The sequence below is a fragment of the Sabethes cyaneus genome, chromosome 2 (genome assembly GCF_943734655.1).
Source record: "Sabethes cyaneus chromosome 2, idSabCyanKW18_F2, whole genome shotgun sequence".
Taxonomy (NCBI): Eukaryota; Metazoa; Arthropoda; class Insecta; order Diptera; family Culicidae; genus Sabethes; species Sabethes cyaneus.
Window position 1 is genome coordinate 16660307 of NC_071354.1, and position 69433 is coordinate 16729739.

The window sequence follows — 69433 nt, forward strand, 5'->3', positions numbered from 1 at the left end:
GACAGTCAATTGTTTTTCACAGTTTGCATGTCATTTTTTCCAGTTCTTCCAATGTTCGTTCTTCACAAAAACACTTTTAGTCCCTCATAAGAAAGTACAAAATAGCTTGATCAGTATAAGTCGATATCAAAATGATAAAATTTGTAGAAGATATAATTGTTTTTCCCGAAGTCCCTCCAAAAAACTCCTGATAAAAGGTCAGCCATTTTCTTTTTGATGAAATATGATATTTTCCATTTGAGGGTCTAGTTTGGCTTAACACAGATTGCCGTAATTAAAAGAAACTTTTAGAAAAACTTATTTTTATTACAATTTTTATGACTTGTCAAATACATTGAATTTCTCTGTAGAACTTGTTAGCACTATAGCGCTGAATAAATTGTGGACAAACTAAAATTACTTTTGAGTTCTTTTTTACAAGCAAATCGTCATATTTTGATAACCATTAGAAATAACCGGTAACTGTATTTAGTGCTAACAAAACACAGAATGATTTTTGAGTACATTTAGTTTTGAACAACTTAAATATTTTCTTCTGATGAATGACAAAAACATATAACATGGTTCAGATGTATAAGTATGAATATCGGAGTATGCATGCGTACTTCACCTAGGTTGTCTTCTCAGCTTTTTTATACATCTCGGTGCATCGGCCGGAATTTCGTTAGACAAAACTTCGACTCCTACATCGTCCGGGACGACGATCAGACGGGCTAATCTGAAATCGCGAGGATACGACTCCAGTCTCATTTGGGCTGTGAATACGAACTACTGATGGAAAAATACATCATAAATGGTTAACTTTCGGATGGATCCTAAAGACAGTATTCGAAACAAATCAAAACTGAACACACTCATTTCTTCGTTCCTTTTTTTTGTTGTAAGTAAAGATGACTGATTTTTTAACTGAAAGTAGTTGGAAGTGTATTGCTTATACCGACAGAGCTTCATCGAAATCGATCGAACCGTAAGCGAAATGATCAAAACGTTCAACGCAGATCCGAAGAAGTTCAGGATGGTAGTTAACCAATTCAAGTGTCAGACCAAAGGTAATCAAGACGAAAACTTTGGTTTTTTATGCAGAAAAAAATATCGCGTTCTTTATTTTTAGACAAAATCGATGCTTGTGTGTCTAATTTTTTTCAAATACAGTCTTTAGAATTTATTCGTCTGTAATAGATATTTTTGACTAATTCTGAACGGTGGAATGTAGGTAATTAACATATTCTAAACTCTAAGGTTACTCGTATTGATCAATCGACCGCAAGGTGTCGAAAAAATATGTCTTGAAACATAGATTTCAAGATAAGTTGGTTTCCCGAGCACAAAATTCTGCGCTCTGCTTTGCGCTTAAATTGACTAGCCTGTTCTAGTGATATGATTGCAATCAGAATTTGCACATTTTACTTCACAAAAACTCTCTGCATACAAAATTACAATTTGTAGGTTTCTGGCAAACGAGTGTTCATTATGTGATTTATAACTGGAAAATATGCTCGCGTAGGAAATTTTTCTCTTCTATGTAAATATAATGAAATACTTATAATGGATAAGAATGTTAATGTGGGTTGTGGGTATTCTTCTATAAGCTCCGAGAATTCATCATAAAAGGCATACAATTAATTCAATATGCCTCTGTATGTAATAGGCGACACACAGGCCAATAATGCAAGGGCAATTAGAAAGTTGGATATTTGGCATTACCAAACGTAAATTAATCCTAATGGTTTAAAATGTGCAACATCCACAACAGTTCAACAAACGATACAATGCAGGAAACTTACCTGACCTCGTTCCACCACAACTGGATTACGGATAGGCCTCTAAAATTTAGGTAAATTATGGTTATAGACAGAAGAACAACAAAGATTAGTGTAACAAATGTAAATTCCAAAACAAATGGCGATAAGCCAGAAACTAACTAACCGCGTAGTACAATCTATCTGTTTCTGCAGCCTCGAGCAGGTTAGCTATAGCTTCCTCCAGGCTATTACGGCTAGTAGAACTCAAATTAATACGAATACGACAGGGAAGTTGTTCCCGCGGAGATCCAGGAGCAGCCTTTCTGTCAGCCTGGAAGTAGGTAACATTTTAATATTTGTATACTAATTAACTTATTAAGTAATGTCACATTCTCCGCAAAAAAAAATATTGCGGAATAGAGAGCAAAATCAATTTATGTTTTGTCTAGCTTAAGCGTTATTTATACCATTTTAAAATGTTTCCTGGTAGAGTTAATGAAATTGTTCTAAAAAGCACTTGGTCGCTTTTAAATGCTTAACTGACAAACAATACTATTTCTCTGCAACTGTCAAATTTGTAATCCAAGCATATAGCCATCCAAAAAGATTACGCTGACTACCTATTATTAGCTAGTAACAATGGATAACGAAGTTTGAGCGCAGTGTTCGAAAGATCAACTCATTGTTAACAGAAGAATAGGGGAAGGCGCATTTGAAGTTTAATCCTATCTTTAAACAAACCTCAATTTTCACGTTACAAAATTTTTCCTAAAACAATTCGTAAAATTTTAAAACTTGTTTTTTTAAATGATTTCGTTCGCTCCGTCGCCAGTTTTAGATACAATTAAAGTTGCGAGAATGCAATGGAGATGCATGTTGTTTTAATCCTAAAATTTAACCAAAAAGACAAATGCAAACAGTTTAAAAAAACTGAACACTTTTAAATTTCCGCAGAATTTTTTTTTTCATGGAATTGCTGCTTATCCTTATTTATTATTCGGATTAGTAAATAATTGCATAAAATGCCAAACAAACGAAATAGGCTCTTTTTCGTTAAAAGTGTTTCGAAAACCTAGAGGAAACTAGACGACCGCGTGGTTGGCGTAAGCCTACTTTAGTCTGATCTTTGTATGATTTTTAATATCAAATCATGTCACACCGACAGGCGCTGCGGGTCAGCTAATTTGAGAAGGTAAACCTTTTTTTTATTTTTCATTCAATCTGCTTGCTTCGCGATTGGGTCTATCCACCGATCTTTTGTAATCTTCTTATTACAGAAGTTATTTGACCAAAAAACTTGAAAACTTACGTGTTGTAACGATTTTATTAATTATCTTAAGTTGTTTCTATCTTGGGGTCAATTTGACCCCAAAATTCAAATTGTCATATCTCTGCGAAAAGAGAAAAGAAACACAAATAGAGGTTTAGAGAAAGGTACAAGAAAATGCACAGAAATAACCACAGTAAGATGCACTAAAAGAAGCATAGAAAAGGCACAAAAAAAGTACAAAAAGAGGTTCAAAAGAGAGGCATAGAAAAAGGTACAGAACACAGAAATAGGTATATAAATATAGCAATATAGGCATAGGAAGAGACACAGGAAGGCGCAAAGAAATTGGTGTATGAAAACGCACAAAAAGAGGAACAGAAATATGCACTGAAAGCGGTACAAAAAAGAGAACAGAAGTAGGTTAGAAAGGAGCATAAAAACGCACAGAAAAAGCAAAGAAAAAATCATAGAAAAAAGCACAAAAAGCGGCAAATGAACAAGACACTGAAAGAGACACAGAATAACTCAGTAAACAATTTAGTTTGTATGTCTCGATTGCCATTGAGATATACGAAATCATATCTGAACGAATAAGTTATATTTCACACCACATCAGAACATATAAGTACTAAAGTGGAGACAATAAACGTGCGAAATTTTGACAACCATTTGTAATTGTGCCTTGCGTGGTTTTTTGGACACGCAACTTAATACCTCTGAATATATGATTAAGATATAACTTAATATTGCAATCATCTGTACTGCTTTAGAATTCATAGTCATGAGTTGTATATGAGGGTACACACGACTGCAAAACTTATTGTTCACTTTGTTTTGACATACTCTAATCCCTATACAATCCCAATGTAGAATTGACATACATACGATTTAATGTGAACTTTCTATTACAAACTTGTGTTATCTGGGAAGACACGGAACAAGCACAACATGGGGTATAGAAAATAACATAAAACTAGGTGCAGAAAAAAGTACAGAAAGAGACACCTAAAAGGAAGCACAGTAAGAAACATAGAAAGAGGCACATAAAAAGTATAGGAAGAGGTACAAAAAGTTACATCTCGTTTATAATCGCGAAACAGTAAAGTCACACACTTTGATTTGCTCCTTTGTTCAGATAGAAATGATCGAGGGGAGATTTGGTAAACCCTTAGATAGGAACCAGGCTTTTAAAATTTGAAAGCTGGAATTTCGTAACGAACTTCTGCGACCAATTCAAACGCGAACAAATCTAACTTTTTCCCTTTGGTTCTATGCATCTAGTGTTCGACTGTTCGGAACGAAAATTGAAGTCCAGGTTCCGGTCCGGTTCGGTCCAGTCCGGTTAAAAATCGGTACGAACTTTTTTATTCTGATTTTATTCCGGTCCGATTTAGCTCTGTTCCGGTTCCGGAACCTAACCTAATATGCATCTAACCATTTCAACGGAGCCTGTGGAGTACCAGGGCGCCCTCCACAGCAATTTGCCCTTGCTGCATCAAGCCGGTCACTGATGCAGTGGACGATTTCTTACCGTGCAAGCTCTCTCTGCCGAAAAACAAAGAAACGAATGAGGCGGAGAGGAGAGTAGTGGAGGAGCAGGACTTGAACGATGCGCTAGCAGAGGTTCAGTCCTGATCCTCGTCTATCCTCAACACGTCGACTCGTTGTGAGTCGACAAACGAATATGTGGCTCCAACTCTCTACTCACGGGTCGAGATTCACTCTGCCTGATCTTAGACTGTGTGCTGGAGGGTGGGCTGAAACAAAAGGAGAGCCGAACAGTTATGGCCAGTAGGATGGCTGTACAATCGCTCAAACAATCTATAAAAGAATATATAACGTCTAGTATCCACCCCTAGGTTACTCAAAAGTTGCTGAGTCTCAATAAGAGAGATCTCAGCAAGCTTACCGGTCTTGTGACAGGACATTTTCCGAGTAAATATCATTTTCGGAATCTCAGTTTCATACAAGATGATATTTAACTTCGGAACACTTGCTCTGCTATCGTGGAGCACAAATAGTACGCAGACTGCAGTATCTCAAAACGGGGAGATCTGATTGGCGTCGCCGATCAGGATACTAGGTTCATAAACCTAGTCATCCCTGATTGGCACATGTCTCGCTCCAGCTACCAGCCTGTCACTTCCTCAATAAGTGATAGGTAAGCTTGAAGCGTATAGTATAATAATAAAACGGGGCATACCACAATAGTTCAAAATAATGGACGCAGTGGTAAGAGTACCCAACAGAGGAGAGAAACCATTTCATTTCCCAGCGTTGATTGAACTTTCTTCAGCTAATTTGAAGAAGACCATGGCAAGTAAATCCACGCTTCGTGCTTCGAAATTTGAGTTGTGCGAATAGCGAATGAGCGGCTCTTGGAAAGAGTAAACTCGGCTAACTTGTACGAAAGATGCATTACGTATGCGTGGCCAACTAGCCATAATTTCATGTGCCACTACTCTAATTGCTAAACTTATCGAAACCACAGGAGCAACCCGATGTATTAACCCTGATTGCTACAATGTGTCAAACGACTCGGCTCAGCCTCCATGCTGATTGTTTACTTGAAATCACTCAAATAACAGGAGACGGCACTTTGTGCTTTCCTTGATCTTGAAGGAGCTTTTGATTACACTCCCTTCGTTCCAATTACTACGGCTCTCTTTCAAAACGGAATCCACTACTCTACAATGAACTAGATTCAAGCAATGCTTTTGAGCAGTATCAGACAGTATCATTGGGAAACACGTCACGCTTTCGGTGATCAAAAGATGTCCACAAGGAGTTCTCTCCTTCTCGCTCCGGACACTGATGGCCGACGTACTCCTTTACAAAACATCGCATCTTGGTATGAGACTATTGCATAGGTCATCGACGTAAGTTACCGGCAGAGGAAAGTTTGGCGCAGTACTGTCAAGTAAGGAGCACCACCATGTTATGATGCTCACAAAAAGGGATTAATATAAGCCCCGCAAAAACAGTTGTTATCTCATGCACTAGGTGAACAAAACGTGCTCTTCTGGTAAAAAAAACTTAACTGGGCTGGTCTTGTGGTAGATAAAACCACAACTTCAGAATTGGCTGTGAATCATTTTGTGAGAAAACCTAATTGTATCTTCAACTATTGTATTAATTCTGAAAAGGCCCGGTTGTTTCAAAAGATAAACCCAGATGTATTGCTGTCCAACGTTACTGGGGAATTGCAATTCAGACATATTAAGGCGGAACCGAAAGTGGCTAACGTTATTGTGTTAGTGCGACAAACACTGTACTGTACATCTCATGTGTTCGTCAAAAACCTAAACGTTTATTTGAATATTGTATCAGTATTGGTAATATATGTCAAATAGCGGAGCTTGCAAACATAAACAGCTGATCCGCAGCCAACCGCACTGACTAGAAACATCCCGAAAAAGGGTTTTTTTTCTTTATCAAGACCTTCCGATTCAATCAAAATTAACAGCAGCAACTGAATAATGCATAGGATCACTAGGATGTTTAATTAATCTGCTGGTATCGGATTGCGCTTTTGATTCCTGCTTTTGCGTTTTGTTTGTTTGCTTCACTCTAAGCTCATTGATGCGGCGAAAGTTGAAAGCTCTTTAAAAGCTCATTGATGTGACGAAAGTTTGATACTGTGTTGCTGCTTTTTCCGAAATCGCTAGTTCAACGAAATATGTGCGTAACCAAATATCTATTAACTAATTCCAAATTACACATTGGTCGCTTTTATGAATACGTAATGATCGATATGTTCAGTTAAATTTATTTTCCATTAGCAATTATGTTTTGCTGAGCGTTTATTGATACACAGCAGATCGATAAATTGAATTACAAGTTTTAGGACATTATAACAGCGCTGGAAGCACTGATTACGTGGCGAAAGCGTGCTCTGCCAATACAGATGCATTTTTAAGGCGCAAAACAATACATGCTTCGAATGGTAGCCATTTATCCAGCCATCTTTGAGCCACTTTCGGTTTCCCCTTAAATGACTTGATATTGACTACTACGAGGACAATGCTCGAGGAGGACCTACGAGTGCTCAGAACGATCTTCGGTGGTGTACAGGAGAACGGAGTTTGGAGGCGGAGGATGAACCATGAACTCGCACAGCTCTATGGCGAACCCAATATCCAGAAGGTGGCTAAAGCTGAACGGTTACGATGGGCAGGGCATGTTGCAAGAATGCCGGACAACTACCCTGCAAAGATGGTGTTCGCCTAAAATCCGGTAAGAACAAGACGACCAGGAGCGCAGCGAGCAAGATGGTTAGTCCAGGTGGAGCGAGATCTGGTGGAGAGTGCTCGGTGTCCGAGGAATTGGAGAGCGGTAGCCCTGAACCGAGTTACATGGAGAAACTTTGTTCAACAGGCTTTGTCTTAGGACGGCAAGCCACCTAAGTAAGTAAGTAAGTATTGACTACTACGAAAGAAATACATAGCATCCAACTGATGCCATCCACCGACTTACATATCGTTACATACCACAGCACAGCAATAATCGATGGAAAGGTTCAGCTCCGTAATAAAATGAAAAAACTTGAAAAATGGGACGAACTAAAATTGATCCTGAAATGTCTTAGAATAAAACTTGCGGAGCAAGTCGTTGCAAACCATCGAAATGGCACCGAAAACCAGTGAAAAGCGACTAGCCACCCCATCCCGGTTGGCTTGTTACAACCAATTATAAGTGGTACTGTGCTCCAGTTTTTGGTAGGACACTGCGAAAGGGAAAGATCCCTACCACGCGTTGCTGCATTGGTCTACCTGGTGATAAGCATTTGAAACTGGCAGGTTATGCCACTCGTGACAACAAGACGACTAGAATCGTCCTATGTGCTAGATCATTTGCAGCTGGCCATCCGTAACGACAAACAATTGACCAAAGTTCTAAGTGACGTTGCCATTGCCGGAGATGGTCTATTGCCGAACGTTCAAACCATTTTGCTGGCACGGGAAAGCGAAAAGAAAGTCCAAATTCGTACCAGTATTTTATCAAGTTACCAAAAACTGACCTTTTCAAATCAAACATCGTTGTATAGGAAGATATTAAAGATGTTCTTTGCTCTACTGATCGTAATGAAACTTTTAGATTATGGACTAGCAGCACCCTTGAAGGTATGTCACAGAAATGGAAACTTCAGCAAGAATGAGTTAAATTTTTTCCTTTGACTTTCGTTTATTCGTTAATTGTGTTAAGCCGTTAAAAATTAGCAATGTTTCAACCACTCATCGAGCGAGGATTTCTAGTTGGACAATGCTTCATAATTTTGAATTTTTCTATAGCGCACACCAATAAATCAATAGTTTTCTTTATTGGAGACTAGCTGACCCGACAAACTTCGTATTGCCACAAATTAACCTGTGTTGTACATAAATCATGAATCTCGGATGATCTTTATCACAATCTCGAGTTTTGCAAGCCCCCCAGTGGGTGGCGCTTCCGACGGCGGGTCACCGGCAACACTCGCGACCGTCTCGTCCTGAATGATCTAGTGTTACTATAGATAGTTTTTGTGGTCTTGTATTGACTAATGTTTTATGGAAGAGTCTCGAATTTCTCGAGTTCGATTAGTTTTTGAGTTTCTCAAAAATTTCTGTTTTATTTGTATGAGAGTCCATATCCCCCTACCACAGGGGTGAGAGGTCTCTAACTATCGTAAAATAAATTCAAGACTCCAAAATCTCCCACATGCCAAATTTGGTTCCATTTGATTGATTAGTTCTCGAGATAGGAGGAAATTTGCATTTCATTTGTATGAAAGCCCACCCTCTTAAAGGGGAGATGGGCCATAACTCGCTTTCTAAAGAAGAGAGGGGTCTCAATTCACCTTAGAAAAAAATCTTGCGTCCAAAACCAATTACATGTCAAATTTGGTTCCATTTGCTTGATTAGTTCTTGAGTTATGAGGAAATTTGTTTTTCATTTGTATAGGAGCCCCCCCCCCCCTCTTAAAGTGGGGAAATCCATAGAAAATATACCATAGAAAATATTCTTGCCTACAAAAACACCTACATGATAAATTTGGTTCCATTTGCTTGATTAGTTCTAGAGTTATGAGGAAATTTGTATTTCGTTTGTATGAGAGCCCCCCCTCTTAAAAAGGTAAGGGGTCCTAATTCATCATAGAAAAAATGGTTGCCTCCAAAAACACCCACATGCCAAATATGGTTCCATTTGCTTGATTAGTTCTCGAATTATGAGGAAATTTGTATTTCATTTGTGTAGAAGCACCCCCTCTTAAAGTTGGAAGGGGTCCTAATTCACCATAGAAAATATTTTTGCCTCCAGAAACCTCCACATGCCAAATTTGGTTCTATTTGCTTGATTAGTTCTCGAGTTATGAGGAAATTTGAATTTCATTTGTATAGGAGCCCCCCCTCCTAAAGTGGGTAGGGGCCCCAATTCATCATAGAAAAAATTTTTGTCTCCAAAAACACCCACGTGCCAAATTTGGTTCCATTTGCTTGATTAGTTCTCGAGTTATGAGGAAATTTGTATTTCGTTTGTATAGGAGCCCCCCTCTTGAAGTTGGGAGGGGTCCTAATTCACCATAGAAAATATTCTTGCTCTCGAAAACTTTCACATGCCAAATTTGGTTTCATTTGCTTGATTAGCTCTCGAGTTATGAGGAAATTTGTATTTCATTTGTATAGGAGCCCCCCCTCCTAAAGTGAGGAAGGGTCCCAGTTCATCATAGAAAAAAATTTTGTCTCCAAAAACACCCACGTGTCAAATTTGGTTCCATTTGCTTGATTAGTTCTCGAGTTATGAGGAAATTTGTATTTCATTTGTATAGGAGCCCCCCCCCTCTTAAAGTGGGGAGGGGTTCTAATTCACCATATAAAATATTCATGCCCTAGAAAACTTTCACATGCCAAATTTGGTGCCATTTGCTTGATTAATTCTCGAGTTATGAGGAAATTTGCATTTCATTTGTATAGGAGCCCCCCTTCCTAAAGTGGAGAGGGGTCCCAATTCATCATAGAAAAAAATTTTGTCTCCAAAAACACCCACGTGCCAAATTTTGTTCCATTTGCTTGATTAGTTCTCGAGTTATGAGGAAATTTGTATTTCGTTTGTATATGAGCCCCCCCTCTTAAAGTGGGGAGGGGTCCTTATTCACCATAGAAAATATTCTTGCCCTCGAAAACTTTCACATGCCAAATTTTGTTCTATTTGCTTGATTAGTTCTTCAGTTATGAGGAAATTTGTATTTCATGTGTATAAGATCCCCCCCTCCTAAAACGGGGAGGGGTTCCAATTCATCATAGAAAAAAATTTTGTATCCAAAAACACCCACATGCCAAATTTGGTTCCATTTGCTTAATTACTTCTCGAGTTATGAGGAAAATTGTGTTTCTTTGGTACAGCAGCCCCCCCTCTTAAAGTGGGGAGGGGTCCTAATTTACTATAGAAAATATTCTTGCCCTCGAAAACCTTCACATGCTAAATTTGGTTCCATTTGCTTGATTAGTTCTTGAGTTATGAGGAAATTTGTATGGAAGCCCCCCCTTTTAAAGAGGAGAGGAGTTATAATTCCCCTTAAAAAGAGGGGAGGGGTCTCAATTTACCATAGAATAAATTCTTGTCACCGAAAACACCCACATGTCAAATTTTGTTCTATTTGCTTGATTAGTTGTCGAGTTATGCAGAAATTTGTGTTTCATTTGTATGGGAGCCCCCCCTCTTAGTGGGGGGAGGGGTTTCTAACCATCACTAAAACCTTTCCTGGCCCCTCTACACCTCCACAAAAAACCTCTACATGCATATTTTCATGTCGATTGGTTCAGTAGTTTTCGATTCTATAAGGAACATACGGATAGACAGACAGACAGACAGACAGAAATCCTTCTTTATAGGTATAGAAGATTATTGTAAATATCTCTGAAATCTTTTGAGAATTAAGCATAAGCATGTACAACATTTTCAGTTCGATGACATCTTTTCCAACCAATCACGAAGCGAAAAAAAATCAATTTTTAATAGGGCACACACAAGAATCTATAGTTTTCTTTTATTTTGGGTCAACGCGTAGAAGATTTTCCGATCGATTGGTGGAAAACTATTGAAAATCTCTAAGATATACTTGACCACTTTTCGAGTTGGATTTTTTGGAATGTCTCCCTATGGCCACTACATTCAACTAAGACAAAACTTTATTTAAATGTGAAAATTGAGGACCCCTTCGAGATAGGATTAAAGTTATAACACGCCTTTCCTCAATTTCCCATCTAAAATGCATTAGTATTTCGAACACTACATTCAGCCATTGCTATCCATTGTGTTAGATAATAATAGTGAACGGGAACGTTTCGGAAGATCATACACGCGGACTATCAATTTGTTAATTGCTTTTCGAGAGGGCTTGGTTAAAATAGTTTAAAATGGTGTGAACAATACTGACTAGGTAAAGTAGAATAAATATTAAAATGTTTACTACTTCCAAACAGGCGCAAGCTCCAGCTCTGGAGCCAATACCTTGCTACCGTGTTGAGTTAGAATCCCTCAATCCTCGTAGTCTGGAGCAGGTTATCTGGGACATAAAAAGGCATTGCAGATTGCAGAATCCTAGAATTCGTTGCAGGGTTAGTCATTATTTATTACTTTAGGACTTTCTCTACATGCATAATCTATCATAAATTTTAGTCACAGCTTAGATCGCCACTTTTAAACGACAGTGCTGCACAAGGTGGTCAGGTAAGATTTTTGCATTGTAACATTCATCGAACATGAAAACTATTAACCAGTAATAGGCGCCTAGGTTCTTGAGTTGTTTTCTCTTGCAAATCATTCCCAACTGATAATACAAAATGGTCAAATACTTCAATTCGCATAATCATTGATTCTTTAGTCATGTAAATAGGTTGTTAAACTCAGTTGTAAATCTTCATTTTCCGTATTGCTCAGCTTCCAACCTGAATGCTCATTATCTTTATTTGACCTTCAAGGCTTATAGAAGGATAACAACAATTTTGTTATACATTATTATCCATTATAAGAATTTTGGTAGTATTACATGGAAAGCAACCAGTAACGGTGACGTTTTCGTGTTGTAAACTGTATGAAGGACTCCTGTTTCCCCAGAATATTTTACAATCATAGAACAGGAGATAAACAGGTCAAGCTAAAACAACTCTTAGCAATGCGAGGGCCCTTTATTCCGTTATTCGGAATATGGCATAGTGAATCGGTCCATTACTTGTTAAATAAACCCAATACATATTCAATCTGAAAGTTACTCATTTATATATTTTTTTCGTTTAATCAGTAGCGCATATACAAAGCCCTCATCAAAGTGCCTGTCTTTCCCGGAATAGAACAATTCGCTCCTTCGTTCTACCAATTTGGGAATGTAGAAGTAACAATGGCAATTCTCTCTCCCCAACAACAGCAGCAACGGCACATCAATGCGGTCTTTGCAAACGATCTGGCTGGCTAGTTTATACATATTAACATATCCATTGTCTGAAGATGTATACGGATACACTTTTGGTTTAGAAAAGAGATCAGATCTTTTGTGGAAAACAAACGTATTTTAATAAAATCCTTTCTAAAAATAATACTAAAGAAGCCTTCTCAACTTTTTATAGAACATCTCCGAATTATTCAAATCATTTTAAAATTTTCCCGCAATATGCCAAATGAATTTTTTTTTTCAATTTCTTTTAGAAAGTATCTGAAAATGGCGTACATAAACGGCGACGCTTCCCACGTGTAACAGGCAGGATGCGCTCAACTAATCGAAATATCCATACCTTCAAATTTTACAGTTTAACAGTTTAAAGAACCCGACCATCTCTAGTTTCAGTGCAGCACAAATACAGCAGCAAATTGATAATACTAAAAAATACTACACGTCTAGTCGTGCATGGAAACACCGGCGAAGACTGTGCCGTTCCGAAGTCTATATGAACAACGATACCAGTTATTCTGGCATTCCTTGTAGGTGAATGTGTATTAGAAACCTGCCGTAAGACTGATCGCAAGGAAAAGTGTCGTATATCGTTAAATTTTCATCACCAGAGTCAGTACATTTGACATTTCTGATTTCATTGTTAACAGGCGAAAAAACTTGAAAAAAATATCAAATGTCTGCAACGTATCTAGCTTTCCATGAACGAGAATGGTGGACAGCGCCAGCATGCTTTCGACCAATTTTGACCTGTACGAAATGTCAAACTCGACTGAATTCCGCCTGAAAGAAATACGGCCTAAATTCATTAATTGAGTCACGGCTGCACTCCAACTAATTGGGCCGACTGACTTACTCACTTTACTTATGTGGGATGAAATCAGAGATCTCCACTGCCGATGATTACTCGCCATGGTCTGTACCTGTCGCCAGGAAAGGTTCTCATCCGCAGCCCGGATGTCGTTAGCTAAACTGCGTCGCCATGAGCTGCCGGGACTGCATCTTTTACGCTGTCCTTGCGGATTTCAGTCGAATGCTTGTCTGCAGATCTGATCGTTTGCTCCTTTCCTCAAGGTGTGGCCGATCAACTTCCACCTACGTTCACGAATTTCTGTTTCTATCAACTATTGATGACATCGACGATGGACTTCCTCATTGGATATCCAGTTGTCAGGCGACCAGGCACGAATGATATATCGCAAGCAACAATTAAAAAATACCTGCAGTTTTTGCGTTATCTCCGCTGAGACGCACCACGTTTCGCCGGCTTACAGCCGTACGGATTTACCGTTTGAATTAAAAATTCGGGTTTTCGTATGTAAAGCGATCTGGTTTGAGCGCCATAATGCACGGCAGTAATTGGAAAAAAAGTCGGCTCTGTAAAGACGCCGTTGTGCAAAACCTTGCCCGAGAACGCCTCGTACTGAGCCTCGATGACATGGACTAGCTAATCTGGAACACTTCTACGCCAAAGTGCGCCCCAGATGTTTTCGTGGTTGAGTCGGTCGAATGCCTTTTCAAAGTCTACGAACACCAGCAGAAGATAGTTCTAGAATTCGTTGATTTACTCCAATACAATGCGGAGCGTTGTGATATGGTCATGTGATATCATGTGTACATGATCGGCCAACACGGAATCTAGCTTGCTGCCGCCGGAGAGTAGCGTCGATCTTCTCCTGTATCTGGTTGAGGACTACCTTATAGAGTATTTAGTGTACTGGACACACCTTGCACACGAAGTGTTCCTAGCCATAGAATACATTGGATAGACCAGTTACCGCATTCAGGGTCTTTTTAGGGACTTTGACCAATGTGACCCGCATCCAGTGCACCAGAGAAGTTGCTGTTTCCTATATAATACTGAAAACCTGATGCATCATCTGGGCTGACAAAGATAGGTCAGCTTTAAGTATCTCAGCTGAAATACAGTCTGTCCCTGGCGCTCTATTGGATTTCATTCACTTGATGGCTGCTTCAATTTCATCCAGCGATGGCGCCTTCGAGTTGACGCGAGTTCGGCGAACGGTAGGCGTCATACGCTGCTGGTTCTGTTGGTCTCTGACATTTGAAACTCGGAAGAGTTGTTCAACGTGTCCAGTTCATCGCATAATCTGAACTGTACAGTCAGCTGATCAGCTTTGTCCTTTAGCGGCATCTTTGTATTCATCCTAGCACCACTAAGGCGGAAAGAAATATCGTACAGCAAACGGATATCACCATTGGTGGCGGCGATTTCCCCTTGTTCGACTATGGAGTTAGTGCAGGCTCTCTTGTTCCACCTACAAGCTCGTTTAACAGCCCTCTCCGCCCTCGGCGTATCGTTGGCGAGTAGCTGTCTTAGCCGATCTGGTTCGCACTCGCTGATTAATACCAGCTTTCACCTCTCTCCGCTCATCGATCTTCCTCCAAGTTTCATTCGATATCCACTCCGTCTGTTCGCTGCGCGCTTTGCCGAGGGTTTCATCACTGGTCGTGATGAAGGCGTTCTTGACGCCGGTCCATTGCTCTTTAATGGTTCCACCAGGTGGCAACTCCGAGGCTCGGGATTCAAGTTGTTCGACAAAGGCCCTTTTCACCTTAGTATCCTCCAATCAGAGGACGTCGAAACAACACCCTACTTTCTCCTCCCGTCGTTGGATACGTGCATCGCGTAAACGTATCCCAGCTAAACTCTGGGGAAAGCGCGATCCACCAATGACCATGTTGTTATTACCACAAAATTCTGTAAACAGCTCCCCGTATTCGCTGTCGCTCATCGCTCCTCCTAGACCGTGGCGTCCCATGACGCGTTCAAGGTCCGCGTTGTTTGAGTCAATCTTCGCGTTGAAGACCCACAAGTGGACTTGAATGTCCCCCTCTAGGATTTTCTCAACCACGTTGTTCAGCTGGCTGTAGAAACTCTCCTTCTCCTGCAGCTCGGTAGCATCTGCCCGCGCATAACACTGGACTGCAATAAGGTTTCTAACCCGAGTTCACTTTTCATCAGGACCGCAAGTATCCCTGGGCTTGGCAGGAATCTTAACTTAACTGCTCTTTCTCGAGCAGCCTTTTTTTGACTTGCCCAGACGATTTCTTGTATTCGCCAGTAACCGGCAAGCAGACCTTGCTCAGCCCCAGGATATCAAGCTTCAGGCGGCCAGCTTCCCCAACAAGTTTAGCCAAGTTGCCCTGCTGGACAAGGGTCAGTATATTCCATGTTCCGATTCGTATCCTCGTTTTCATGCTAAATGTCGTTGCCAATAATCTAGACCGATTTCTTCTTGAATTTTCAGTAACGTAGAATTTTCGAATACAGTAGGTTGTTAGCCGAAGGCCCCTATTCCGCTGCCCGGGCTGCCATCTCAGGGTGGGCGGGAGCCACTGTGCCACGTCCCTGTTTGCGTACGACAACCGAGGCTGTGTCAACAGCTATACATAATTTGGACACTTCCATTTTATTTTACTGTAAGTATCCAAATTATGTACAGCTGTTGATGGGGTCCAATACGTTGATACGGGTTGATACGTTGGTTGCCCTAGTAAGTGGACAATAGTTATAAATTTGTACTTTTCAAAAGGACGTATTTAGAAATGTGATTATTTTTTTAAAATTATGTATCAAAACTACTTATTTGATCAAATGGCGTCAAAAGAAAAGTTGTGGGAATTTAGGCGTATTTTCAGAAAAAAAATTAATTCTCTCAAAATATCCCTTCCTATTTGCCTTATTGTTTTTAAAGGTAGCTTAAATTATGCCCTAAAATCTGACGAAGACCTACTTTCTGATATAATTTGAAAACTTTTGTAATTTGTATTTTTTTAAATAACAGAATCAAATTCCTTACGCATCATTTTGAACAAAATTCTTATATAAACTGTTTCGTAGGCCCAGCCGTTCTCAAGTTAGGCCATTGCAAATCATTTTAAAAGTTTTTGTCACCACCCCCACCCCCCTTCCCCTGGGAAATTCATTAGAAAAATCGGGGGGCAAAAAAATAATTTGTAGGATATGAGTTAATTTTTTTTTCTAAAATCAATTGTCTGTAAGCTCTACAGCCTAAAAAACTAGAAAAATGAGTGTACGAGTTGAGTTAACGCTTCTAGCATGAAATAGAAATGGAAATTCAAACAGCGGAATTTCCGAAAATCGGCCAAAAAAATTTTCTTTTGCTTTTGTCTTTATTTCGTAGACTTTTGCATGGAAATTAACAACGTATATATTAATAGCAAGAATAGATTTGGTTTTCACGTTTAAACTTAAAATAAAAATGCCTAAAATCGATATTTTTTTGCTCGATTAAAAACTTCTCTTTGTTTTTTTTTTCGCCCCCCCTCCCCTTTAGTGGCCCAACACCAGAGGGACAAAAACTTTTTAAAATATTTGTAATGGCTTAACTTTGCAAACATTTGAAAGTAATAAAAAAATCGTGTGCAAAGTTTTTGCGCAGAATTGATTTGAAAGTGGTTTCTTTTAACAAATCATTATTTTCGCAACCAGTAAGAAATAGATAGTTACTATATGCAGCAAAGTTGCTTATTTTAGTGTGCTTATTTTTTGTGACGAAACCATTTTTTTTTTTTTGGTGCATTTAAAAAAACAAAAATTTGTGTCACCTTATTAGGCGGATTCACGGTCACCCCAATAGTGTAAGAAAACGTGCTATATTCTATTAGTAAACTGCTCTAAAGAAACGCCCCTTGAAAAATTACATATTTTTGAGGTTTGTTCCCGCTGATTCATATAAGAAAAGTGTTCTTGAATAAATTTCATCAATCATTTTTAAATATCTTTTGACTAGTAAACCCGCCCAGTTAGCTTCGAGGTACGATGGTGGTCTAACAAGCCATTCGTCGTATGTTCGAATCTCGGCTAGGCGGTGCTTGCTAGATAGAGTCGTAATTTTCTTGTACTCTAACAGCTGGCTGCGGAGTCTGTCGATAAAGACGGGTAATGTCTAAAGACGGTATAAACCCATGGCTTTGCTTTTTTTTGACTGGTAAAACTAATTCTTGTGAAATTTTGCAGATATATTCACCGTGTCAAACCTCTCGTTTGATACTAAAATAATTGAAACTAGATAAATTATCTTAGTTAAAATCACTATAAATTATTGTTAATTTTGATGTGTTGTGCACGATTGCTCATAACCTTCAAATTAAACGTCCAATCAAGAGACAATTCAATAGTAATAACCCAAGTAACACACAAAACAAGTTAGAAAATAATATTCGTGGAAATTAGTCGCTTAAGCGTACTATAAACGTACTTTGAAAACATATGTCGTTATTATTAAGGTTTTGAGATGTTTTGGGATAACATGAATTTATTTGACAGCTCATATCTAATGTATAATGTTTGTTTTGTCAACATGTCAACACGAAGTTTTTATTACGTCACCATTACTAAATTTAAACTACTGGAAGAACAAGTTGTAGCTTATGCTATAATAACGTTTTAAATTGGTATGAAATAACCTGATACATACTTCTTTCAATTCTTGTTTCATTAGACTTAAGTTTTTTGCGCTTTTCAGGTAATAGAGAAGTTCTGATATATGTAATATTATACTATTCGATAACAAGCTGTGTTGCTTGGGAAGGCTATATTACCTTTCAAATGAAACTAATAGCGCATAAATCGGTTTGGCCATCTCTGAGAAACAAGCGATCATTTGTACCTAGTCAAAACAGGTTTTTTAAGGCTAAATTTTAAACTACTTGTCCGTTTTCAATAAAACTTGGTAAAATGTTTAGTATAATAGCAAGAGCTTTCATTTGGTACTAAGATCAATGAAATCGGTTGTATGGTTTCGGAGAAAACCGTGTCAAGTAGTTTTCACATTTTTGCCTATAACTTTTAAACGAAAAGTCAGACTACGAAATAATTGATTAGTGATATACTAGGCAAACAAAAGTAATAGCGGTCGAATCGGTTAAGTCACCTCCGAGTAACAGGCGATAGGAAATTCAGAGCACACACACATACACACAGACCTTGCTCAGTTAGTCGAACACTATCGATTAGTATGTGACTCGTGAATCAATTACGTGTTTTTCGACCTATTTTTAATCCTTTGTTATGTGGTATAACAGAGATAAAAAGAACAATTGTAAAATGTTAAATTTTAGGAATTGAAAAGTTATGTAATGATAGGAATTGAGATTTGTTTTTAGATAGGATTGAAGTGTTAACACGCCTTCCCCTATTCTTCTGTCAACAATGAATTGGTCTTTAGAACACTGCGCTCAAACTAGGTTATCCATTGTTTCCACTAATAATAATCAACAATAACTTTTTGAATGGCTATATATTCGATAATTTGACAAGTTGCAAAGTAATAGTATTGTTTAATACTCGGACTGTCAGTTTAGCAATTTTTAAAGTACTTTTTACAACAATTTTATTAACTCGACCAGGAAACGGTTGCAAATGGTAGGAATAGCACTTGAGCATAGATTATATAGATAGATTTTACTCTCTATTTTGCAATTGCAGAGAATGTGACATTATTCATTAGTTTTAGTTAATTAGTATGATTGTATATATTAAAATGTTTACTACTTCCAAACAGGCTACAGCTGCAGTTCCAGAGGAACAAATTACCTACCGTACTCGTGTTACAATGCGTTCTCGCAATCTTCGTAACCTGGAGGATGCTGCCGCTAACCTGATCAAGGATGCAAAAAAAGAGAACATGCATTACAAGGTTAGTTATTTTTTAGTTTCTCGCCTCTAAAGAATTTACAATGGTTACTTTACTTAAAATTTAGGGCCCTGTTCGCATGCCAGTTGAAAACCATCATGGCGAGGTAAGATTCTTGTATTACAACATTTGCCGACGTGCTGTCGACTTAGCAAGAATTATAAGAATTATAGAAATTTCATTATTTTTACTTGAAGAGAATCCACTAACCGTAGCTTATTTTTGAGTTATAAACTTTATACAGTTTATAACTGTATTCGTCAGAATTCATCATTCGTCAGAAATTCGTGAATTCGTCAGAAACCACGAAATTGAAATTTTTTATGCAGACACTTTTTGTAGACTAAGAAGTGTGAAATGTTTACTTTATTCATATAAAAAAAATAAGCAAGTCAAATTAATACAAACCAAAGCGAAACCTTTGTGCTATGGTAACCCGCTTTTTGAAACTATGTTTACTTGGACGTATTGGACATTTATGTCGACATACTTAATTATGTATGCACGGGTAATCATAAAGTTAAGAATAGGTAGGAGACTCTACCTTCCGTAATTCGGAGTAGTAGCAAAATCGTTTATTGCAGGCGAATAAACTCTAAGGCTGCATTCGAAAAAATTTGGACATACCAAACAGGTTATAATTTTTTTCTTTATGTCCTTTCCTTCCTGTAAATAATGGAGTAATACATGGTTACGTTTGGACTTCCTTACCTTATTGATCCTCTTCTCCCATCTCAAATACCCGCACCTTTGCCCCTATCCCTTTTGTAAAACTTTGAGCAGTAGTAGCGCCGCCTGGTTTAGACACTTTAAATTTCAATTAAAATTCATTTTATGTCACTTTTGGGAATGTTTTCCTTCATGAAGACCCATCATTTGTCGATAGGGCGTAGTTCCGGATTTTTGTTTTTGTACCAGTCTAAGAGTAGTGGCAAGGTGCCATATCCGGCCAAAACAGTGTCGAGCCTTTGTTAGATATCAAGAAGCGTGAAAGCCGCTGGAGGCATTTGTTCGTTGACTGAAGTTTTTGGAACGTCTTGGTAGAATACGAAACCTGGAAATTAAATAAAAAGAAAACTTATCCAATTTAATGCTACTATGTATATACTATGTATACATAGTAGATTTAAATTGGATAAGTTTTTTTCTTATTTAATTTCCAGATTTGTTCGTTGATGGTCCCTGATGCAGAACGCTTTTTTGAGCCATACAGATGTCGTGCACCAGTTTTGGCCACCGTGTTCTGTTTGTCATTCCGGTTCGATGCCTTCCGAACTAAGTGAACATGTAGTCCAGGACGTATCTTTGTTTTTTTGTAGAAAAAACCGAAGTTTTTACCATTTTGTTGCATCTCGAATCGAAATGTTGGATTGACGCTTGAACTTGTTACCTATCTTTCGAATACAATCTTAAAGACCTATCCAAAAGTTAATCATTTATTAAATATTTTTCAATCGGTAGCGCATACACACACGCATAATAAGACTGGGGCCGCATTCCAACGTTTTCCAATTAAGCACGTTGATCAACGCCGGGCCCGATGTAGAAGTCGAGATTATCCCTCACGAACGTCCGTTCGATACACAGTAATGTTTAATACTGGAGAAAAAGCAACCAGCTACGTGATCACGCATGCATATTCAGATATTCATTGTTAATAGATATAGTTGATAGTTAAAAAATCATTCTGTACTTTATGGAGAGAACATTTCCAAATCAAATAGTTCTAGAACCTTGGCGCAATACTTGTAACTTATTTATATCACCGTTTTCTTTTAAAAGGAATTCAATGTTTCGTTTCCATCAAATATTTTTAGTCGGATATTGGATATCCATATAATCTATATAAGTAGTTTTAAGATACAGGTATACCTCGATAGTACGTACACCTTTGCTTCGTTTAACGTACGTATTACCGAAATGTACGTACTATCGAATCACAAGTTTAGGCTTTGAAGCATTGTTGTATTATGCTTAATATTACATGAAATTTGCAAATTTGCATACACTATTGAATTATTTGATATAGCATTTAATTTTTAATTCTATTAAATTAAAGATTTTGCCCTATGTGATTGGAATGACACAAATAAAGTGTTGCTGGAAAATGTACGTTCTATCGTGGCAAAATGTACGTATTATGGAGGGTACGTACTATCGAGGTAGTATATCTGTATAATGATTTACTTGTAAAAAAGCACTAACCTTTGCACAAGTGATTTTCAGTGCTTTCAAATGTTCTACAAAGTTATTCAGCGTAAAAAAGTAAAGTTAAAATAATAAAATACCTTAATAATAAATTTTGCACTTTTTAATTGTTTTATTTAACTATAACAAACTGTGGCAAACTAAACAACTTCGAAAAGAAAATATCGTACATTGTTCTTTTAGTATTATCATCATAATCATCATCTTCTATGTTCAAACTTTGAAATTTACTTGATATTTTAAGGTTTTATCTCCCTTCTATTTCCCTGAGACTTCAGAATTCTAAAAAAATGAAGTGTACACTGAAATTTCTTTTTATAATTATTTTCTATAAAGCCGTGTAAAAAGCAAGAAATGCGTTATGCATTGTGTTTTGATTTTGACATTTGCAGTGTCTTCCCGGCTCATTACTGCGGTTTTATTACATCCAATAAGTTGCTAAACATATATTCTCAATTCTAAAATAATTAAAATCTGAATATACATAGTTCAATAATAACAATTATTGAGTAAAGGTTAGGTGTCCAGCAGACTATCACGTCAGTATAATCTTTTAAGACTAGGGCACATCAACCGCAGAAGGTGAAAAAGGTATAATACCGGACTTGATGAATTTTTAGTCAACCAATGATTTCCTACTTAGTCTATCATTATATAAATCATAAAATCATTGGCGGAACAAGTGGTGGGGGGAGCTAGGGGGGGCTAAGCCCCCTAGGAGAGATTTAGCCCCCCTAGAAAAATGGACCTGGCCGACCAAATAAAATGGTCGAAAAAAATGTCGGGGGCTTCAGCACGCCCCCATAGAAATGAGCGCTAGTTTCGCCAATGCATAAAATCATAATAACAATAACACGAATACAAAAATGGACATGAAAATAACGAAAACCATAAAAAAATATTTCCTGCTTATTGCGTTGCATAACACTCATACAAACGCACCTTCCACACCCATAGCACTGTGCTATTTAAATTCTCCAAAACCACCTGTATAAGCATTGAACAGAGGTGTTTAGACATACTTTAAGAGCTGTGTTGAATAAAAGCTGTCGGTTAAACGGTTAATAAGGAAAAATTGTTCCTTGGGTCGACTAAATTATGCCTGCATGAAATACATATGACACATTCCGCGGGCCGATATTCCAACCAGACATTTTTTAAAAGTTGCTTTTAGCATTGTTGATTATTTTTCCATGATTGGACAATGTTTGAACCTTTCAAAACTGCTATAACTGGTATTCTAGCCTTTTCGGAAGTTATATAAAACGTGTATTGAAAATAAATGAAATTTACAAGAAATAAATGATTTTCGTGATATTTTTAAAAATGCTGCTACAGTGCACTAAAACATTTAATATCATAATATCACTTGTTTTCGACCAACTTACAAAGGAATATATGCTGAATTCATTCCAAAAATAGTTTGGATGTAATTTTGCAGTTATTTTGAATTTCAAGTGAATGAAATAGGGCAATTTTTTTTTGCGTTGTAACGTCACGAAAAAGATGTACTTTTTCGCTTTCGCAGAAATGTACAAATTCGAACAATCTAATAATCTGTATTCTCTTTGTACTCAAAAATACCTTTAAAACGGTGCCTAAAGAATGAAGATAAGTAAGTAGAACCTAAGTTACAACTGATTGAAGCTCGCGTTGTAACGTCACGGTAGGCAGCTTCTAAAGGGAAAAAAAGATCTCTATACTATCTTCGACAAAATGTGCAATTTAATTCGATCACCAACTTCTTAGAACACCTAAAAGGCGTACGAAGCGTTATTAAAGAACTAGATAAAAAAAAACTGTTTTCATGAATGTCCCTAAGAGTTTGGATCTATAACTTTTTTCATGTAAGACATAGAAATCTTCAGTTTTCAACAATGTTTCTTGAATTTTCAAGAAAAGTTTCAGAATTCTGAAAATGGCAAATTGTTCAGTATTCATCTCTTTTCAAATCATAGAAGAAAGCCTTTAGATAAAATTTGAAAGAGCGCAGAATTTACATGTTATTCAACAGAAGAACCAAAAGACGAGTTTCTGGCGCGTTGTAACGTCACGCTACATTTTTGCTTTCCAAAACGATCTGGGTAAAGCAAATGCTATTAATTTGTTCACTTTTGATAAGAAATGTTATGCTCTTTCCAAATATATAATAATATTTGGGGGTTTCTCAACGATTTTCCCAGCTGAAACACAAATACTGTGCAAAGAAAAGTCAAAATGTTATAACGTCGCAGCGGAATGTGTCATATGCAGTTAATATCGATAATAAACGATTTTTTGTAAGTTGTGCTTTTGAAATTGCATTTAACTTGTAAATACTTGTCAGTGTCAGTCGCAGTGAGTCAGGTAACACAGTAGCTTGGATGTCAGTTCGTCAATAGACCATTTTACGAACTAACAACATTGCTGATATTGATATAGCTTTCCCGTGGGGTCATCTGTGGATTGTCAAAGTACCAGCACGAGAAAGCGCAATATCAATATCAGAACGTTACCTTGTCGGTTGTCATATAAAATTAAAATGGTCTATGTAGAGTGACTATATACAGAGTGGCGACAATGTCAAAATTGGAATGATAATTATCTGTCAGTGTCATTCCAATCGAGTAGACGACCTATCCAACACGTATCCAGGAAAGAGAAAGAAAAATCTTGGAAAAACCTCATTGCATACATTTGGGATGACTTGTTGCCACTCTGTATATAGTCACTCTACACGCTTAAAAAATTTAACCCGCGAATGAATAAGATTAACTCAGAAATGAGTGACTTTCAACTCAAAAATGAGTAAAAACCGACTCACTATGACAAAAAGTGGAACAGCCCAAAAATTTGAGTAATGGCAATTTCTAAATTCTGAGTAGTTTAGGTCGACCTCATAACTGAGTTAAATTTACTCGTAATTTGTGTAAGTACTACTCAGTTTTGGGTGAAATGGCACTCATTTTTGAGTAAATATTGCTCATTAATGAGCTTCTACGGTGGAACTCATAAAAGGAGTAAGAGTTACTCAAAATAGTGTGTAAAATATACGCATGTTTTGAGCTGTTCCACTTTTCGTGAAAGTGGGTCAAATTTTTTAAGCGTGTAGGTCTATGCTTAATGCTTCAAATGTCAATATACACTTTACACGATACCATGGTTCTCATTTCAGTGTAACGAGTCGTCGGATTGTCGAATGTCGGATTAACGGCGGGATACTGTTTTGGTAAAAAATCTCGAAAAACTGGCAGCTTTGCTTTGCGAGTAAGGCAGGCGGGCTATTTCTTGAGTTTATTTCTTTGACATTTTAATAAGGGATACCAGATCCCAGATGTAAAAATCTTATCTGCAAATTGCAGAATTAAAATATTTTCAAAAATGCAGTTTTATCTGAGGTTTTCATCCAGATTCGTTGCCAAATATTGAAGAATATTTTCTAAATGTTTGGACAGACATTTACACATTATATAAATATTTACTCTCAAGACGATGATATTTTCGTGTCAAGCAGTTTTCGATCCTGCTTTCGATCCACAACAAAGATTTTTATAAAAATCTGGCATCTCTGATTATCGACTCTTTCATTTCGTTTAAAGCTCCGATCGAGTGTTGTTTTGCTTTGGTTAGGTCCATGGCTAAATTCTGATTGAAATAACCGCACTAACTCGTCCAGGACAATTAAAACGTGTTAAAATGGTATGAATTATACATTTTGGTAGCAAAATGTAAGTTTTACTTTCTTGCTTTCCGTTAGAGAGAGGAGCGATTTAATATGCTCTGTCAAGTGTGAGGTTATGTGATGTGGCACGTGCAAAAACTTATGCTCCCTTATTTTTCTTATTTTGTCCTGTTTTAGGCCGCTGTTGCAAAGGATATCGAGAAGCCCGTCGCGGAGGCAGCAACCGTTCACCGTATTCGCATTACGCTGACCTCTCGCGTGGTACGCAGTCTGGAAAAGGTCTGCGCTGATCTGATCAGCGGCGCCAAGAAGCAGAAGCTGCGTGTCAAGGTGAGTCATTCGTGGGACAACCTGGGTCCTGGGAAAGTTAACAGGTGTCGTTCTTAATACCAATCAACGGGCAGATTGCTGCAGTATAGAAATTACCTGTATAAAACCCGATCTGAAAATTGTAAACAAACCGAATGAGATTTTATTGTCTTGTGTCAATAGACTCAGTTGAATTTTTGTTAACTTCGAATTTACTTTCTTTAATTTTAGGGCCCCGTTCGTATGCCAACCAAGATCCTGCGTATTACCACCCGTAAAACTCCCTGCGGTGAAGGTTCCAAGACTTGGGATCGTTTCCAGGTAAGCATTTTATGGATTAACTCAAACAAGAATTCAGTTGTCACCCATAATAAAAACAGGCCAACTATAAACCAAAGTGAATAGCCACAATACATGGCATCATTTATGAAAGCTGTGCCAAGAGCAAACTGGTCCTCGTCATAGTGCTTGATTGATGCCTAGAAATCTTTTCAAGTCTCTAATGGTTCAGACATCTCATTTTCATCAAAAAAATCAAATTAGCTGTTAGTCGGCAGTGATTATTAGAAGGTTTTTTTTTATCTATTTCAGATGCGCCTGCACAAACGCATCATCGACCTGCACTCGCCGTCGGAGATCGTCAAACAAATCACTTCGATCAACATCGAACCCGGTGTAGAGGTCGAGGTTACCATTGCCGATCCTTAGAATGTATATATATTGCGCCGGGCTGCATAACATCCCAAAAACAAAAGAGACCTTAGGCCCGATTCGGGTACAAATACTTCGTCCTAGTAAAGTATTTCTCACGGGAATCTGGTGGCTTTTAGTTGTGCATCGGTAGCAATATTTTACATTAAAAAGTTGCTAAAAATAAACGCCCAAAAATCAAGTTATTCTGAGTTTTGTTTGAAAGAACCTTTCGAAGTTAAGCAAAAGAAAATTTAGGGTTTTTGTGATGGATTACGAGGAACGATCCTGGGACTTGGCATGAAATCAGTTCCACAAATATTGGAAGTACCAAATAGGTAGTGGCCAAACATCACGCTGGCCACGTTTTGTGTTTCACACGTAGTGGTGGCTGTATTACCACGCGGGTTCTCGACAGGCAGCGGTAACATACCATCAAGTTTTTTATTTTCAACAACAAAAATATTCGCCTCGATTTTGCGTTCCGATCGGGCTCGTTTCTATCAGAAACGTCCCGATCTACGTGTCGTAGCATACGATGTATTCCGATCGAAGCGAAGTTTCTGATCAGATCCGGCTCCGATCGGTATGTAGAATAGAGGCGATTAAGAGTTCTCCTACACTGCCGTGAATCGCGTGAGTACCATTTTCTATGGAGTTTCCTATATAAATGGGACTGTCATGCGATTCACGGCAGTACATTCGAGTTATGTTTTATTGAAGTTCTTTCGTCGATAAATAGAGGTACATAACAACATCAATCAACTTAACAATCGTATCAATAAAGCATCAACGAGAAAAAGTAAATTAGTTGGATGGATAGGCCAGGCATCTTAAAGGTTCATTCTAATTTAAATTTCGGAAGTGGATCTTTTCAATTGCTTCGGCTCAGTCCAGCAAATACTAAACTCGTTTATCCAGAGGGCTGGATTTTCCTCGCAGGAAAGTAAAAAAAGTCAAACGTGATACGCCCGTTGCTGAATAAAAACCGTAAAACTGCTGTAAACTAGCAAAAATAATCTCTTTCTTTCCAATATTACACATCAAATTTCACTTTCTGGCTTTTTTACGTTTCGTTTTATTAACCACAAGCAATGCATGTTATTACACACGCATTTCCCGTCTTTCCTTCTCTCCATCGCATCACAACGGACTGTTTTTTAGTGCATACTCTTAAATAAAGTAGAAATAATCGCCGTTTACAAGTAAGGTTCTGGGAATTCGAACGTTACATCACGTCCGGTCAGCTTCTTGTACACCGATGTGAACGTATCGACCTAAAATAAGAAAAGAGCTAGTTAGAATCGCATTTTTAGGGCGGATTTTTTGAGAAAGTTGTGCATCTTTCTTTTTTGCTGTCATCATTAGATGAGATAAAAGCATCATCTTGAAAGAAACTGACTTTCGCTTTCAGCATCGTATAGACGAAATGGTTCGTTGATAATCGAAGCCAATTCGAATGTAGGTGATGCTAAAATAAGCACTAAAATTTCGAAACGTCTCTTACTTTGTGTTCGATGGTGGTCTGCTGGTTCTTGTCCAGATGCACCTTGATCAGCTGCGATCCATCCAGCTTAACGCGAATGCGCTTTCCGACGACCTCGGCCGGGAAAACCAGATCCTCGAGGATGGCATCGTACACAGCGGTCAGGGTGCGCGAACGCGGACGCTTCTGCTTGTTGGGATCACGACGGCCGCGCTGCGGTTTCGGCAGGATCCTACGCTCACCGATGAACACTACATGTTTGCCGGAGAATTTCTTCTCCAGTTCCCGAACGAGCCGAGTTTGCACCTTCTGGAAGGCCTTCTGTTTCGGCACCGGAACGTAGATAACGATAGCCTACAAAATATTGAAATAATTGCAAACAAGCCATCAACATTTAAAAAAACACGGTTTGTTTACCTTCTTGCTGTTGAATTCAACCTCACGAGCCCGAGTGATGTGCAGGTCACGTAACTGCGGCTTCAGGTCCGAGTTCATCTCCAGCTCCAGGATAGCCTGGCCAATTTGACTCTCGAATGCGTCTGGCTCGGCTCCGCCGGCCTTAATCACCTTTGATCCGAAAACCATCTGTCAGCCAAAGAACAAAATCGATTAACGTACCGTGAAAATGATATATTTTTAAGCAGAAAATATTCGGTTTTAAGCAGCCACTTTAATTCCTAGTTTAAATTAATCCTTCGAATATTCCTTCTCATTCGCTCTGTTGATTCGCTGTCATGTCATCAACACAGCGCAGCGAGTGAAGTTCGATCAAAAATTAAAACCCGTTAAATAGCTCATAATTACTCCTGCACTACGGCATTTATACACATTTACTTGAAGGCCATTCAAAGCTGAACCATTTCCGATAATTTCTATAAAATTTCAACCGAAAACAAGGCACTTACAGCGAAAATAATTTACGTTCAAAGTGAAATGTGTTCACTTGTACATCAAAGATGCCCGGAAAAAGAGCGAGAAGGGAGCGCAGTTTGACATTTGTGTTCTGTCGAAAGCTACCCGGAAGTCGTACCGAACGAATTTGCGTTTTTCGTCTTTTCGTGCGTTTTTTTCTCGCTTGTCAAGGACGCAGCCAACCGAAAGTCGAGCCCCTCGTCAGAAATGTCAAAAAATAATCAGCTGTCATAGTTACACTTTTGTAAACAAATTTGAAGCGACTCAAAAAATTTAAAACTTATAGCAGCAATCGATTGTTTTCTCTGTTGTGATTGTAAAGTTTTTACGTAATTTCATTGTTTTTAGGTCAGTGAAACAACCAGCATGGGCCTGCTTACGAACCCATCGATTTCGCAGAAAGCAAAATACTGCAAAGCCCTGATACGGCACAACACACTGCTTTGCTTCGGGCTGTACCTGCTGGGTGTTGGCTACTTTTGTCTGCTGCCGGATGCAAACTTTAATTCGGCAACTTATTTCTCGGAAAACGCGCTACTTCCCGGTCTGGTGTATTCGGAGATAAAGCCGGAAACGGTAGCCCTTGCGCGCGGCTATGCCGGCGAGCTGGAGCGGGAGCGGGAAAACCATCGCAAGGGAATGCCGTATGCGTGGCTGCTGGCCAAAATGCGAAAGATCGGACTGGAAACACATACGCATAATTTTACCTTGAATTATCCGCTGGGAGGCGGAAAGGTTTTTACCGGGAAAAACGTTTACGGAATTTTGCGTGCGCCTCGCATCGGATCAACGGAATCGTTTGTAATTTCGGTACCCTACCGGCCACCAGAATCCGTACACACCGATGTATCGGCTGGTGTACCGCTAATGTTGGCTTTTGCTGATTTCGCACGTCGGCAAAAGTACTGGGCTAAAGACATTATTTTCCTGATAACCGAACAAGAACAGCTTGGAATGCAGGCTTGGCTTGAAGCCTACCACGGCTCCGAAGACAATCGAATTCTCAATGCCGGATCTTTAGATGGCAGGGCGGGTGCTATCCAAGCAGCGATTAATTTGGAAGCCCAAAGTTTTGATATCGATTATATCAATCTAAAGCTTGAAGGACTGAATGGACAACTTCCCAACTTGGATTTGCACAACTTGGCTCAAAAACTTTCGCAGAAAAATGGTGTTACGGCCGCTTATCGACTGTCAGATACCAGCAAACGGATGACCACCGGATACTGGGAAAAACTGCAGAATCTGCTATCAATGGTTTTCAGCCAATCTACCGGTGTTCCGACCGGTAATCATGGTCTTTTCCATCGCTACGGAATTGAGGCATTAACGCTGGAGTGTGTACAAAAGAGTGCGACCTCACGTACTTCCGTGGGTGTCGGCGCACTTCTTAAAATAGTCGAAGGCATCAGCCGAAGCTTGAATAACCTACTGGAACGCTTCCACCAAAGTTACTTCTTCTATTTGCTGGTGACGCACGATCGGTTTGTTTCGATCGGAGACTACATGCCCAGTTTGGGGCTGATGGCCGGAGCTTTATTGATCAAATCCTTCATACACTATCTATCGCTTTACTATTCCGATGAAGAGGAGAAAAACGGGTCAGAAGACACGGAGCTAAATCAGCAACCGAAGGTAAATTACGTGCAAATTGGTTCGCTCGTTCTGCTTGCTCATTCGATCGGGGCCGCAACCACCGTTCTACCGTTCCATTCCGGACTAAATGCCTATCTGCATGAAGCCAATTTTACCACGCAGTTCAGTTTGTTTGTCATCTTGGTTAGCATTTCCGTGCTGACCTTGATTCTGCCATTTTTTGTTCCTTTGCTCGATAGCTTCAACTCGGAAGTTCTGCAAATTGTCGTACTCTTAGAACTGGGAACTGTCCTACTGACGGTGGGAATGCTAAACTTTTCGCTAGGACTGATCCTATCAGTTGTGGTGGTGCCAATTGTGCTTATGTTACAACCACGGAAAGAAGGTTTCCTTAATCGAGGGTAAGTCTTTTGAGTTAGAATAGCATTGCCTTTACTTTACGATCATATTTTGCAGATCATCTCGATTCTTTTGCTTACTGTTGCATCCACTGGTGGTGGTACTTCTGACCGTATTCAGTGTGACTTATGTGCTATTCCCCGAGCTGAGCCTCTACGCCCTGATAGAGAAAGCCGTTGCTGCCAGCATGGATGCCATTACCTATTCCTTGGTGGATTCGATGGTAAGCAGTAGGTTACATTGTGAAATTAGCGTTATTGTTGAAATAATACATTTCAGATCTACGGCAATTGGTTATTCAATCTAGTTGCGCTCATTTTTCTGCCCTCGTGGACATTGCTGTGGTTTTTGATGTTTGCTACCAAGTTGAAAAAGACTTCATTTAATTCCAAAGTACTAAAACAGGACTGAAACTTAGTAGATGTATTTTAGTTTGCATTCAGTATAATAGTAATAATAAATTATCCGTATTCACTAGAAACCAAAGAAAGCCGGAAATTCTTTAAATAAAAACGAAACGTTTTGTGGATTTACGCTTATATACTTTTCAATATATATAAAAATGCCAGCGATAGACGATAAGAGACAAACAGCAACAAAGTTATCGTTTTTGTAAACGATATTATACCAGCGAAGTGTGGGCCTAAAAACTAGGCCAAGCATTCGAACACTGTTTCACTGCTCTCTATCGTTCCCTGATAACATGCATTTCGGAAGATTGCACCTAAGGATCAGCAATGGTAACCTCGACTTCTACACCGGGTTCGATGTTGATCGATGTGATTTGTTTGACGATCTCCGATGGTGAGTGCAGATCGATTATGCGTTTGTGTAGACGCATCTAAAATAGAACAAAAAAGAGTCATTAGGAGCTAATTCGGTTAGTTGGTTAGCGTAATTTAGCTACCTGGAAGCGATCCCATGTTTTGGATCCTTCACCACAAGGTGTCTTACGGGTAGTGATACGCAGGATCTTGGTTGGCATACGAACCGGGCCCTGAAATTGGGAAAAAGATTATAAATCAAACAAGAAACACAAGCCTAAAATGGATTGAGGATCAAAGCATCGGTCAGTGTTAGATGACAGGAAGCCTGTGAGATGCGTTGACGAACAATTCTGTTTGGCCTTCACTGGAACAGAAGAGATAACAAACAAGTTCACTAACCTTGACACGCAACTTCTGCTTCTTGGCGCCACTGATCAGATCGGCGCAAACCTTCTCCAAGCTGCGGACATTGCGGGAAGTCAACGTGATGCGGATACGGTGCACTGTCGTCGCTTCTGCGACGGGTTTTTCGATGTCCTTTCCGGTGGTAGTGGCCTGTGACGGAAGTAGAAACAAAACAAACACATAATTCCCGCTCGTAGACTACCGAAACTTTGCATAATAAAGCATCTTTTGCAATGATTCACTACGCCAATTAAAAAACACGTAAATTTTACGTTTTTTCCAGAAAATAATCACGTTTAATGTTTCTCATACCATTTTAGACGACACGCACGAGCCGAGGGTTCAAAAAGAAAGAGAGAGCTTTTTCCTCTTCTTATTCGCCGCTATAAGAAACTTCCCTGTTGAAAATTTGTTTTTGGCAGATTTACGTTGAGTTCAGTGTTGCTGGTTTTTTCACGTTTTTCTTGCGTTTTTCATGACCGGGTATGGCCGCGTACTACCGACCGATTTTAATAGAGCTTTCTAACAGCTCATCCCAAGTAACAATTTCAGGCTGATCAAACGCTTTTATAGCTGATTTTATTCAAACTGTGGCTGAACTATGGCTTAGGTTTAGAAATAAATACCTTTTTTCAGCTCTTAAACATCTAAATCTGGAGATTTTATGAAGCTTCAAGCTTGTTAATAACTGCTTTCGAAGCTGCGATGAAGCTTAAAAGAGGCTTTTGCGCGCTTTTAATTAGCCAATTTGCGCAATGCCGTCAAATCTATTTTTAGAACGAGAAATAGTTTTTCGTTATGTTCTTCCACTCGCTTAATTAACGTCTCATCAACCTTTATGCAGCCAAAGAAAATCTATTTTTAAATTTAAAAAAACGGAACGCGTCATTTTTATTTTCCCGTGAGCATTGTCGAGAACGTGATATTTTTAATTTCGAATAAATTTAATTCGTATAAGTAAGCTAATTAAAATGCATGTTTTTTCGGGAATTGAACCCGCCATCTTCTGGTCTATAAGTACTAACCGTATGATCCGCCCCATCTGCATCTGCAGAATAGATAGTGGGAATATCTTTACACCTGAAAGCAGTCGACAATGTCGATAACTGACAAACTTTTGCTGTCAGCCGAATTGCGAAATTCTATTATCTGATACAGCCTGAATTCGTTAATTGGGCCACGACTGCACTCCAGCTGATTCGCTAATTGGGCCGACTGACAGTTGTTAGAAAATTCTAAACTCGAAAATTCCATACAATTTTGACATTCAAGTTGTCACATAGCCCAATTAGCGAACGCCCAATTAACGAACCGCCCAATTAACGAACCACCAATTAACGAAACTTTGCTGTAGTATTGTCAATTGCAAGAAAAATTGTCCAATCAATAAGTGCGCAATCTCTCATAAAAGTGCTATTTTAGTGCAGGTGCAAGTGCATTTCCAATGCAATTTAAATGCTAGCCAATAAGCATTTAAGTTGCCATAAATGCTACTTAAATGCTATTTTGGTAAAATACGCGGCTACTTTACTGCTAGCCCTTTTATAGTGCTGACAATGCTTATTTGCAGCTAGCTTCCTACAAGAAGAATTTAAATAGAATTGTGGATGCCAATTTACAATAATTATGCAGTCAAAAGGCTGATAAACAGCAATCTGCAGTACAAAACGCCAGAGATGCTAATAAACGATTGATTTACTGCTTATACTAATGCTTATTGGTTACCTGGGCACTTTAACACCACAGACAAACAGACATAACTCTTGAAAAAAAAATCAACAAAAATTATCGTACCTCACATTTAGCCTGAACACTAGCACCATCTATGATCGACATTCCCAAATATCAAATAGCAACAGGAGTATCCCTCGAAGTAACAAGTATTTTTTATGGGGAATTTCAGTATAATCAATATATATAGAATGCCAGTGTCGCTGCAGTGCGCGTGGTAAACATCACACATGTTCAGATAATGTATTTACATTGTATATGCAAATGTGTGTGTGCCTGAGATTCATCAAAAGGGGAATCTCATTGTCAAACTTTGGCAACCAGTTTAAAATTTCAATTATGGCTGCCAAGTAATGTGATTGTAAACTTCGCTTGCTTTAAATTTCTGAAAAAATCGGTGCAAAAGGGAGCGGTTGTGGGATTCTATTCATCCGGACGAAAAGAAAAAGAATGTTTAAAACCATTTCACTGGCATAAAAACACTGCGGAGAACGCACTGATGACAGCACCAACCAGCGCACAGATAAAGAACAGATAAACAACAATGAGCAACTTTGACAACGAAGTTCCCGATTCACAGACTTGATACAGATTGTTAGCATCATGTTTACCACAATGAGTCCTATAGAAAAACAGCGACACTGGCATTCTATATACCGTGGACCCCCGTTCGTTTGACCATTTTTAATCTGAACACTTTTTAATTTGAACCCCGTTGGTTTGCACTACGTGCAAATTAAAAATGGTTCAAACGTCATTCTCAACATGACATCATTTGTTTATGAAGACAATGTACATAAACACAATTTGTTTGTACTGACCTAGCGTGTTTAATCGGTTTCATATTTCGTTTTCCTAACGATTAAGATAGAAATCCGATCGGAAAATGCAATATTCGCGCTTGCAACTGCCAACTAAAACAATCCACCAAAACAATAACAAAGAGAAGGGTGGCCAGTTCACACAGGTTTCAGCATATTTCGGGTTACCAGTTGTTCAAATTAAAAAGTAACCTCGTTAGTTTGCATGAGGAATCGTTCAAACGAACGGGGGTCCACTGTATATTGATTCTACTGGAATTTCCCTTCTTTCGTCAAAAAGCGCCACTTTGACCAAAACGGAGACATAGATACCCAAAGAAGCCCAAATTTGAAATGACGGTTTAGTCGGTACGAAGAATGGAAAACGAGTGTCATGTCTGTTTGTCTGTGTTAACACCTTAAAGCAGCCTTAAAGTAGTTTGAAAGCTGTGAGCCTAGTGAAAGCCTCTACTCTAGACTTTAACACCTTTAAGCAGCCGTAAAACGGTTTGATGTTTATGGCTGCTTAGAAGCGGATTGTTTAGCAGAATAATCCGCTATTAACCCTGTTTATCAGTATTAGGGGGAGAGCTGGTTTGAAGAACTTAAAGTAGTTTAAACATCGCTTATTTGACCACCATTTAAGTGCTTACTTTGATCGCCTTAAAGCAGCCCGTAAACAGAATTTGCTCTTGCAATTCAGCTACCGTTGTTACTTGGGATGCACTGACACTAGCGACCACCGAAATACGCGTGTATACATGTTGTTTGCCTCATGTTGCAAGGGAATAGCTGATGCTGGAGGAACAAACCGAAAAGTGGCGATTATTAGTTGTGTTGCTCCGTTTGCCACACTGCAGAGCACATATTTTGGTCAAATTTATCATCCTGTTTCCAATTCAAGCACACATTTTGAAAATTTGCTGGCATGTAAAACAGCGGAAGACGAAAATCATTCTGTACCTTGGTGACAAAAGAATGCATCTCTTTTGTTTACTGTTTTTGTTTGCCTCATTTTCAAACACCAACACACACTTAACTGGAAAGCTTTATAGATCATTTTACAAACTAACAACATTGCTGATATTGATATTGACCTGTTCGACAGAAACTTATGCGCTGACGGAGGTGGTCTTTGGAACTAGTCGAACGGTGAGAAAGTTGACAGTTTGCTTGAAGAATCGGAAAAAAGTTCACTTTTTTAATTTTCTTAATGTACCCAGGTAACCAATAAGCATTAAAATAAGCAGTAAATCAGTCGTTTATTAGCATCCCTGGCGTTTTATACTGCAGGTTGTTGTTTATCAGCTTTTTGACTGCATAACTGTTGTAAATTGGCATCCACAATTCTATTTAAATTCTTCTTGTTGGTAACTAGCTGCAAATAAGCATTGACACCACTATAAGAGGGCTAGCAGTAAAGTAGCCGCATATTTTGCCAAAATGGCATTTAAGTAGCATTTAAGGCAACTTAAATGCTTATTGGCTTGCTTTTAAATTGCATTGGAAATGCTTATTGGTTACCTGGGTAGTGAAACAATGTACAAGTAAAATGTTTATTGCAAAATGTAAGAAAATTGAGTACTTTATTTTTGGTATATACTTTGTCAGTGGTTTATTTACAGTATATACGAGAAAATAATGTTTTTGTATATTTATGCGACAACAAACAGGTTACATATCACGCTAAATTATAAAAATCCACGTGCTTGAGTGGTAAAAAACTTGTTTTTTTGTGAAATTAATATAAACCAGGTTATTGCAAGCAAGATACAGGATAACTAAAGAGAACATTCATATTTTCATGTAGTGCCGGAGCAACATGGTTCGATAAAACTGAAAGATATTAGAATCTCCAGAACTTTGACTTGAACCGATACAAAACAAGCATAAGGATCTTGTAAAGTAGAAAAACATTCCAATAATATGCAAAAACCGCTTTAGGATCACTGCTGTATTCGATTAGTTAAGTCGCCACACTAACTTTTACAGTATTCTTCAAATTTATGCTCTTTCAATTCACTATTTTAAAAGTGTTTTTAAAGTAACTTGTAAAACAGCAAATTTCTTACAAAACCTGATAAAAATGTAGTAAAGTTTTCAATCGAAAACCAGTTAAAAATTAAATTTACTGAAAATTTTTTATTAAATATACCGCATCTGACATTTGTTTTCGTTTTTCTCACCATCGCAGCAGGTAGCGACACGCCGGCAGTTTTTACTCAAATTTGTCCATTGCTTTCCTGTGGGGTCATTTCTAGATAGAATTAACAAAAGGGCGAATGTCGCAAATGTAAACAAAACGAGTGAGTTATTTTTTGCTGGACCAGCATAGGAAAATCAACCCTCACTCGGTTTGTTTACGCTTGCGACATTCGCCCTTTTGTTAATTCTATCTTCATTTGTTTGTTTATTTGTTAAAAAAAGGCAACAGATTTCTGGATCCTACACGGTAAAAAATTGTCACGTTGAAGCGAAGTGATTTACCGTTGAATTCGCACTACTTGCCAAACATTACGATTCGAAATGAAAATTTATTGAAAATGAATCAACACAAAGTATGATGAAATCAACAGAAAATCACTTTAATTTCGAATGTGCTTTCTTTTGAACTTTTGAACTGTCAAATGGATAGAAAGGATTGTATTTTGATTTTTCGTAAAGTTGCTTTATTTATTACTCATAATTGAACAATTACATAATTACATACAAAACGTAATGCAAATAAAACCTCAATCGCTGATAGTAACCGGATTCCTGTGTTTAATACTCTGATGTCTAAATAAAGTTGATCTCGGGTTGATTGCTGCTATCAATTCGGGGCCCGTGTGATCAATTCCATAACCTGAAAACAGTTAGTAATTTATTAATTATGATCACAGGTATACTTTAGTCATACTTACACTCTAGAAGGGCAATAATTTGGAACGAAAACGTATTTTCTCTATTTGGGTTTCTAATTTTGCTTCCGATTGCTGCTTTCATGTTTCGCGATTTTTTGACATTTGTAAATTACGAAAAAAATAATTGCAAATTCTATAGATATGCATTACAATTCGATGGTGATATCCATTGAATAGTTTTCAATAGCTAGTTTCTTGTTTAAAAATTTGAAAACTCTCCAAAATCAATACTAAATCACTTCGATTTGTAGTGCTGCACAACAAATTGATTTAAATGCAAGAACACTTAAAATGGACGTGACTATTTTTTACCGTGTAATGACTAATAAAAACTACTAGCTAATGTTCTAAAGCGAGATTTCAACACGTTGCGACTAAAGGGCCAAACAGAATGCTGCGTCAACGCGTCCGTCAGCGTTATTCTGACAGTTTTCCCATGGGTTTACTGTCAAATTGACGCTGACGGATGCGTTGACGCAGCATTCCGTTTGGGCCTTAACACCAAAGTCAAAACAGGATACAAAACGTTCTTCTGTGGTTCTTCTGTGTGGCATACGTAAAAATGAATTGGGTATTTTAGTGGTATATACATTTCCGCATATTCTGACAAGATATGATGCCATTCAATCGCTACATGAAGACTTTTCCGAATTTGACTAATGGAAGTAATGAAAAAACATTTTTTTTATATTTGAAAAAAAATTTTGGAATAAGACGATAGCTTACAAGTAAACCACTTTTCTTTTTAGCTCGTCTTAGACAACACAGTGAATAGATACACTATGGTCATCGAACGATACAGGTTTCATATGAGAGCTTTAAAAGCTCGGTTAAAATGAAGAGCTCTATCAGAGAGATAGAAGAGAGGGAGAGAACTTCTGACATCAAGTCAATCAATCGGCTTGGTTGATATCTGTCAAACAGCAAATCATTCTAGTTTTGATTTTTATTAATTTTTTAATCGAATATTGACTTAATTGAAATATAAAAAGAACTGCTAGATTCAGGAAACGACGGGCTATCAAATGAGATAGAAAAATCCACTTTTTTGGGAAAATTAAAATACCCAATTGTTCCGTGTTAAGCGAGGCGGAGCTGAAATGTCGATTCCCTCCACGAATCCCTCAAGTATCCAAGGGCAGTCGATCCGGGACATCAAAACATCTGAAATAAAAACTGCTTTGATTACGTCCCGACCTCGGCACCAACACACACATAACTGAAAAACTCTTTAGCGGGGATGTGGTGGAAACCCCGTAAACCTGAAACCCCCGAAACCTTGATTGGCTGCTGTCTTGGCTGCTGTTTTCAAATGCGTACGCAGCCGAGCGTTCGCAGCTTTATTTCGATTTTCGAGCAGTCAGATTTTTTTAAAGCAAAACCAGAAAAACTGGCATTTCTGCTGGTGACATTCGTGACATTTGATTTGACAGATGCCAGCCCGCAATTTTGTGGTTTACTTTGCTATAACTTTTTCCGTCTTTTCCGTCCTCATTCCTCAGCCTCGTTCATTTCGTTTTATGCTACACTACGGCACGGTTTAGTTCTGTTTGTGATCAATTTGATCGGTAATTTTTTATCCGATCTGTCCGTGGTTCAGCGCTGTTCAAGACGGCTTGATTAACTCGACCAGGACAATAAAAATGGTATGAATAACACTAAAGATAAACCTTTTGGTACTAAAATGTAAGTTTTGAGTTCTCAATAAATTTTTCGGAAGTACGCGTTGTTATGTTAGGTTATGTATCGCCGCACGTGGAATTAAATGTTTTACTCTATACTTTGAAACAGGCTGCTTCTGGAAAGGATATCGAAAAACCGGTAGCGGAGGCCGCAACAGTCCACCGTATCCGTATTACGTTGACATCCCGCAATGTCCGTAGCTTGGAAAAGGTTTGCGCTGATCTAATTAGCGGTGCCAAAAAGCAGAAGCTGCGTGTAAAGGTTAGTCATTATTTTATCTTTGTCTGTATCAGCATTTACCTGGGGGATTTTGAACCTTTACTTTTGTTCTCTTTCCTAGTTATGTAGATGCAAAATAAAATCGGATTTGTCTAAATAAATTACTGTAGCATTTTACAGCTGCTGTAAAATTGTGCAAACCGTACAAAATCGCATTGAATTACAATGCTCTTGACTAAATTGGCTTTTTTTAATTATTTTCAGGGCCCGGTTCGTATGCCAACCAAGATCCTGCGTATCACCACTCGTAAGACACCTTGTGGTGAAGGTTCTAAGACTTGGGATCGTTTCCAGGTAAGTTTTCTAGAATGTCACATTCGATAAAATTCTCGTAACAGGCCGGCTATAAACCAAAGTGAATCACCAAATCTATCGATGGATTCATTTATGAAAGTTGCGCCAAGAATAAACTGGTCCTCGTCATAGTGCTTGATTGATGCCTAGAAATCTTTTCAAGTCTCTAATGGTTCAGACATCTTCAATACAAAAAGCTTAAGCTATCTTCCTGAAACGATCATCGATTATAAATAATGTTTCATTTTTCTCTTTTCAGATGCGCCTGCATAAACGTATCATCGATTTACACTCACCATCCGAGATCGTCAAACAGATCACCTCTATCAACATCGAACCCGGTGTAGAGGTAGAGGTTACAATTGCGGATCCTTAGATGTACTGGCTGTTTTCGATGAACGGAGAAGGCCGTTGAAACAGGTTCGAATTCATGATTCGAATCCAAAAACGCTTTGCTGGATGTATGATTTTGCCATTCTTCAGCAGCAATTTCTTATATCAAGGAATTTTCGAAAATAAACAATGAAAAATCCATATAGATGTTTTAAAATTTTTATAGTAACAGCATTCCGAACTTCCGTTTCAGTGCATTCGTGTCGTTTTCCAAAATCCAAAATGCAGGAATAATGTTAAAAACACTTTATTTTCATAGAACTAGTAATTTTCAACACCCGCCAATAATTATTTTTCGTAAAAACCTGCACATTTCACCATAATTTCAAATTTAATTTCAAAAATCAGGAATGCCATTTTGCCCGGTTTTCTATCCGCCAAACTACATACAGTGGACCCCCGTTCGTTTGAACGGTTCCGCATGCAAACTAACGGGGCTAGTTTTTAATTTGAACAACTGGTAACCCTAAATATGCTGGAACTTGTGTGAACTGGCTGCCCTGTTCTTTGTTATTGTTTTGGTGGTTTGATTCAGTTGGCAGTTGCAAGCAGCGAATATTCATTCATTCTCCGATCGGATTTCTTCCATAATCTTTGGGACGCAATGTGAAACAGATTAAACACGCTACCCAAGCAACCAAAAGTTCGAATATTACTTGACACGCGAACTCGAAAGTTCATAATTAGTTCAGATTCAGTTCCGTGGAACTTTCTTGCTGATTAGTAGTGTATATCAAGTATACGTGGAACTAAATGCCTTAAGAAGTGCTGCGAGTACTTCATAGATACTTCAAAGCTATTAGGATGCTACATGAAGTTCTGAAGTAACTTTAGTTGCTAACAAGTTCTGCGTGCTGCTTTTTTGTTTATATTTCTGGTGATCAAACCAGCAGAACCTGAAACTATTGGAGATTAATTATTTTTATTTCACTTGAATAAATTTAATCCTCGCACATTTCTAATTACAAATATAAATTAGAATGTACCCAAGTAACCAAGAGTTCGAATACTGGTGTCTAACAAGGGTTAAACAGCTTTATGTATATCAATCTATAACTTGCTAAGCAGCGTCACTTTTAAGTAATTAACCGAACTTTCAAGCTGTCTTGGGTCCACTGCATAGAACGCTAAGCAGCTTCGAAATAAACTGTCAAAAACTAAGAAAAAACAAATTTAGCAGCACTTCTATATGTTCTATTTTTATATTTCTACCTAACTTCTATATTCGTTGCATTTGCCTGCTGTTGGGTTTGAACCCGGGTGTTCCGCGTTGTAAACCTATACCGATCCACTGCGTCACCTTTGTCGTATACAAGCGATGTGAATTTTGCCAATGAGTTGTTAAGTAAAAGTTCGTTTTAGAACTTGCAGCAGCTTTATGCAGCGCGAGTTAATTATAGAACATAAAATTTGGAACCAGGCAATTAACTATAGTAGTGAGATACCGACAGCATATGCTACACAACACAACACAATAATGAAGAGCATTACATTCTAATTTATATTTGTAATTAGAAATGTGCGAGGATTAAATTTATTCAAGTGAAATAAAAATAATTAATCTCCAATAGTTTCAGGTTCTGCTGGTTTGATCACCAGAAATATAAACAAAAAAGCAGCACGCAGAACTTGTTAGCAACTAAAGTTACTTCAGAACTTCATGTAGCATCCTAATAGCTTTGAAGTATCTATGAAGTACTCGCAGCACTTCTTAAGGCATTTAGTTCCACGTATACTTGATATACACTACTAATCAGCAAGAAAGTTCCACGGAACTGAATCTGAACTAATTATGAACTTTCGAGTTCGCGTGTCAAGTAATACAGCAAAGTTTCGTTAATTGGTGGTTCGTTAATTGGGCGGTTCGTTAATTGGGTGTTCGCTAATTGGGCTATGTGACAACTTGAATGTCAAAATTGTATGGAATTTTCGAGTTTAGAAATTTCTAACAACTGTCAGTCGGCCCAATTAGCGAATCAGCTGAAGTGCAGTCGTGGCCCAATTAACGAATTCAGGCTGTATTCGAACTTTTGGTTGCTTGGGAAGTCATCCGAATAATGTGCGAATTTGTGGCAAATGCGTAATATTTTTTATTTCAGTGTAAGTCCAGAAGTAGATTTAACGAATTTAAATGATTTGAATTTTCGTCAAGTTCGGCAGAAGAAAATTAATGATGCGTGTTCGAAAACGTTTTTATGTTTAAGCAAGCCGTTTAAGCGGTTTATTTTTGTATTTAGTTTACTCAGTTTACTGCATAGCTACTATAACTTAAAACGAAAGTGTGCTAATTGATGAATCAAAGTGAAATATTTTGTAAATCAGATGTGGTGTTAATATTCATTATGGGAAACTCAAAAAAAAGGTATAACGAAGGTTTCTGGTATTTGTGATAATTTATTTGCAAATGAAAGTAGCTTCAACATAATCACAAGTTAAATTAGTGCTGTTTTGTGTTGATTGCAGTAAGCAGTAGTCATCATTCTCCGGTCATATAAAACCAGCATTTAAATTTTTTTAACCGTGAAAGGTAAGCCATTGAGAACAAAAAAAATATCTAAAGCTCCTTATTAATTATCCATCAGGAATTGTACTTTAGATTATCCAATCTCAGCAATATAATTCACACAAACCAAACACAAATGATATGTTCCGCTCAGCCCAATGGTAAAATTTATTGCACGGCCTTTTAACTACATGAACTCTTGGAATCTATAAATAAACCAATTTCACCGACTCCTAACAGTCTTCCTCAACCAAGGTTCGATGAACATATTGCATTTCGGAGCCAGGCGAATGTACTCTGCGTATTTTTTTGGGCTTTTATTATCCTTGTTGCCGATTGATGCTTAAGAATGAAATGGCGCGGCGCGATGGGCTATCCATAGTCTTAGCCGTCTCCAAGACAGAGCAGACTTTCTCAATGTAGCAGATTATTTATATTATAAGTTAAAATACCTAATAACATTCAAAACAATTTGTAACAGAGCCCTCAATTACGTGAAACATTCGTCAGGTGATTGCGAATCGCTCCGTTAGGGTGATTGTAAGACTTGGAGCCTGTGAATTAGCTAGTTTCTTTCAAGGCGATACAGGAAATTCAGCTGAGTTATGATCAAAAACTTATAAAAATTAATATCGATGATATAGACTTTTCTTTATTTTTCTGAAGGTAAAATGTAGAATACTTTAATTAACTTTAAATGTATTTTTCACAATTGGTTTCATCACAATGACACATCTTTCTATAGCCATTTGGTTTTCGTCCCTCGGTATCTTCAGTGTATCGAATGGCGACTTTCGCTCCCTCCTGGGGGGTTCTGTCTATCCTTGCGTTCTATGTGGTTGTAATTAACAATCGAACTCTACGATTACGATTTTACCGCCTTATATACTAAGATTTATAACTCTACTGATTTCTATTGTGAGTTTTTGCTTTGGTATGTTTGAATGTGTTTACAGTTAATGACTAAAAAAGACCAGAAATTGTTGGTTGAGGCCGAGAATAAATTGGCAAGATTGAGATAGTGATTCTGGTTCGCTGAAAAAAAGCGAATGCTTTCTTTTGAAAATGTTTAATGCTTGTAGGATTTTTATCAACTAAACATCGATGTAGAGTTGGTCGAAGATTGGGATAGGGGAATGGAGAGTTTAATAATCTTGCCACTTTTACCGACCTCGAATACATCTATAACGGCTAATGCTAAAATATTTAAAACATCTATATTTTATGCTGTTGCTATGGCATAAACGAAGGAAGCTTGTTTCGTTTCAAAATATAATTTGCTGTACCGTTTTGTTGAACATTTTTAACTAGTATGTCTGATACCTTCGCTGAGAGTACTTATCTCTTGTAGCTGCTTTTCTGGACTAATATTCCTTACGGAATTAGTACTGAGATTCATCGGGGTCATTGGCAGCGAAACTGCCTTACAGCGCTTCGCATTCCGGTGCATCAAATAGTAGGATTTGTGTTTAAACAGTTTGTAGCAAATTTCGCATTGGAACAGGTTTCCACGATTATGGATGGCCTGGTGTTTGTCGTAGTCGTACTTCAATTTGAAGCTGATGTTACACTCTCCACACTCATACATTCGGGGCTTTCGTTGCGGTTTCTGAGGTTCCAACTCTTGCGAAGTACTGTAATGGCTTCGAATATGCAGCCTAAGGGTAGATCTGAAGTTAAATACTTTAGCACAGACGACGCATTTCAGATCGGAACTTTTGTCAGCTGCCTCGTCTCGGCCGAACTCGGTAACTACAAACGTACCACATGCAGCATCTAACAGTGGTCCTGTTGGAGATTCGGGATACTCCACTGGGGTGCCTCCTGTATGCGCAGGAGGCCCATTTCCGAAAAGGGTAGGATTACTACTGGGAGGACTCGTTTCACTATACGTTTGGCTTAGCATTTCATAGTATGCGTCCTCGTCAAAATCGTAGCCCAGTTTGGCACGACAGCTGCTACAGAGCGGTTCTACTTTACCACCAGTTGGGGATATCTAAAATTTTAGAGGTAATTGTTAATACAACAGATATCTCTCGCATATTGCTCTAAATTATTTATTCCCGTATCTTTTCAGTGACACATGAAATCGAAAAATAATCAAATGTAACATGTACCTCTATTTTGGCAATTTTAAACATGTTATCCACTATCCGTTTCAACTCTTCGGACGACTCAGTTTCAATTGCGCCCAGTTCTTCGTACGACTGCAAACACATGAGACACTTCCGGCCTGTGGACCCTTTTTCCTGGTTCTCAACGCCGTTCTTTGGTGCATTCTTCGTTTGGGACTCATTACTGCAAAAGAAATTGTAAATATTTGCCGCTGCACAGTTAGTATTTCGCAAGATTCGATCCCGCAGAGCAGAATTTCTTTCCATAAGGGTTGAGCAAGCGAGAAAACTAACACAAAGGAATGAAACAGTACGCAATACTGGCGCGCAGTAGTATGTGGAGAAGGAAAGAAGAACGAACGAACGAGTGGTCAAAGCGAGTGTGTGGAGAGAAAATTGATTTCGACATCTTTGTTCTGCTGCCTATGGCCTAGAGCTAGAGCTGGAAAATTTTGCTGAAAATTAAATTTCCCACTTGCCTGGTTTGCTGTCGCTTCACATCCATTACCGGTGAGTGGGTGCGCGCCACAGCAGCTATCGTGCGATAGGTTTGGCTCGTTTAAAGGGCTTAGTGGTTGGTAAATAAACCACGAAGTCACGGCACTGTAGGGTCGCGTTTCCTCGCTGTGTTGAATGCTTGTATACTGTGACTTGACAGTGTCGCTTGTACATAGGGAAAAATCTTGTTTTTTTTTTCTTTCTTACAGGAAAATCCCTTTGCTTGACAGTCACAGTATGACTGTTGTAATGTTTTCAGTTATGCTGCGGGTGAAATATTGAGCTTGAAACATTTCAAAGAATTTTTTAAACAATTTTTTTATCCATTTTATTTATAGTGTTTGTTCAATTATTAACAATACTATAAGTTTTTACTCCACTAATTTTCTTCTCTTGTTGGTACTCGTTCCACTCTTTCGGGTGCACTTTCTTTCTATGGGAGCACAAATTAGCAGACGAGTTGAATTCTTTTCCGCAGTGAACACATGAATACAGAAGTTGGCCCGTGTGAGTAGCCATGTGCTCCTAAAAAATAACGATATTTAAATTATAATATTAAAATTATCTTACAAAATCGTTTACCTTTAATACGATCGCTCGCTTGAATGCTTTCTCACACATCGTACATTGATACGATCTCGTGTTGGTGTGCTGATCTCTAATGTGCTTTCGCAAGGCGTGCGAATTGGGTGATTTTTTCCCGCAAATGTGACACTCGATGGTTTCCTCTCGATGCAGTGCCAGGTGCTTTCTCAGTGTATTCGCATTTTTCATATGTTTACCACAAATTGTACATTGAGATCTTTCGGTGGTAAAATGTTCAGATAGGTGCACATTTAGTGCGCCTTTAGTTTTCAGTATTTTGGAACAGATGTCGCATAAATGTTTCTCGCCAGAATCTTCATGAATGTTCCGAATGTGGTTTCGAAGTGCTACTTTACTGCAAAGTTGCTTCTGGCATTGATGGCATGTAAACTCATTGTGAATTTGGGTTTCTTGTTTATGTTTAATGAGATGTTTGTTCAGCTGGTATTGCTTTGCGAATTTTTTTGAACACTGCTCACACTGAAATAGTTTCTGTTCATCTGGTATATGCATCACCAGTTGATGCTGGAAAAGACTTCGCTTAGAGGAAAAATTCTTCTGACATTCATTGCACTGGAAGGATTTTGGATTAATGTGAACTTTTATGTGCTCCTTGAGGCGTTTTAGATCGGTAAAACGTAAAGCACAGCACTTTACGTGGCCGTTTTGATTGTGTACTTTGCTGTAATGTCGTTTTAGCAAACGAAATGATTCGAATTCTTCCGAACATACCTCGCACTTCATCTGACAGTGCAAAAGAATGTCGCTATTGGAAACTATTACCGTAATTTGTTTCTCGCTTTCTTCATTGACTGTGTTTGAATCAGTGCCAATGTTGTTGTCTTTGATTTCATCTTCGACTTCCGATGCGTTTTCCAACGATTTGCAATCACCCTCGGACTTAATAGGAGTGTTATCAAATTCCACCAGGTAGCTACTGTATTCCGGGTCAGGCGATAAATGTCCAGGATCCAGTTTTATTTTTGCCTCCTGTGGTTTGTATAGTTCCTCAACTTGACAGTAGAATATATGAAACATCAACAACTTATCCCAGCATACCGTGCAGATCAGAAAACATTTCACATCTTCTTGCTAGAAAGCAGTTAACTGTTAGTTGTGATTCCAAATGATACGAGGCAAAATTTACCTTAAACCAGAAATGTTTTACAATAATTTCCTCCTTACGAAGCTTCGACAATTGTTCCGAATATCCATCTACTGAATCGATATTATTCTTGTCTTTTCGACCACAAAAATTACAAGTTTGTTCGCTAAATTCACTTAATTCCATCGCGTGTGATTTGTTTGTTATTCTAGAGACACGACTAATAGTTGACTAGACTAGATGTTCAAACTTCAAACTGCTCATGAGACAAACTGTCGGTGGACGCATAACTGTCCAATGTGACATTTTTGTCATTTTCTATTCTCTATAGTTTTAATATCTGACGTATCTTTGAAATATTCAATCTATGCGTGATGTTTGTACTATAAACTCTAAAAAGCTTGAGGACAATTTGTTCCACTGTTAAATTGGGTAAAATAGATGCATATTTGTCCCACTGCATTATATATGTTGAATAGTTCTTGTAAAAATTCTATCAAATTGTGACTAAATTTGATTAGTAATTTTTTTTTAAAAGAAACATATGAAAGCGAAAGTGAATAACTTTGATCAACCATGTTTTCTAACTTTGCCAACTTTGAATCTTTGGTACGATTTTCTTGTTATTTTGTTCTTTATTTTGTGACATGTGACAGTTGTATGCTTCGTTCGAGGAGCGACAGCAAAGCTGTTAGCTGTTGTTATGTTTGGCTTTTGTTGTGTTTAACTTTCACTCATCAGTTCACCACTCTGTGTCATTGTATTGACAATCATGATGATTATCTCATAGAAACAAACTAAATCGCCACATTGCGGCCATAACACTGCTTTAGACGTTCATTTTCTTATATAAGTTTAAAGGACACACGATATCAGTCGGTTCCAGTTGGAAAAACCTTACTTAAAAAGTTCACCATGTTGCTTACGTTTGCTCGAAAGCTTAGTTTTGTAAATAAAATCGCCGCAGCTGAGGTAAACTTAGCACGAACGATCTGCACTTCTAAATTGCGTTTTGTCACATCCACCGCAGCGGAGGGTCAGGAATTACAGGTAACAATTTTAATCGTTTTTTGGAAACAAGATTTTTTAACTATTTTAATGTTGCAGCTTACCTATTTGACCGAAGACGATAAGCAAGGCATCGCCGTTTTGGGTTTGAACCGTCCGAAGGCTAAAAACTCCTTCAGTCAGTTGCTCGTCGATCGGTTGCTGCACTCCGTAGACGTGCTGGCACACGATAAAAATGTCCGTGTGGTGATCCTTCGCAGTCTCGTGCCGGGAATATTCTGCGCTGGTGCTGATTTGAAAGAACGTGTCACTATGAGTCCTCAGGAGGTGGGTCGTTTCGTTTCCAAACTGCGCATGTTGATGACTAGCATCGAGAATATGCCGGCCCCGGTGATTGCCGCGATTGACGGTCCGGCTCTTGGGGGAGGTTTGGAGATGGCCCTTGCTTGCGACATGCGAGTTGTGTCAAACAAAGCCGTACTTGGGTTGGTTGAAACCAAGTTGGGAATCATTCCTGGCGCTGGCGGTACCCAACGGTTGCCGCGAATTTTGAATCCAGCCGTTGCCAAGGAATTAATTTTCACCGCTAGACAAGTTAACGGCCAAGAGGCACACGCTTTAGGAATCGTAAATCATGTAGTTCCTACAAACGAAACCGGAGATGCTGCATTTTTAAAGGCTTTGGAAGTAGCAATGGAGATTGTACCTAATGGACCGATTGGAGTGCGTATGGCTAAACGTGCCATTGATAAAGGATTGCAAGTAGATTTGGCTACAGGATGCGCTATCGAGGAACAATGTTATGCACAAGTTATTCCAACCAAGGATCGCTTGGAGGGCCTAAAGGCATTTGCAGAGAGACGAAAACCGAAGTATATTGGAGAATGATAGGGACGTTCTTTTTTCTTGAACAACTGAATTTATTAGTATGTGATATGAAAGTGCATTTATCTGGGCTTCCCAAGGAATAGCCTCGAATTGAAATTGTTTATGGTACCAGTTTTTATATACACAATAAAATGCAAGATTTAACTACTCAAAGCTAGATTTTGAGCAGTTCTATTAACTGACGTTTGGTATCTTCTGGGGAGGTAACTTTATGTCCGATTGTTCTTGCATCCGAGAAGATTTCATGATCATTTCCACCGGGATCAGTTTTGTCTCCGAAGAAATGAATTTCCCTAAAACTGAAACAAAAATAATTAAAATTTACCAGTAAATTATTAGCGCTTTCTGCACTCTTACTTGGTTCCTTTGGTCGCGTGTCGCAGGCAATAAGTCTTATCCCATCCGTGCGGAAAGACATCGATACTGATCTGGCCACCAATGCTGTAGGTTAGGTCGACATCTTGGAACTCCTTTTTCAGCACATCAATCAGCTGCTTTCTGATGTGATTTTTGTTGTCATATTCGTGAAACTCTTTCCGTTCTTCCGCCGAACAATTTCTTCCTATAGGACTGACATTTAACATTCCGTTCCGGAATTCAATGAATGTGCCTCGTTTGATTGGAATGTCTAGTTCTGCTATGTATTTCAGAACAAAATTTATGAACCGTTTTATCACATCTTCGCCCAAATGCTGACTGATGGAAACCTTTCCCAATTCAACTCCCTTCTCGTACTGAACCAATCCGTTTTCTGGAAAAATGTAGTCGAATTTTTCCAGGATTTCACGCCCGCTCAGCTGCTCGAACATTTTTTCTAAATCGGACCCTCCGACCAGGCCAATTGTAGCGCGAGGTTGAACTTCCTTGTATAGAAATTCCTTAAAATCATTTTCGATCACAGCCCGGGGCTTTGTTAGCGTACCATCCACGTCGAATAGCAACAGAATTTCCTCACGTTTCAGAGACATCCTAAACACTTCAACTCAGAAACTGCTTTGATCTCTTATAGGGTGGGTTAGTAGTCATCAGTACTAACTCGATTATGGGTGTATGTAATATTGTAATCTATATAGATAAGCACTGTTGATTCTATATGACGTTTCGAAGTCACCGGGTAAACAATAACTGTGCTGATAATACTAATACACGAATCTGCCTCCGCCGCCTTCGCAGAAGTTGCATACGTGTAGCGAACTGGCAGTTTCAAGTGAAGCATATAACATTCACGTGGCAACACCTCTTTTCATGATGGTGAGAAAAGTTTCATCAGAGTCTTCTCACTGACATTCTCCTCTACCTGATGATGTTTTTCCTGATATCAATGTTGGTTGTAAATTATATATCTTTCAAAATTCAAATTAGTAGTTGTTCTGGAAGTTCTACGGATAGCTTTTGTCGAAAAACAATTCATACGAAGCGACTTGCGGTGAAATTTCATTTATGCATTCATACTTTTTTATGAATGTTTCCATTCATCCAAATTTGTTTCCCAATTTGAAAAATAGACTAAAATTTTTTTCTGCACATTGCTGAAAAATTTTGCTTGTCTTTCCATGAGGTATTCCGGTATTTTTTACTTTTAAGGGTATCGGTTATACTTTAGCGCTTACTGTAAGCACATTGTTTCAGTCTTAATTATTATCAAATCCCATTAGCTTAAATTTTTTCCCGAATATTGGCAAAATTCTTTACTCCAGCTTTTTTTTCACTTATTTGGTAGGCAAACTCCAATTTCTTAGACGCTAGAAGTCCCACTCTTGTTCTTTAATTTGGTTGGTCGAATTGCACTCTTCGGGAGTCACAGTAACACCATTGTCGTTGTACCACTTTTTGGTTGAATTGGAATAGTGACATACTCAATAACAATGACTTTTGTCAGCGAGTTCTCGTCGCGAGTTTCATTGAGCGTTTCTTTGCATCCAGATTTGATTTTGATTTGTTTTCCAGATTTCCAGATCAGATCGGTAGCCCTTTACGGACTTGAGACTATAACTTTGTTTACGTAAGACATACGTGCAGTATTTTCATTAAAAGTGTTGCGGATTGTTTATAGAAGAGTATAAGCGTAAAGCAGTGAGTGGGGAAGGCGTATGAATTACGAGTAGCAGGCACTACTTGGAGAGATTTCCATGGCATGTCTTGCGAAAATCGGGAGACTACGGTGAGCCAGCCATATCGCGAGAATGCCGGATGACTGCGCAGTGAAATCTGTTTTCTTCACAAACCTTATCGACACCCTAAATAAATGGGCCCAACGTGCTAGCTGGCTCGACGAGGTTGAAGCCGACTTGTGTGTGTGTCGAGACACGCAACGAATTGGCGACGAGTAATCTAAGCTATCCTGGAGCGAGTGATGTGCTACGTGCGCGTTTCGGGGGCACTTTCGAGTCCTTTCGAATCGCGCAGAGGGTTACGGCAAGGGGATGGATTGTCCTATATGTTATTCAATATCGCTATTAAAGCTGTGAACCGGCGAGCGGCCATCGAAACGAGAGGAACGATGTTCAGCAAGAGCAGGCAACTCCTAGCCTTCGCAAACGACCTCGACATCATTACTAGAAACCTTGCGACGGCGGAGACAATCTACGCCAGACTAAAAACGGAGGCTAGGAGAATAGGGTTACAAATCAATGCGTCGGAAACCAAATATATGGTAGGAAGAGGCTCCAGAGAAAGCAACGTTTGCCTCACACGGACAGTGACTATTGATGGCGATAAGCTGGAGCCTACTTTTCCCTCCGCAAGACGCTTTGGTCTAAGAGCATACGACGCCGCACAAAGCTGACGATGTACAAAACGCTAATCAGGGCGGTAGTCCTCGGACTTGAGGCAGTAACTTTGCTTACGGAAGACAGACGTGTACTAGCCGTCTTTGAACGAAAGGACTATTTTTGGCGGAGTACAAGCGGAGAGTGGCGGGGGCGTGTGAATCACGAGCTACAGGCACTGCTTGGAGAGATTCCCATCGTACACCTGGCGAATATTGGGAGACTACGGTGGGCCGGCCACGTTGCAAGGATGCCGGACGATTGTGCAGTAAAATCCGTTCTCTTTGAGAACCCCACCGGCACCAGGATTAGAGGGGCCCAATGCGCTAGATGGTTCGACCAGGTTGAAGCCGACTTGCGTGTGTCGAGACGCGTAACGAATTGGCGACAAGTAGCCCAGGACTGAGTACAATGGAGAGGAATTCTTGATACGGCAAGAGCCACCCCGGCTCTCGGCTGGTAAAGTATTTTGTTCATATTTTGAGAATCTTGATAAGAATATTACCTTGAATCACTGTGTTTGTATGAACTCTATCTATGGTTAAGATTTTTCATCGTTATTTAGTGGTTAATTTGTTGCTTCAAAATCTGAGGTTTTTTTCAAAAGACTAAGTTAAGCCATCTTTAAATAGATTTTGTGATAAATGAACCGGACAAAGGTGTTTTATACCTCAATCGGAAGATTCTGATGTGTTCTTTTGAGGGAGTAAATGTGTTTTTGTGAAGGACGATCACTGGAAGAACTGGGAAAATGATTCTGATTTGTTGTTCACAAAAATATAATCTATACTGTTTGTACATGTATAAACGCGAAAATCCGCCTTTATCACTTTAATATGTATCGTTAAACTGTGCTAACTGGGCTATCTCCTAATCTGCTAACTGAAGCTGTTATATACCGCTTATAGTGCTGTCTGCCAGTGACTACACTCTTAAATGTTGAGGTAGGTTGGATTTACAACGGATCAACTATTTACACTGCTGCAGATCCTCCAAAAGGGTCGTGAATACAGAGTTCCCACGCACCAGTTGTTCTTTGATTTCAACGCCGCATGTGATACTATCAAGTGAAAAGAGCTACGAAAAATCATGAACGAGAACAGCTTCCCCAGGAAGCTCATCAAGCTGATTCAATGGCTCACTGGTAACGGCAAACAATGATATCAGCCGTGAGATTCGGAGGCGTATTATCAGCGGAAGTCGTGCTTACTATGGGCTTCACAAGCAATTGCGATCGACCAGACTAAGTCCCGATACAAAGTGCAACCTGTTCAGGACGCTTATGAGACCGGTTGTTCTCTATAGGTATGAAACATAAACAATACTCGAGGAGGACCTGCGAGTGCTGCGAGTTTTCGAAAAACGAGCGCTAAGAACGGTTTTCGGTAGTGTATAGGAGAACGGAGTTTGGAGGTGGAGGATGAACCATGAACTCGTACAGCTCTATGGCGAATCCAGTATCCAAAAGGTGGCTAGAGCTGAACGGATACGATGGACAGGGCATGTTGCAAGAATGCCGAACAACTACCCTGCAAAGATGGTGTTTGCCTCAAATCCGGTAGGAACAATACGAGCAGGAGCGCAGCGAGCAAGATGGTTAGACCAGGTGGAGCGAGATCTGGCGGAGAGTACTCGGTGTTGGAATTGGAGATCGGTAGCCCACAACCGAGTTATCTGGACAAACCTTGCTCAACAGGCTTTGTCTTAGGACGGCAAGCCACTTAACAAGAAGAGGAAGATGTTGGATTTAGCTAACACATACTTAAAACTACTCAAAATGTCCTTGAAGTGTAAAAACATTTTTTTATTGCAATCATTTTAACAGCTTAGGTCATTCGTGACTTCTGCGGGGATGAGATTTAAACTCGGGTCCTCGGTGTGAGAGGCGTGAATGCTACCACTACTACCACCGGGATTGAAGCCTAATAATTGAATTATTCGCTGTAATAAATAACATAGTCTTTTTAGTTTCTACCAGCTTGTTGGTTGAAAAACCACTCAGAATCTGACTTTGTACACTTTAAGGACATTTTGAGTAGTTTTATCCAAGTTTTAACTCAAATAAATCTATTCACACGTAAATTCATTCAAGAGTGTAGGCTATCAGTAGACACTTTCTATACAGAAACAGTGCGCAGTGACGGTATTCGAATGTGAGTCTGACACGGCACTGCCTGCTGGTAAATATGTATGTAGAAATCCCAAATCTCGACTGAGAGAGGCTGTATATGAGTCAATAGGATCATAGCACTAGCTCCGCAATTGTGCTGTGCTCTAGCAGTTGGCTGCTAAGTATGTAGAATAAAAACAGAGGGTCAAGTTCCGCAAGTGGAATGTAGCATCACGGTTTTGCTATTTTTGCCTATCATAAAAAAATATTTACGATATTAACCTCCAGTAGGGGAGAGACGTCTACAGTGAGACACTTTTTTCCAAAAATTTTAATTTTTTTTGATGATAGCTACCAACGCACTCTTCAATCTATTTGAAAGGTGTATCCTTCTAGTTACCTGAAAAAAAGTTTCAGCCGTTTTGGTTATAAGCTAAATTAGTTACAACCACAAACGGGGAGGTGTATTTTTGTCTCACTGTTAACCAACAGGTGGGAAGAGTGAGACAACGAGTATTGCATACTGAGACACCAATTTGAAATCGATTTAAACCATATTTTTGGGTAATAAAGAACATGTTTATTGTATCGTGTTGTTTATTGTGTGCATAAAGCATACATTATTATGGGTATGATTGAAAATTCCGATTATATTCACACATACATTTATGCTAATATAAAGGACAAATCCTGGACATCTGACTTCTAACTTACACTTCAGAATTCATTTACAGTCAATTCCTATGGATTGATTTGCAATTGAACACAGAAAAAAAATTTCAAAAATATTTGCATGGCAAAAGCTATGTCTCAGTGTCACCCACGACTCTGTGTCTCACCGTTGCCAATAGGAATGTTTTATGAAAAATAGTGAACTAGCGGAGTTAGCAAACAATTCGATTGTCATATTTTTTCAAATATTTACTCTTACTAGTATGTGATGCCATGTAGTAATTTTAATTTTAATTTAATATGTATTTTGTTGTTGAAAATCACTTGATGAAAATGATTGTAACAAAATTTACTTTGACCCCCCCCCCCCAAACCTAATTATTGTTGAAAAATATGTTAAAAAATCAACAAATTTTTCTGAAACTACATTGTGCAATGTAGGTTCACAAACTTGACTTTGTCTGAAAATATCATGGATCTTTAATATTTTATGACGTAGCTATTCCCGTTGACTCACTGTTGACTACTCTCTCCTATAGCAACAAGTTTGGATGGTCAGGGTGTTTCCATTTCAATAGCACTATAAAACTAACAGATTTATTGTGATTCGACAAGCAACCACAAAGAGTTCAATCTTGTATTGCTAGACTATATTGTATTGGAACACCTTCTCGTAAGAATACTTAATATACTATTAGAAGAGATATCGCACAGTCAGGTAGTTTTTTGTGGTAATATAAGCAACCGCAATAAATTTGTTTTATGAAAAGTTGGCGTTTTATAGCTAGCTATAAATATTTTATATTTTATCGTGGTAATATCAGTAACCGAAATAAATTTGTATCTTATATGACTCGTTCATCTTGCGTATTGCGTAATAATCTAATAAACTTATAGATAATGATTAATTGCGGTCTGTTATAAAATTCTAATAATTAATGGCTTTCGAATTGTTTTGATCATTACAGATACGTTTCGATTACTATTTGGAAGGCACCCATGTTTTTGCCCTGAACATGCGAGTGTGTTCGGAAATAAAATAGCAATTTACGACTATAATAGTGTCAAATCTCTGAACCCAGGACATGTACCCGCTGTCGCGCTCATTACAGATCGATTTAAAACACTGTTATAGACAGTTTATAGCGGTCTATAACTTCGATTTGTTGTATCTATATTCTTTAATCAGCATTTTAAAAGTATTTTTGACTTCAAAGAAAATACAGAATACAAAATCAGATTGTGCATTTGATTGGGAGTGTTTTTTAGAAAAACCGAAAAAATATGCTTTTTTGTGATGCTACAAAATAAACATATAGGGGGAAATTTTAATTAGCTGAAGCTGAAGGGGTAATGCACAATCAAGCAAAACAGGAGTTGAAAAAGTGCTTTCATCAATACACTTTCACCGATTCAGTGGATAAAAGCGATGCCCTATTCTTTCTTCCACATGTTTGCATGTTTCAAAAACATGCGGAAAAGAATGAGGAGCATCAGATGATTAGCTATTAGTCGCAAATGAGACCTATTTTTCTGTAGAAAATGTATCGAAAGTTTAGTAACACATTGGAATGATTGTATCGCTATAAAAAGTGATGCTGTTTTGATCAAAGTCGAATTGAGCGAAACAAAAACATTTTATTGGTTAGTACTGGAACTTAATGACCCATACTTTATGTAAATCAATGCAATAGTACCTAATTATAGTTATTTCGTTACGTATTACTTGTTTGTAAAAAAAACTATTGATGAAGTAAAGGATACGATAAAAAGTTGGTTGTCTACTAAACCATTACGATTTACTTTTATTGTTTATAAGTAATCTTACCAATGACACTCTCCTAACTACCCAACTAGCTTCGCAGTGTCAATTACAGTTGAATGGCTTTTAAGTGACTCATTTTATTGACCCTCGCGCTCAACTCCGTAGCTTTGTGTAGTTTCGTAGAGTGCTCCTTCAAATGAATCCGCACTGGCTCGTTAATTTCCGGTGCGACCAAGCCCTGCGCCTTATCAGGTACATTATCGTGTTTCTTTTTTTCTCACCACCACCGACACTCAGCTCACTAAAACATCATCGAAGTGCCATCTTGGCAGATGCAGATAAGATTCTTGTACAGCGGTTGCGCTGGTAATTACTTTCTCGGGGTGGAAATTGCGGCTCCCCCGCGTTGTGTTTCCCGCCCGTACGCAGTAACCCAGTTGCGCTCGAGTCTCGTCAACAAAATGTATTTGAAAAATTGCAGTTAATTATAGCGATTTCGTAAACCACCGAAGACCATAACCAGCCATGTTTGGTGGTATAAAAGTGCTCAGCAAGTTTTTTTTGTTTTATTAGGATGCCTTGTCAAAGTACTCTTTCGGAGTAACAAGACAAGGGGAGAGCAATCGTTACTTCACCCATCCAGTGTTTCTCGATGCTTTTTGTTGCACATACTTGCATCCGTATGGTACAGATATTGCCAGGCAAGAAGCGGTAAAGACGAATAGGCAGACGATACGTGCATTGATCTTTTGCGCGCTGATGGTCTCACCGTCGAACATGGCACTACTAGACATTGTTGTAACCTTCCCTTCCTGGTTTCGATTGATGTGTAAAGATGCCGCATTTTACGTGTGGCTTATGTTGCATCATACAAACGAATTCAAAAGCGAAGACCGGGAAGCTCATGATAGATGAATTGCTTTTGTTGAAAGGCCAAATCATACTATTTGGTAAAGAAGTTTTATCTACGGTGCCAATACTTCCTTGCAGGGATGGCACGATCACTTTGACTCAATTCACATCCATTTGACAGCAACGTCTCAGCCAAGCAAAATTTGACTAAGTTTTGTATGCAACATTTGCAGATTTAGGTAATAGCTACAGTTTTGCTGTATAAAGTTATGGTGTATCTTTTGTAGTTACGGTGCTACAATGCTAGTACCTCATTAGTGACTAATTGAGCGTTCATTTAGTTACCAATGAGGTACTAGCATTGTAGCTCCTTAACTACAAAAGATACAGCAAAACTTTATTCAGCAAAATTGTAGATAATAACTAGTTCTTCAACCCTCCCATACATATTTTTTTTCAAATTCTGCTTGACTGAGACGGTACTGTCAAATGAATGTGAATCGTGTCAAAGTGATTGTGCCATCCCTGTTTCCTTGGAAGTAGTTCAATATGTCTTTTCATATTTCACCTATTTTTTTTTGTTTTATAGGATAAATTTTTTCATTGTTTCGTGAAATATCTATTAATGAAGCGAATATAGATGCAATGCAATTAGGAAAACCACCAAGAATCCTGCTTTATCTGCCCCGCACTGTACATTCTTAATGTGTACAAATTCCACATTTGACTCAGAAACAGAAACGAAACTGGTACTGGTTTATTGAGATGCGCAGACAGGTTTCATGTAGTTTCATTTTTTCTGATGCATATCTGACCTCGATTCGTTCAACTATTGCAGGCTGTTCATTACCTCTAATCGATGTCGTTTATCAATAACAAATACTTGATGGGTATCAAACTTAGGCCAGCTTATTCAGCGGAACGATCATTAAATCGATAGCAAATACCTACTCAACTATACCCACCGGTGAATTGTTACAAAGTGTTCAAAGTTGAACAGCATAATGGTAAATACACCTTAATGGAATCACAGCGATAAGACCGTCTCGATTTTGGAAGGCTTGGTCTGTCGTTATAAAACGGCTTCCCTCTTAATTATAATTTCCCGGTTATTACTATTCAGATTGTTTGAACGATACCTGTAAGCTCAGAACCGATCCTTTCACATTGCCAGTTGTACCTGAACAGGTACTGTCTAGCTTAGCTGTGGGCAGCACCGGTCACACTAGACCAGTTTTCACTTTTTCTTGCTGTCCTTGACATTTTTTTTATTCGCACTCTACCGCCATTGTAGATGGTGATGACGCCAATGTGCCACCCTTTTACATGCTGCAAAAATAACGCGAGCATTTCAGTAAACTGGAATCCATTGTCTATAAGATACGCACGGTAGGGTGGCTTGAATTATCTTCGTTTATTCTGAAAATCGACGTAACAGAATTAAAGCAATTATTACTAAAAATAGGTTAATCATATTTATTAAAGTTAAATAAATAATGAAGTTAAATACTCGAATATATTCTTAAATGGTGCTTCGAGGGACGAAAAATTATGGAGTTTGTCGTTTGTAACATAATTCCTAAACTAAGTCAGCTAGATTTTTAATTTGAATAAATTAGATGAAAATATAATAATGGGTCCAGTTTAGAGCCACACCAACTCTAACGGGCGAACCGAATAGATGCATTAGTTTGTATGTGCTAAACTTAAAATGTAACTTGTTGAATCAAGGCAAAAAGTTTTGTTGTCGCTATGATATTAAATATCGGCAATTAAATTTAAATCAGTGCAGTGATATAGCATTGCTGTTAAAGTTTACGTTGTATAGATTTATTTAAATTATAAATTATAGGCTAACAATATATGTCAATTGTATGGTATGATGCGCACAAGAGCTCCCGCGTTTCCCAAAAAAGTTATTGTGAAAAAAATATTTTTACAATTAAATTTAATTAAATGAAGCAGGCAGTGGAGACTGGTGGGTGTTAAGCTTACCTTATCCGTTCAGCAAGTGAAAAATACAAATCAATACGTAGCTTTTGTTATCATCGCAGCTTTTAATATTTTTCCTTAAGGAGCTCACCTTCTACTACCATCAGTATCAAACCTAATAGTCGGTTTTCCCCCATTGTCACCTTCATATATTTTTTCTTCGATAAGGCAGAAAAGGAACGCTCCACCGTAACTGTTGTATTTTGCAAATCTAATATCAGTTACTGATGCTACCCAGTTAGCTTCGAGGTACGATGCTGGCCTAACAAGCGAATCATCATATGTTCGAATCTCGGCTTGGCGATTCTACTAGATAGAGTTAGAAGGATCGGTGTAATAATCCCGTAATTGTTCTGTACTCTAACAGCTGGCTGTGAAGTCTGTCGATGAAGAAGGGTCAAGTCTTTGAAAGTCGTTTAAGCCTCAAAATTTGTTTTTTAATATCAGTTTGCTTAGCTTTCAAACCTCTGAGAAGATCAATTTTAGTTCCCTCATCACAGAACGTGGCACTGCACTTTTTTCTAACGTCAATTTTTCTTCTATATTCCATGGTGCAAAACACCACCAACAATATGTGGTATTAATCCAAATGAGACAATTTTATGAATGATTCTTGTAGATATGCCAAACGCGCTCTATTTTTACACCAAGAAGAAGTTGTTTTGTAATCTCTTTTTATCTTCATCATTGATACTGAATTAGTAGCAGCAGTAATGTGTTGGTATGCTTGTTCAATGAGGTCGCTGAACCAACGCACTCGTCGTGTTGAACGTTTTACTCAACAGCTTCGTAGCTAAATAAAATGGGATCGAAGTGCAGGCTAAAGGAATATGTGGTAGTAAGTTATTCAGTGAAATCCGTGAACCAGCTTATGAGAAATTCCATACCGTGTTTGCAACATATAATGGGTGGCAACTAAAATTTTGAAATTTATTTTATTTCTCGAGCTGCCAAAAATATTCTCAAACTGTCAAAAAAAAAAACAAATGTATTTGAAGAAGATCTGATTTACTGAAATTAAAGATACATTGTCCAATGTTGGAAATAAAAATTAGTGAACATTTGAAAACGGTCCGTAATCGGTTGTTCGGCGAGACGTTTACATAAAAATACAGTCAAGTGAGTGAAATACAAGTACAAAACCAATTTAAACATAAATCTACATCACTTGCGGCTTACTGCTCCCGAAAAAAAGCTTGCAAATCTTCTGCACCGATAGCGCCATTCAAGTGGTATCTAGTGCGACGAACTGGTAGTCTTAGCATTGCACTATTACGCAGTGCTCGTGGTTACACATTTATGTTAATCTGCTCCATAATCGCAGGGCTGTCTATTCTACCCTGCAGGCAGTCCGCAATAAACAAAGCTCTAGATTGACCAAACTCGTGACTGTAGAATCATCGTTTCAAAAAAATATTAAAGCTCTAGAGGCAGCTCTACGAACACCGAGAGGTTCTAAATCAATCAATTCACAGCAGCTTACATAGACGGAACGGATCTCTCCATGGCAGCCTTCGCAAAGTGAATCGAAGAAAGCGGCGCTGAACTGATTCAATTCTGTCTGTACTGTTGTAGTTAGGATTCCAAACGGGCGAACAGTATTCCAGGATGGACTGCACCAGCAGATACAGTGACTTTAGGCAATATAGGGTACGGGAGTTTATTTTCAGCAGGTTCAACCGATTTGCCTTTTCTTTCGCCAATAAAAATACTTTGCCGACATTCAATTTTAATATGTTATAACTATTTCCTTAAGACTGTAAGTAATCTACTATTTTTTATTCAAAGAACGTCAAAACCACCTGTTCTTCCACTAGAACTAGGTCATAGACCTAAAAAATAGATGCCATCGCTTAATGGGCTGAAAATACCCTCCCTTTTTTGGAATCTTGAAAATGAAGCCTAAAGACCTCGAAGCTTTAGCGACAATGTATGAGATATGCTCCTTGTACGTTAACTGCGGGTTCAAGATAACTGCCAGGTCGTTATGTTCATAGAAGTGTACAACGAAATGCTTCTTGTTTTGGCACCATTTTGAGCAAAACTTGGCTAGCATTAAAAAAAGCTATCAAGGTATACAGTCCTAAGGGTTGTACGAAAGGGTGACGTAGGACTATATCAGATCATTAGATCAATGTTTATAAGAATCTGTCAGTGCCATTGTTGAATTGATTTTTTAAAATAGAAAAGCGAAATATTCAGATTAATTTTTCTTATTGAATACAATGGCCGCTTTGAAAATACGTGGACAGGGGTTCATAAGTACAAAGCTTGTAACCAATGAGACAGAGATTTATTTTAAAAATCATTTGACTACATCATAAAGGTTGAAATGGTAATGAACGACCAGCCCACAGATTATTGTATTGAATAGAATTATGCGTAGTTTGACATGTTTCAATAATCTTACTTTGACTCTCTTGTGGCCTTTAAAAGAGCCATTGGTTACAAATAACATTAAAGCCAAAGCACGTTCATCGCAAATATGACGCGCCATTCGAATGTCCTTCTCTTTTGACATGAATGGCAACAAGCACGTACGCTAGCGGCGTCGATTCACTGTCTTTTGCTTCAAGAAGATTTTACTAGTTTACTTTTACAGCTTACCGCTTGTTACATAGCAGAAAATATGGCTCATACGCAAAAATTTCTGATTTATTTGTATGATAGTCCTTATCCTCAAACCATCATAAAATAAATTCATGCCGACAATTATCCCCCATGCCAAATTTGGTTCTATTTGCTTCATTAGTTCTCGAGTTTTAAGATAATTTGTATATTATTTGTATGGGAGCCCCCTCTTAAAGAGGGGAGGGGTCTCAGTACACCATAGAAAAAAGGCCTGCCTTCTGAAACCTCCACATGCCAAATTTGATTTAATTTGCTTAATTAGTTCTAGAGTTTTAAAGAAATTTGTCTTTCATTTGAATAGGAGCCCCCGTCTTACGCCTTCCTTAAAATTGGCCTTCAGCCCCCCATAAAATTGCTGGTCATTTTATCTATCTAACGACATATAAATTGTTCAGTTTGGTACAGTAGCTTAGTAGTTATTAGCATTTGAAATCTTTTATTCAAACGTTACACTTCTATTTTCGTTTTCACAAAGTGCTACCCAGTCCCAGTACAGTGAACAAAGACGTAGTCCTACGTCAAAAAACAAAAAAATACTGGCCGAAAGAGGATAAAGAGCTCACTCTCATTTCTCGCTAACTCTCATTTTTCTCTAAGCTCGTTTGTTGTTGTGCACATAGCGGCTTCGAAAAAAATCCAAAATTTTAGTTGCCACCCGTTAATGAATCATAACATATTTCCTTCCATACTCTTAACAAAACTTTGCTTTAGTGGTTCTTTTTTCGTTTACCCACAGTAACCAAAATTGGTCATGAAAATCGTGCAAGACAACTTAAATTTTTGCAAACGAACCATTTATGAATAAATTTCGTTGAGGCGCTAGGCAGGTATATGGACCATTACAATTACTAGAGAATAGTTTCGTATGTAAAGCTTAATTGCTATTGCATAACTCATTTTACAAATAACCAAAATGTCCCACAAGGCAGCATCATGCAATTTATAGACATTGTAATTTGCATTACTAAATTCCTGATGCTGATTTCACTGCCATATCTCGATCCCTGTTATCTACCTGCAGCATTAACGCTTTTCGGAAGGTTTCAGATCTTTTTTATGTCTCGTTGAATTGTAACCTTTCATGAACTGACAAGTGAAAGAAAACAACACAGAGAATGGGTAAAAAAGCAACAGCGAGATAGAACGAAAGAGAGAGGACGAGTGCGATAGCGAATAAAAATGAGAGTTAGCTGGACCGAAAGAGAACGAGAGAGAACGACAACGAAAGCGAGAGAGAACGACAAAGAGAGAGGAACGAGAATGACAGATAACCGTGGAAGAAAGATAGTAAGAAAGAGAACGAGAGATAGGAAGATCAAGAATGAGAAAGAAAGAGAGAGAGATGAGAGAGAGAGAGACGAGAGAGAGATATGAGAGAGAGATATAAGAGAGAGATATGAGAGAGAGATATAAGAGAGAGATATGAAAGAGAGATATGAGAGAGATATGAGAGAGATATGAGAGAGAGAGATATGAGAGAGATATGAGAAAGAGATATGAGAGAGAGATATGAGAGAGAGAGATATGAGAGAGAGATATGAGAGAGATAAGAGAGAGAGAGGGAGAGAGAGAGAGGGAGAGAGAGGGGGGGAGAGAGAGAGAGAGAGGGAGAGAGAGAGAGAGAGAGAGAGAGAGAGAGAGAGAGAGAGAGAGAGAGAGAGAGAGGGGAGAGAGAGAGAACGAAAGAGAGAGAGACGCTCAGTTAGGTACGATGTTCGAATTTCGGTCAGTCGTCGTAATGATATTTTATGGTAGTTCTTTTACAATTGACGAAGGGACGGTAGAAGAAAGCAATAATAATTTTTAGAGTGAAGGTGAAAGAGCGTAAAGGTGAGGAGGGGCGGGGTGTATTAGCTACCAACCGGATTCGAACCCACAACACTCGCCAGAGCCTGTGACCCGCCGCTACTAATGAACCTTTGAACCATACAGGCACTGGTCGTCGTATGTTTGAATGTCGGCTGAGCAGGGCTACTAACGGGTGACAACAAAAATTTTGGAATTTTTTTCTCAAGCTGTCAAAAAAAGACAAAGATCCATGAAGAAGATCTGATTTACCGAAATTAAAGATACATTATCCATTGTTGGAAAAAATTAGTGTACATTTGAAAACGGTCCGTAATCGGCTGTTCGGCGAAGCTTTGTTTGACGTCGAAACAGGAGCGTTGTATGGCCGTCAGGTCAACTTTGCGAATGCATCTCTTGATTCTACCAATCAACTGTTTGCAATTCGTGGCTCTCCAGTTATTTTTGTACACCAAGGAACTCAAAATCTCGAAGAAATCTTCGATTGGGCCCACTGAGACAGATTTCACATGTGATTTTTTGGTAAAAATGGGATCGAATGGGTATTCAGGAACGATTGTATTTTTTTGGCGTAATGCGATGATGCTCTATATCCGGCCAAAACACATATTGTACATCTGCATGATGTTTTTGTAGAAACGGGATCAAAATTTTGTTCAAACATTTGTCTGGTGCATCTTAATTAATAACCAAACCAGAGGGCTTGGTGTTGAAGAAACGAGGAAGAGAATGATGTCCTTCTACGTCCATAATTTTGGCTGGTCTTCCACTACCTTGCTTGCGAATAGTTGTTGAGTATCTTGGGATATGGTAAACAGTCGAAGCCGCAACATATTTGCTTTTTAAATGTTGTACCATAAACTTTTTCCCGAGATTTCTGTGCAAGTTCGTAGCAAGTGTACAACGCGCTCGCGGGGTGCTTCTTGTTTTGATGCCGTTTTAAGCAAAACTTGGCAAGCATAAACAAAACAAAAAATACTGACAGAAAGAGGATAGAAAGAGCTAACACATACACACTCTCATTTCTCCCTGAGCTCGTAAGGGCCTCGAAAAGATTCCAAAATTTTAGTTGTCACCCGTTAGAGTCAGTGGGATCGTAACACTAGCCCTGAAATTGTCCTCTACTCTAACAACCGGCAGATACTTCGCTGCGTCGATAAAGAAGGATAATGTCCGTCTGGTAATGACGGTTATTACCCAAAGCCTGGCTTTGTGTGTAAGAGAGAGTGTGTGTGAGAATGTGACTGACGGAAAACGAGAGAGAGAGAGAACGTTTTTGGCAGAGAGGTATTTTTGGATGACACCAAATGCAGCCGTCGGGAAAATTTTTCTAGTTTTTCTAAAATATTTCGAGATTTACAATAGTTTGCGGATACCGTCAGTTTTAGATCATTTTTTGTAGGTTTTATAATTTTCGAGAAAAACATGGAGCCCTTTCCAAAAGTTAGTCTTCCCCAATTTCAGAAAAACATGTTATGCCAAGTTTTCCAATTAAACGAGGTGTTTACACCTACCAAGTTTTATTTGATTCTGAAAGGGTTATGCCACCGCTGGTCAAGTTGGCGCCAAATCCGTCAGTACCTAATACTTTTTTAAAAAGATTTAAGCATCAAGGCTAATTTTTTAATTGACCATGCAGCAGCTTGTGAAACTCCTGCAACGGGTACAATAAAAAGCATCCATTCTCGTTGAAATCAGAAACCCGAAACCGTTTGCATAAAAATCGTATAATGTGAAAAATTCTTCGGCACAGATTATTGGCACACCTGCATGTTTCCAAAACAAGAACCCAACTGGAGGAATAGGTCAGTCTAAAAGTGTGCGACAGACACGTCGACAGTAGCACACCACCGGCAAACGGTTTGGTTGATATCAAGGAAGTCAAGCAACAACTGGACTGGTTGAATCGATTTGAATTTTTTGCCAATGTTGTTGGTTCCTGTTTGGCTTGGCGACGATTTCGTCGAAACTGGTCTCGCAATACGAGACATTATTACGTTTACGTTTGATGGCGTGGCACTAAGCTGGCAGCGGAGATTTTTTGCAGTATCGTCATTCTTTAGAGAGAAGCAGGATTTGTATGTACCTAAACTCGAATTTTGATTTGAAAGATTTTGAAAGCTTCAAGTTATATTTAGCTTACAATGGTGAGTTGTAATGTTCTAGTTTACTCGAGGATTTTTTCGCAGACTACTGGGAATTAGTCGCCAATATTCTTCTAATGATTATTAATGATTGAATTAATATTCAACGGTTGTGTTATCATTGTAAATGAGCAAATAAAAGTAAACATTACGATAGTTTTCCAGTTCAGTTCCGCAATGAAAAAGCATACTAAGAAGACAGAAAGCAAAAGCTCGTTGGCATTGAAACTTAATTCCAGTTCACTTGCTCTCACGCGTATCCACGTAGTATGAGCAGCAGGTTACCTGTCGACTACTGTTTGAAATTCGACGCTTCTGCCGCCAACTGTTGGCTTTGTAGCTCACCTACTATTTTCAGAGGAATCTTAGATATATGAGAACAGATTTTCTGTTTAATTCTATTGCTAATATTATTGGCTTATGTTGTGTGAAGTGCAGTTCACATATGCACCTACAAAAATTGCATCAGGCATCTAAATAGCCATCTGTGCGGATTAACGGTTTTTTTTTATTGAAGACCTGTTTGAGTCCTTGTGGAGTATAATGATTCTATATCATTACCCGTATATTTAAAATTCATAGTTTAATGCATTGCACTTACCAGGTGCGAAGTTATTTTAATGATTTATTCCGATCAGCAGTGCTTTTGTGCAACAAATAACAGTCATCAACTCAAGCAATATGGTCTATTAACGAATGCACAATTGAAGCAGAACCAATTTAGAACGGCCATTGCTACCCTGTCCGTCCGGTCCGGTTGTTAGTCGCAAGCCGGTTGCCAGTCGAACTTGATTGGGCAATTGGCAATGGTTTGAAAGTAGGCTCCAAACCGAGCAAAGGGTCCAACTTTCAGCGAATCGTGTCGCTTTCGGGCTTAGTTTGTACTCTCAGCTGGTTGCAATCTGTTATTTTTTCTTGACACGACCAAATCATCGGAGGTACAGCTGGTTCAGCCAGCTTGTCTAGCAGTTGCACGATTTTCGATTGCATTAACCAGTATGAAGTCATTGAACTTTGACCGATTTACTGCAGCAGCTAGAAGGTACCGCTCTAGGGTGACTCTAATGCAACGCTTTAGGATTCAGCTAACCGATGAACCGATCGATGAACGATGTTGCGTAAGATTCCAGGTTGCTTTGGAAAACAAGAGGACGACCTCACGAAGAAGATGAAAAGTGGCTTAGCTTAGAAGGTCATTCGTAGTTTGAATACCGATACAGGTTTTTGCTTGTGCCATTCGAGGTTGGACTTTGTTTTCAGTATCTTCTTGTATAATTAACGACTCGTAGCCTGGCGACTAGTTTGAGACGTCTTGTGATAATCACTTCGTAAATTGAATTTCTTCGATTTTTAATTCTGATTTCGAATCAAAAACTTGCTGAGAGTATTTTCAAATCCAGTATAAAGTTGTTGTAAAATCCAAATACGTTAATTGATTTCTCTGGAAATCTTCCAGGAATGGTGTTACTTTATTACCCGTAATCGTTGATGTAAACATACTCAAAATATACAAAATTGTATTAAAGTAATAATGAATAATAATGAAACTGATGATTATACTGTGTAAAATTCTCCACATTCTCTACTATTCTCCAGCTATCGTCTGACGCCTTAAAATTTATTACCATTATATTGTCTTATTTATTCTACATGGTTGATGATAGTGTGAAGGACGCCTACTTTCGTGTTATAATATAGAAAGGCTTTTGGTCACGGGTTTCTAATGAAAAGATTTATTTTCTGTTCTGCGCTGCATATGGGCCACTTCGTCTAGTATCCAGTATTTGAAAGCTACCTTACCGTCCCGTAGAGCTTGTTTTGATTCACTTATATGTTAATATTGAGACTGCAAAAGTTCATTTTCTTAAAATTCTATATTGCACAAAATCCAAAGAACTTGTTTTATAAACTCGATTCGTACTCTTCAAAAACAATGTGAGTCGTACGTCATAAGGTGGTCAGTGATACTGCGGTTTGCAGCGCGACCGAATTACTTTAATTAAATGTTATTTTGGCTTGGAAAGTATTTGAAACAATGAAGCGTATATATGTAATTGGGATGTATGTATTATAGGTCAATATATAAAAAAAATATTGAAAATGCCTGAAGCTGCTTCAGTAAGCTTAAGTTGTCGGTTGCTACACGTTATTCTAGAAAAATATTTTGAAATTTTAAATGTCAAAAATGAGTCGAAAGTAACTCCACTCAATTGTAACTGCCTTTTCTCTATCGAATCCTGCCGCAATCACCCAACCACCTACTCTTATCTAGTGCAAGCAAGTCTGTACCTACATTAATTCAATACACTAGACATTCTTAATGGGTTAACTTGTTCGGCCACTCCCCTAGCCATTGTTCGACGGTTCCCAATTTTTTGCACCTATCTATCTCATTTTACTCGTTGAACCCGGTGCTAGTTTCGACGGGATTGGTACCCGACGAAACTGATGCAATGTAGTCTCAAAATATAGACTTAGCTTCATCGACAATTTGCCTGCTTTTCTACGTTCAACTTTTGTTGTTGCTTCAATTTAAACACGATACATACCCTCATCTGTGGGAAGTTGACTCAGTTGGAGTGGAGTAGCTTTGATTACTTCTACATCGCACGCTCGTGCACCATCCATGAGGTTATGATTTGTTTTTACGTAACCTATTACTATCGTATTTACATGAAAGAGAAATGTCATGGCGTGCGCTAAAGTCGCTGTTATTAGCTGTCTATAAAGCATTGAGGTGCCCAGAACTATCACAAAGCAAAGGGCTTTGATTTTCTTGAGTTAATATAGACTTATACGCAGAAGCTGTAGCGATTAGAATGTTATTCTCTTTTCACAGTATAAATTTCGGATACCTTTTTATTATTATCAAGCAATTCATATTATACTGTCACTTCGCCATGTATTTTGAAATGATTAAGTTGGTATTTTTATGATGAATTCTCCGAAACGACGTCATAAAGTAAGGCACGAACCGACGAGTTGATAACCCATAAATTTTTGAACGAACCAACGGAAAATTCCGAACGAAACAACGGACGATGGATTTGAGTGCACGCGTGGCTTGCGTCTATTATCTGATGTCCTTTGCTTAGAAAGAACAAAAAATTTAGCAATTCCGTGGCAATCATTCCAATCAACTCATCTAATCCATTTTCTTTTTTAAGTGCCGTCGGCTCTCTTAAGACAATGGAGCTAGTCCGGCCAGATAACCCAGATTGCATATATATCCTGCTAGAGGCACACGCTTGAGGTGGCTGCAAAGAAAATTTATTTATTGCCACTGGTTATCGGTTATCGGTGTTCACAATCCTAACTCATGACCATATGGATCTTGAATTAACCAGCTTAACGTCAGCACACCGAACGTCAAACGTCACCCCACCCTAAGTGAACTGGTTTCTGATAACAGATTTCTTGGACAATTGCCACGAGATGTATTGCTGATATGGCTTAAATTGAGTGTGAGCTAAGAAAATAGCTCATCAAATTAATCAGTAATTTGGTTATTTCGATGTTGAGGGCATTTTTTCTGTTGAAAAGTATTTTCTAGCTTATTTGAACATTTATTTTCTTCCGATTGATTTGATTTACGACTAGCATTGGTCTGCCGGTGTCTCCCAGCATTCTTAAAGACCGATTTTCGCATTCTTCGCATTTAGCCCTATTTTTAAGACTGGGACTATTGATGCTATACCGGTTTCATCTGCATTAGCCAACAGACATTTTTGTTTAAGAGTAGCTTATTCAACTATTGTATAGCTAAAACCAATGGAACAAGCGTTTAATAGGCTGCTATACAACAAAGATCTCCCCAGGTAAAATTATGGGTTTTATCACACTCTTATGATGGCATTTAAGACCAAAATTAGTCATGAAGATCTCTATAAGAGCATAATAAAACTTACGTTGTTCCTTGAGTTCCTTGGGTACCGTGTTATTTTCCAATATCGCCTATGGTTTCTTTGGAAATATTTCTTGGTGTAAAAAAACCCTCTGTTTGACCGGATTGATCCCTTAAAAGTGAAATACAAAATTTATTTTTTCTTTCATATCTTTACCGAAAAAACCGGGTTTCGATATACTTCTCGGTATTGGTATCTCTTATTGGGACAAAAAATACGGATATCCGTTGAAATGACTTCAGTCATATTTAATGGAGCCCAAACAAATTATTCGCTTTGAAAATGTACTTTCTGAGCCTATCATAGGAGCCTATGAGAAAACTTGGGCTCGAATTCGATTATAATTGGCCTCTTTTCAACCGGTCCATCTCTAGGCATAATGGATCAAGGTCAGATCAGGCCAAAAAACCACATCCTTCTTCGCGATACTTCTCGATAAAGGCGATAGCTTCTGG

General features: G+C 38.5%; 9 protein-coding genes across 9 annotated transcripts; 4 read left to right on the top strand and 5 right to left on the bottom strand.

Annotated features, from left to right (window-relative positions):
• Positions 1–24896: 24896 nt before the first annotated feature.
• On the top strand, positions 24897–26186 carry LOC128738200 (40S ribosomal protein S20-like). Its single transcript, XM_053833150.1, has 4 exons — positions 24897–25002; positions 25163–25315; positions 25526–25615; positions 25886–26186. The coding sequence occupies exons 1-4, from the start codon at positions 25000–25002 to the stop codon at positions 26000–26002; spliced, it is 363 nt and encodes a 120-aa protein (XP_053689125.1). The 5' UTR covers positions 24897–24999; the 3' UTR covers positions 26003–26186.
• Positions 26187–27017: 831 nt separating this feature from the next.
• Positions 27018–28454, bottom strand: LOC128738199 (40S ribosomal protein S7). Its single transcript, XM_053833149.1, has 4 exons — positions 28376–28454; positions 27888–28055; positions 27492–27824; positions 27018–27261 (listed from the first exon to the last, which is right to left on the bottom strand). The coding sequence occupies exons 2-4, from the start codon at positions 28053–28055 to the stop codon at positions 27184–27186; spliced, it is 579 nt and encodes a 192-aa protein (XP_053689124.1). The 5' UTR covers positions 28376–28454; the 3' UTR covers positions 27018–27183.
• A 244-nt stretch (positions 28455–28698) lies between these two features.
• Positions 28699–30891, top strand: LOC128738552 (glycosylphosphatidylinositol anchor attachment 1 protein). The gene is made up of 3 exons (XM_053833775.1): positions 28699–30379; positions 30435–30600; positions 30657–30891. The coding sequence occupies exons 1-3, from the start codon at positions 28749–28751 to the stop codon at positions 30786–30788; spliced, it is 1929 nt and encodes a 642-aa protein (XP_053689750.1). The 5' UTR covers positions 28699–28748; the 3' UTR covers positions 30789–30891.
• A 12-nt stretch (positions 30892–30903) lies between these two features.
• LOC128738553 (40S ribosomal protein S20-like) lies at positions 30904–31920 on the bottom strand. Its single transcript, XM_053833776.1, has 4 exons — positions 31862–31920; positions 31544–31699; positions 31285–31374; positions 30904–31218 (listed from the first exon to the last, which is right to left on the bottom strand). Exons 1-4 carry the CDS (start codon positions 31862–31864, stop codon positions 31102–31104), a joined length of 366 nt encoding a protein of 121 aa, XP_053689751.1. The 5' UTR covers positions 31865–31920; the 3' UTR covers positions 30904–31101.
• Positions 31921–38494: 6574 nt separating this feature from the next.
• Positions 38495–39770, top strand: LOC128734091 (40S ribosomal protein S20). Its single transcript, XM_053828105.1, has 4 exons — positions 38495–38629; positions 38775–38927; positions 39150–39239; positions 39499–39770. The coding sequence occupies exons 1-4, from the start codon at positions 38627–38629 to the stop codon at positions 39613–39615; spliced, it is 363 nt and encodes a 120-aa protein (XP_053684080.1). The 5' UTR covers positions 38495–38626; the 3' UTR covers positions 39616–39770.
• A 3086-nt stretch (positions 39771–42856) lies between these two features.
• LOC128737634 (zinc finger E-box-binding homeobox 2-like) lies at positions 42857–44852 on the bottom strand. Its single transcript, XM_053832311.1, has 3 exons — positions 44729–44852; positions 44253–44433; positions 42857–44131 (listed from the first exon to the last, which is right to left on the bottom strand). The coding sequence occupies exons 1-3, from the start codon at positions 44752–44754 to the stop codon at positions 43439–43441; spliced, it is 900 nt and encodes a 299-aa protein (XP_053688286.1). The 5' UTR covers positions 44755–44852; the 3' UTR covers positions 42857–43438.
• Positions 44853–45092: 240 nt separating this feature from the next.
• On the bottom strand, positions 45093–46628 carry LOC128735138 (transcription factor grauzone-like). Its single transcript, XM_053829634.1, has 3 exons — positions 46480–46628; positions 45330–46424; positions 45093–45272 (listed from the first exon to the last, which is right to left on the bottom strand). Exons 1-3 carry the CDS (start codon positions 46621–46623, stop codon positions 45093–45095), a joined length of 1419 nt encoding a protein of 472 aa, XP_053685609.1. The 5' UTR covers positions 46624–46628.
• A 602-nt stretch (positions 46629–47230) lies between these two features.
• LOC128733997 (methylglutaconyl-CoA hydratase, mitochondrial) lies at positions 47231–48589 on the top strand. Its single transcript, XM_053827947.1, has 2 exons — positions 47231–47487; positions 47545–48589. The coding sequence occupies exons 1-2, from the start codon at positions 47353–47355 to the stop codon at positions 48331–48333; spliced, it is 924 nt and encodes a 307-aa protein (XP_053683922.1). The 5' UTR covers positions 47231–47352; the 3' UTR covers positions 48334–48589.
• Positions 48382–49326, bottom strand: LOC128733998 (phosphomannomutase). Its single transcript, XM_053827948.1, has 2 exons — positions 48691–49326; positions 48382–48632 (listed from the first exon to the last, which is right to left on the bottom strand). The coding sequence occupies exons 1-2, from the start codon at positions 49299–49301 to the stop codon at positions 48488–48490; spliced, it is 756 nt and encodes a 251-aa protein (XP_053683923.1). The 5' UTR covers positions 49302–49326; the 3' UTR covers positions 48382–48487.
• Between the last annotated feature and the right edge of the window lie 20107 nt (positions 49327–69433).

Excerpts from the sequence above, each read along its gene's own strand:
- LOC128738200 (XM_053833150.1), top strand. Across the intron at positions 25,316-25,525 it reads AGCAGAAGCTGCGTGTCAAG|GGCCCCGTTCGTATGCCAAC; the intron begins GTGAGTCATTCG and ends CTTTAATTTTAG. Across the intron at positions 25,616-25,885 it reads AGACTTGGGATCGTTTCCAG|ATGCGCCTGCACAAACGCAT; the intron begins GTAAGCATTTTA and ends TATCTATTTCAG.
- LOC128738199 (XM_053833149.1), bottom strand. The coding sequence starts at position 28,055 with ATGGTTTTCGGATCAAAGGTGATTAAGGCCGGCGGAGCCGAGCCAGAC. Across the intron at positions 27,825-27,887 it reads TTGAATTCAACAGCAAGAAG|GCTATCGTTATCTACGTTCC; the intron begins GTAAACAAACCG and ends AATATTTTGTAG. Across the intron at positions 27,262-27,491 it reads AGACCACCATCGAACACAAA|GTCGATACGTTCACATCGGT; the intron begins GTAAGAGACGTT and ends TTCTTATTTTAG.
- LOC128738552 (XM_053833775.1), top strand. The coding sequence starts at position 28,749 with ATGGGCCTGCTTACGAACCCATCGATTTCGCAGAAAGCAAAATACTGC. Across the intron at positions 30,380-30,434 it reads GAAGGTTTCCTTAATCGAGG|ATCATCTCGATTCTTTTGCT; the intron begins GTAAGTCTTTTG and ends CATATTTTGCAG. Across the intron at positions 30,601-30,656 it reads ATTCCTTGGTGGATTCGATG|ATCTACGGCAATTGGTTATT; the intron begins GTAAGCAGTAGG and ends AATACATTTCAG.
- LOC128738553 (XM_053833776.1), bottom strand. Across the intron at positions 31,375-31,543 it reads AGCAGAAGTTGCGTGTCAAG|GGCCCGGTTCGTATGCCAAC; the intron begins GTTAGTGAACTT and ends TCCCAATTTCAG. Across the intron at positions 31,219-31,284 it reads AAACATGGGATCGCTTCCAG|ATGCGTCTACACAAACGCAT; the intron begins GTAGCTAAATTA and ends GTTCTATTTTAG.
- LOC128734091 (XM_053828105.1), top strand. Across the intron at positions 38,928-39,149 it reads AGCAGAAGCTGCGTGTAAAG|GGCCCGGTTCGTATGCCAAC; the intron begins GTTAGTCATTAT and ends AATTATTTTCAG. Across the intron at positions 39,240-39,498 it reads AGACTTGGGATCGTTTCCAG|ATGCGCCTGCATAAACGTAT; the intron begins GTAAGTTTTCTA and ends TTCTCTTTTCAG.
- LOC128737634 (XM_053832311.1), bottom strand. The coding sequence starts at position 44,754 with ATGGATGTGAAGCGACAGCAAACCAG. Across the intron at positions 44,434-44,728 it reads GTGAAGCGACAGCAAACCAG|TAATGAGTCCCAAACGAAGA; the intron begins GCAAGTGGGAAA and ends TTTCTTTTGCAG. Across the intron at positions 44,132-44,252 it reads TTAAAATTGCCAAAATAGAG|ATATCCCCAACTGGTGGTAA; the intron begins GTACATGTTACA and ends CTAAAATTTTAG.
- LOC128735138 (XM_053829634.1), bottom strand. The coding sequence starts at position 46,623 with ATGGAATTAAGTGAATTTAGCGAACAAACTTGTAATTTTTGTGGTCGA. Across the intron at positions 46,425-46,479 it reads TAAAACATTTCTGGTTTAAG|CAAGAAGATGTGAAATGTTT; the intron begins GTAAATTTTGCC and ends ACTGCTTTCTAG. Across the intron at positions 45,273-45,329 it reads AGCGAGCGATCGTATTAAAG|GAGCACATGGCTACTCACAC; the intron begins GTAAACGATTTT and ends GTTATTTTTTAG.
- LOC128733997 (XM_053827947.1), top strand. The coding sequence starts at position 47,353 with ATGTTGCTTACGTTTGCTCGAAAGCTTAGTTTTGTAAATAAAATCGCC. Across the intron at positions 47,488-47,544 it reads CGGAGGGTCAGGAATTACAG|CTTACCTATTTGACCGAAGA; the intron begins GTAACAATTTTA and ends TTAATGTTGCAG.
- LOC128733998 (XM_053827948.1), bottom strand. The coding sequence starts at position 49,301 with ATGTCTCTGAAACGTGAGGAAATTCTGTTGCTATTCGACGTGGATGGT. Across the intron at positions 48,633-48,690 it reads CACGCGACCAAAGGAACCAA|TTTTAGGGAAATTCATTTCT; the intron begins GTAAGAGTGCAG and ends TTTTTGTTTCAG.